At 47.7% G+C, this 72089-nt stretch overlaps 1 pseudogene; it reads right to left on the bottom strand.

The window, feature by feature from the left end:
• Positions 1-25645: 25645 nt before the first annotated feature.
• Positions 25646-43632, bottom strand: LOC130028901 (uncharacterized protein C6orf62 homolog; annotated as a pseudogene).
• Positions 43633-72089: the final 28457 nt, after the last annotated feature.

Here is a 72089-nt window from a genome sequence, read left to right as displayed (position 1 = left end):
TCCCCCCTGCCTCTGTGGCAGGGCAATCCCTTGTGTTCTCTCTCTCTCCTTTTGCTTGTTGTGGTCTGCAAAAGAGGCATTGAGAGGCAAACATGTTCAGTGCATAGTCTACTTTCGACATGCATCTCCCCTCCTGGGAGGATCCTCCAAACACCCTTTATTTGGTGCTCCCTTCTCTATCTGAGCTGCCCTTTCCCCTAGAATGCCCGGCTGGCCTCTAAGCTATGGAGTAATTCTCCTGGTGCTGATCTCAGCTATTCTTGGGTATTAATCTCATATTTTGTTACTTTATATCCCCCAGATGAATGCAATCTTTCTATGTCTATCCCTCTCTTTCTGACTCATTTCGCTTAGCATGATACTTTCCATGTAGTATCACTTCTATGTAAATTTCATGACTTCATCTTTTCTAACAGCTACATAGGACTCCATTGTGTAGATGTACCAAAGTTTCTTTAACCAGTATCTCCTCTCGGGCACTCAGGTTTTTTCCAGGTTCTGGTATTGTAAAGAGTGCTGCAATGAACAAACAAGTGCAGATGTCACTTCGACTATACTTTTTTGCCTCTCTGGGATATATTCCCAGGAGTGATTTTGCTGGGTCAAATGGGAACTCAATTTCTAATTTTTGGAGAATCATCCATACTGTTTTCCAAAAGGACTGAACCAATCTACATTCCCACCAGCAGTGAAGGAGGGTCCCTTTCTTGCCACATCCGCGCCAGCACCTGTTGCTTTTGTTTTTTTGGATGTGGGCCTGTCTCTGTCGTGTGAGGTGATATTTCATTGTGGTTTTGATCTGCATCTCTCTGATGAATAGTGATGTAGAGCATTTTCTCATGTGCCTTTTAGCCATTCAGATTTCTACTTTGAGTATATTTCTTTTCATTTCATCACCTCATTTTTTGATGGGGTTAGAGGATTTTTTCTTGTGAAATTCAACCAGTGACTTGTAGATTCTTGATATCAACCCCTTATTGGATGGGTATTGTGGGAATATACTTTTCCATTATGTAGACTGTATTTGTATTTTGGTCACTTTTTCTTTGGGGTGCAGAAGTTTCTTAGTTTAAGATAGTTCCATCTGTTTATCTCTGTTTCCACCTGCTTGCCTAGCAGTGTGTCATCTTTGAAGATACCTTTAGCTTTAATGTCTTGGAGGGTTTTGCCGACCTTGTCTTCAATGTACCTTATGGATTCTGGTCTGATGTTGAGGTCTTTAATCCATTTGGATCTGACTTTTGTGCATGGTGATAGGTAGAGGTCTGAGCCAATTTTTTTGCATGGGGCCATCCAGTTTTGCCAGCACCATTTGTTAAAGAGGCTTTCCTTGCTCCAACTCCCATTTCTTGCTCCCTTATCAAAGATTAGATGATTATAAAAGGGTGTTGAGAGGATCCTCCCAGGATGAGAGAAGCATGCTGAAAGTAGACCATAGACCAAACATGATTGTCACCCATCGCCTTTTTTGCAAACCACAACACGCAATAAGAGAGAGAACAAAAGGGAATGCCCTGCCACAGAGGTAGGGTGGGATTGGGGGGTGGGGGGTGGGAGGGGTCCTGGGATCCGTGGTGGTGGGAAATGGGAACTGGTGGAGGGATGGGTATTTGATCATTGTATAATTGAAACCCAAGCACAAAAATTTGTAAGTCTACAACTGTACCTCGTGATGTCTCACTCATAAAAATTTTTTTAAAAAATTAGATGATTATATATTTGGGGGGGTCAGGATATTAAACCTTGTTCCATTGGTCTGCGGTTCTGCCTTTGTTCCAGTACCATGCCATTTTAATTATAACCACTTTGTAGTAGAGTTTAAGATTGGGGAGTGTGATTCCTCCCATTATCTTTGTCTGAAGAAATGCTTTAGTTATTCGTGGAGACTTATTGTTCCATATGAACATCAGGAGTGTTTGCTCCATTTCTTTGAAGAATTCATGGGTATCTTTATTGGGATCACATTGAATTTGTACAATGCTTTGGGGACAATTGCAATTCTGACCATGTTAATCCTCATCCTCCTGATCCGTGAAAAGGTGATATCTTTCCATTTCCTCATGTCCTCTTTTATTTCATGTCACTGTCATTGTCCTCCCGTTGTTCATCGATTTGCTCGAGCAGGCCCAGTAATGTCTCCATCAAGAGACTTGTTGTTACTGTGTTTGGCATATCGAATACGTCACGGGTAGCTTGCCAGGCTTTGCCATGTGGGCTAGATACTGCCACGCTCTCCGAGAGGAGCGGAGGAATTGAACTCGTGTCGGCCATGTTGGTCCCTTGCGAGGCATATGCCCTACCCACTGTGCTATCGCTCCAGCCCATTTTATCTTATGAAGCAGTATTTTATAGTTTTCTTTGTACAGGTCCTTTACCTCCCAAGTTAATTTGATTCCGAGGCACTTGACTTTCTGGGGCATAATTGTGAATGGGATTGATTTTTTCATGTCATTTTCCTCTGTTTCATTATTTGCATATAGGAGAGCCATGGATTTTGGGGTATTGATTTTATAAGCTGCAACTTTATTGGACAAGTCTATTGTCTCTAGGAGTTTCTTGGTGGAGGCTTTGGGGATCTCTTAATATAGTATCAAATCATCTGTGAGAGCTTGATTTCTTCCTTTCCTATATGGATGCCCTTAATGTCTTTTTCTTGCCTAACCACAATTGCAAATACTTCCAGCACTAAATTGAACAGGATTGGTGAGAGTGGCCATCCTTGTCTTGTCCCTGATCTTAGAGGAAAGGCTCTTAGTTTTCCCCATTGAGGATTATGCTTGCCATAGGTTTGTGGTAGATGGCTTTGACTCTATTGAGGAAAGTTCCTTCAAAACCCATTTTGGTGAGAGTTTTCATCCTTAATGGGGGTTGGATCTTGCCAAATGCTTTCTCCACATCTACTGATATGACCATATGGTTTTTATGTTTTCTTTTGTTGACATGGTGGATTCTGTTGATTAATTTTTGAATATTAAACCATTCTTGCATCCCCGGAATAAATCCCACTTGGTCGTTGTGTATGATCTTATTGATGAGATGTTGGATTCTATGTGCTAATATTTTGTTGAGGATCTTCGCACCCATGTTCATCAGGAAAATTGGCCTTTAGTTTTCTTTTTTACTGGTATCTTTGTTTGCTTTAGCTATTAGAGAGACATGTGCCTCATAGAAACTGTTTGGGAGATTTCCTGTTTCTTCCATTTCCAGGAAAAGCTTGAGAAGAACTGGTAACAGGTCCTCTGTAAAAGTTTGGAAGAATTCACTAGTGAATCCATCTGGACCTGGGCTTTTGTTTTTAGGAAGACTTTTTTGTTTTGCTTTGTTCTGTTTTATTTTTATTTATCTATTTATTTTTGCTTTTTGAGTCACACCTGGCGATGCACAGGGGTTACTCCTGGCTCTGCACTCAGGCGTTATTCCTGGCGGTGCTCAGGGGACCATATGGGATTCTGGGAATCGAACCCAGGCTGGCTGCATTCAAGGCAAATGCCCTACCCGTTGTGCTAGCTCTCCAGCCCCGTTTTTTTTTTAAAGAAGATTTTTGATCACTGTTTCAATTCCCTTGATACTAATAGGTTTCTTGAGGTATTCCGAGTCTCCCTTGTTTAATCCTGGGAGAATATTGGAATCCAGGAATTTATCCATTTCTTCTAGGTTCTCTTGCTTCGTGCCATACAGACTTTCAAAGTCATCTCTGATGATCTTTTGTTTTTGTTGTGTTATCTCCCTTTTCATTTCTGATTCGTTTTATTAGGGTTCTTGCTCTCTTTTTCTTTGTGAGTCTTGCTAGTGGTTTATCAATCTTGTTTATTTTCTCAGAGAACCAGCTCTTGGTTTCATTGATCTTACGGATTGTTTCTTGGGTTTCCATGTCATTGATTTGTGCTCCAAGTTTTGTTATTTCTTTCCTTCTGCCTGGCTTGGCCTCTTTCTGTTGGTCCTTTTCTAAGATCTTGAGTTGTGAAGTCAAGCTATTTATATAAGCCCTTTCTTCCTTCCTGAGAAATACTTGCAGAGCTTTAAGTTTCCCCCTTAAAACGGCTTTAGCTGCATCCCACAGGTTCTGGTAACTCGTGTCTTCAACCTCCTTTGTTTCCAGGTATCTTTTGATTTCTTCCTTCATGTCCTTCTTAACCACTTCATGTCCACTCGTTGTTCAAGACTGAGCTGTTCAATTTCCAGGTGTTTGATCTGCTTTTCCACTTCTGTGCATGATTAACTTCTGTCTTCAGTGCACTATGGTCTGAAAAAGATAGTTGACACAATTTCTATCTTCCTGATTCTGTTGAGGTATGTTCTGTGACCCAGCACAAGGGCTCTTGTGAAAACTGTTCCGTGTTCACTGGGAAAAAATGTGTATTCTCTCTTTTGGGAATGTAAGAGCCTACATAGTCTATGAGCCCTCTCTCTTCTGTTTCTTCCTTCAAAGACAGTGTTTCCTTGGTGAGTTTTATTCTTGTTGATCTATCGAGGGGTGATAAGGTGGTAATGAAGTCTCCAACTACTATTGTGTTGCTAGCAATGTCCTCCTTAAAACCTATTAGTAGGTTTTACATATTTAGTGGGTCCCTCACTAGGTACAAATACATTTGGGAGTGGGATTTCTTTCTGTTGTGCATATCCCTCGATTCATAAAAAAAAATTGCCAGCATCATTCATTGAAGAGGCTTTCCTTGCTCCACTTCATATCTCATGCTCGCTTATCAAAGATTAGACGATTCTATATGTGAGGATGTGTGTAAGGATATTCAACCCTGATCCAATGATCTGCAGCTCTGCCTTGTTCCAGTAGCATACTGTTCTAACTGCTCAAACATGAATTATTGGGAGGAAAAGTCAAAGAAGTAAGAAACCACACTGGGCAATAACTGTGCCAGGAAAAGACCTGATGGGCGCATTCCTGAGATGGTAGCAAGTGACGTGAAGTGACTCTCACCTGCCAAACGAGGGGCTGTGCTGGACTGATTAACTAGATTTTTGGAAGCTCCTATCCTTAGAAAACAACAAGTTTTTACTTTACTGTTATTACTACCATTACTTAGTACACAAAATCACGGTAGTGGTGAGAAGCAGGCTTCACACCTCTTGGCTCGTTTGGTGGGATTTGAAAACTGCTTTATAGCCCATTCGGTTTATCTTATATTCCAGGACATATCTACAGTCTTATCTGCCTGGATAGCAGATAGCCTCGTTCATTTGGTGTGAGGGTATACAATGTGGAACCATTTTTCCCCGCCGGGAGAACACTTCTCCCGTCAAGTCAATATAACTAAGTGGATCGCTCTGTGTCCTGACAACTTCACGGACCAGACCATCCTGGTCAAGGATGATACATTGACCTTAGAATCAACTGACCATACTGTGACTCCTCACCCTGCTTAAAAAAGAGCAGAGAGTTCACTGACCTGTGTGACTTAGACTGAAAAGAACGGATGCATCCAGTTCTAACTATCTCTCTTTACACTCACAGCAAGCCTAAACTAGAGACTATAGTAAACTCCCAATATACTACCCAAGTGTCTTCTTTATGACTGTCTGAAGGAGAAAACTGATGGACACTTTGGGAAGAAAAAGAAATGCCTCCCACAAAACATGGAAAGAGTTGTCAAGCCTCATCTCACCACTGCCGTGGGTTTGTGTACCATCAACAACACGCACTTCAAAAAAACCTGGCTATGGGCTGGAGCGATAGCACAGCGGGTAGGGTGCTTGCCTTCCATGCAGCCGAAACAGGTTGGATTCCCAGCATCCCATATGATCTTCCGAGCGCCATCTGGAGTAATTTCTGAATTCATGAGCCAGTAATAACCTCTCTGCATCGCCAGGTGTGACCTAAAAAGAAAAATAAAACCCGGCTAAATCAGTCCAACACTGTCCATCCTTCGGCAGGTGAGAGGAACTTAACATGCTCCCACGTGCGCTACCACCCCAGCGTCATGCCCATCAGGTCTTCTCCTGGAACCGTTATTGGCCATTGTGCTTTCTTACTTCTTTTATGGATTTCTCCTAAATTAGTCCCATTTGAAGACTGGCTTTTATATCCCATTTGGATTCTTTTAGGGTCAGCAGCATTTCTACAGTCTATAGACTTGTGATTAGACTTGTTTCGTTGGTGTGAGATGATAAACTTGGCAACCTACTCGAAATTATTTTCTCAGCCATCAAGTTTTACCAAGTTGCTCAGAATTTATCTCTAGAACAATCCATCAGAATTAGTTGCTTACAGTCTATCAAAAAATAAAGAAAAATAATAATAAAAAGAGTTTGTCTCTATAATCATCTACTAAATTGAGTGGCTCAGAATTTATTTCTATAATCAACAAATTTAGTTGCTCAGAATTTATCTCTAAATTCATCCATCAAATTTATATGGACTTGTAGACACCTACTTCGACTATTATGTTTCTTGGTCACTTGAAGATTTCCAAGTGTCACATAATATCTGAAATGTAACATAGTTGCTTCTTGGAACTAACTTCCAGTCCGCACTGGTTTCCATGGAATTCACTGACTCTAAATTATTTCTCTTGTGCACCAGAATATGTTGACAGTGTCAAGTTGCTCAAACACATATCTCCAGTCACCTATCAAATGGACCTTTCTATACCTACAAACAATCTGTTTAAACTGTCTGCAGAAGTCAAATGGACTTTTTTCCTAATGACTCCCAATAAGTTACTTTTCATTTCTATTGGACAATTCCTCTTGTCAAACAACATCTACGTGTAAGGCAGTTGATTGCTGCAACAAACTATAGGAAAAACCTTTCTAAGAAAACACTTTAAACAGTTTTTCTCGGCTACCAGAAAATGCTGACCATATCAGCATGCTCAGAACTACTGTCTGGAGTCATCAGCAGTGCACTTTTCTCATTTCACTCTCAAGAAGTTATGGCTTAGTCATCATAAAACTTAGAAATATTCTTTCTCTATTGTCTGAAAACTTGTATTTCTCAATAACTAGGAGAAAAAATGTTTTCTGTAAGATAACAGAATTACCACACAGCAACAAACAAGAAAACCAGCTGGAGGGCACCACAGCTCCCGGAGAATGCTCCAGGCCCAAACAGAACCGATATCAGCTGGAGGTCCCAAATAGGCTAGGTGCTGCCGTCCTGCCTTCTCCAGATGGAATCCCAGTGACCATGAGCTCCTAAAAGTATAGCTCTGGCATACGGGTACCAGGACATTTTTTCCGAACTGAATGGGTCAGCCCCGGCTCCCAGACAACCTCTCATTCTGAAATCATGCCCACAACTCGCCCTCCAGCACCATCTTACACCACACACCAAGAGAGAAGAAATCCCGGTATAGGGACCCACAGCTGCCGGAGAATTCTCCAGGCCAAAAACAGAGCCGATATCACCAGGAGGTCCCAGATGGGGTAGGTGCTGCCGTTCCACCTTATCCAGATGGCATCACGGTGACCATGAGTTCCAAAATGCATGGCTCTGGCATGAGGGTACCAGGACTTTTGTTCCGAACTGCAAAGGGGCAGGCACGGCTCCCAGGCAACCTCTGTTTCTAAAAGTCACGCCCACAACTTGCCCCAGCGCCATCATAGAACTCACATCAACAAAGAAGAAAACCGGCTGGAAGGCTCAACAGCTCCCGGGGAATGCTCCAGGCCCAAACAGAACCGATATCACCGGGAGGCCCCAGATGAGGTAGTTATTGCCATCCGGCCTTCTCCAAATGGAATCCCAGTGACCATGAACTCCTAAAAGCATGGCTGTGGCATGCTGATACAAGGAGGTTTTTTCCACACTCCAAAGGGGCCGCCCCGGCTCCCAAGCAACCTCTGATTTTGGAACTCATGTCAACGATGCGACCGCCAGCGCTATTTACAGCACACAGCAACAAAGAAGAAAACCGGCTGGAGAGTTCCACAGCTCCCTGAGTATGCTCCAGGCCCCAAACAGAGCCGATATCACCGGTAGGTCCCAGATGGACTAGATGCTCCCATCCCACCTTCTCCAGAGAGTATCCAGTGACCATGACTTCGTACAAGCATGGGTCTGGCATGCGGGTCCCAAGATTTTTCTTCAGAACTGCAATGGGGCCGACCTGGCTCTGAGGCAACCTCTGATCCCTGAGTCAAACCCAAAAGTCGCCCCCCAGCACCATCTTACAACACACAGCAACAAACTAGAAAACCGGCTGGAGGGCCCCACAGCTGCAGGAGAATGCTCCAAGCCCCAAACAGAGCCGATGTCACCGGGAGGTCCCAGATGGGCTAGATGCTCCCGTTCCACCTTCTCCAGAGGGTATCCAGTGACCATAAGCTCGTACAAACATGGATATGGCATGCGGGTACCAGGACTTTTTTTTCCAAAATACGAAGGGGCCACCACAGCTCCCAGGCAACCTATGATTTTGGAACTCACGCCAACAACTCGCACTGAGCACCATGTTATACCACACAGCAACAAAGAAGAAAACCGGGTGGAGGAGCCCACATCTCCCGGAGAATCCTCCGGGCCTCAAACAGATTTGATAATACCAGGAGCTCCCAGATGGGGTTGATGCTGCCTTCCCGCCTTCTCCAGAGGGATTTCCGGTGACCATGAACTCATACAAGCATGGCTCTGGCATTCGGTACCAGGAAATTTTTTCCAAACTCAATGGGTTCGCCCCGATTCCTAGAAAACCTTTGATCTCGAAAGTCAGTACCACGAGGCGCCCCCCAGCGCCATCTTACACCACACAGCAATGAAGAAGCAACTGGCTGGAGGGACCCACACCTTCCAGACAATGCTCCGGGCCTCAAACATTCAATATCACCTATTCAATATCACCTGGAGGTCCCAGATGGTGTAGGTGCCGCCTTCTCCAGAGGGAGTTTCGGTGACCATGAGCTCATACAAGCATGTGTCTGACATGTGGGTACCAGGACATTTTATCCTAACTACAATGGGGCCGACCCAGCTCCCAGGCAACCTTTGATTCCATAGGTAACGCACACGACGTGCCACCCAGCGCCATCTTACACCAAAAAGCAACAAAGAAGAAAATCGGTGGGAGAGCCACACAACTCTCGGAAAATGTTCCGGGCCCACCTAGAGGCAATATCACCTGGAGGTCCCAGATGGGCTAGGTAATGCCATCCTGCCTTCTCCAGAGGGTATGCCAGTGACCATAAGCTCCTACAAGTATGGATCTGGAATACTGGTACCAGAATATTTTTTCCAAACTCAATGGGTCCGTCCCGGCAACCAGGCAACCACTGAATCCTGAGTCAAACCCACAACTCGCCCCGCAGCGCCATCTTACACTACACAGCAACAAAGAAGAAAACTGGCTGGAGGGACCCACAGCTCCCGGAGAATGCTTCCGGCCGAAAATGGAGCCGATATCACTGGAAGGTCCCAGCAGGGTTAGGTGCTGCTGTCCACCTTCTCAGAGAAAATTCCGGTGAGCACAAGCTCCAAAAAGCAAAATTATGTGGGCATGATTTCAGAATCAGAGGTTGCCTGGGAGCTGGGGCAGACCCATTGAGTTTGGAAAAAAAGTCCTGGTACCCTCATGCCAGAGCCATGTGGGTACCAGGACTTTTTATCCGAACTGCAAAGGGGGCAGCCCGGCTCCCAGGGAACATCTGATTCCAGAAGTCATGCCCACAACTCGCACACAGCGCAAACTTACAACACACAGCAACAAAGAAGAAAACCGGTTGGAGGGCCCCACAGCTGCAGGAGAATGCTTGAGGCCGAAAATGGAGCTGATATCACTGGGAAGTCCCCGAAGAAGTAGGTGCTGCCGTCCCGCCTTCTCCAGAGAAAATCCCGGTGATTATGACCTCCAAAAAGTATGGCTCTGGCATGTGGGTACCAGAACTTTTTCCCCGAACTGCAAAAGGGCCGCCCTGGCTCCCAGGCAACCTCTGATTCCGGAAGTCATGCCCACAACTCGCACACAGCGCCAATTTACAACACACAGCAACAAAGAAGAAAACCGGCTGGAGGGCCACACAGCTGCAGGAGAATGCTTCAGGCCGAAAATTGAGCTGATATCACTGGGAGGTCCCCGAAGAAGTAGGTGCTGCCGTCCCGCCTTCTCCAGAGAAAATCCCGGTGATTATGACCCCCAAAAAGCATGGCTCTTTCATGGGGGTACCAGGACTTTTTTCCCGAACTGCAAAAGGGCCGCCCTGGCTCCCAGGCAATCACTGATTCCGGAAGTCATGCCCACAACTCGCCCCCATACCATCTTACAACACACAGTAACAAAGTAGAAAACCGGCAGGAGGGCCCCACAGCTGCAGGAGAATGCTCCAGGCCCCAAACAGAGCCGCTATCACCGGGAGGTCCCAGATGGGCTAGATGTTCCCGTCCCATATTCTGCAGAGGGTATCCAGTGACCATGAGCTCGTATAAACATGGATATGGCATGCGGGTACCAGGACTTTTTTTCCAAACTGCGAAGGGGCTACCCCGGTTCTTAGGCAACCTCTGATTTTGAAACTCACGCCAACGACTCGCACCCAGCTCCATATTACACCACACATCAACAAAAAAGAAAACCGGGTGGAGGAGCACACAGCTCCCAGACAATGCTCTGGGCCTCAAATATTCAACATCACCTGGAGGTCCCCGATGGTGTAGGTGCTGCCATCCCGCCTTCTCCAGAGGGAGTTTCAGTGACCATGAGCTCACACAAGGATGTGTCAGACATATGGGTACCAGGACATTTTATCTGAACTACAATGGAGCCGACCCAGCTCCCAGGCAACCTTTGATTCCATAAGTCACGCACACGACGCGCCACTCAGCGCCAACTTACACCAAAAAGCAACAAAGAAGAAAACCTGTGGGAGGGCCACACAGCTCCCGGAAAATGCTCCGGGCCCAACTAGAGGCAATATCACCTGAAGGTCCCAGATGGGCTACGTACTGCCATCCTGCCTTCTCCAGAGGGTATGCCAGTGACCATAAGCTCCTACAAGTATGGCTCTGGCATACTGGTACCAGGACATTTTTTCCAAACTCAATGGGTCCGCCCCGGCAACCAGACAACCTCTGAGTCCTGAGTCAAACCCACAACTCGCCCCCCAGCGCCATCTTACACTACACAGCAACAAAGAAGAAAACTGGCTGGAGGGACCCACAGCTCCCGGAGAATGCTTCCGGCCGAAAATGGAGCCGATATCACTGGAAGGTCCCAGCAGGGGTAGGTGCTGCTGTCCACCTTCTCAGAGAAAATCCCAGTGAGCACAAGCTCCAAAAAGCAAAATCATATGGGCATGATTTCAGAATCAGAGGTTGCCTGGGAGCCGGACCGGACCCATTGAGTTCGGAAAAAATGTCCTGGTACCATCATGCCAGAGCCATGTGGGTACCAGGACTTTTTATCCGTACTGCAAAGGGGGCAGCCCGGCTCCCAGGCAACCTCTGATTCCAGAAGTCATTCCCACAACTCGCACACAGCACCAATTTACAACACACAGCAACAAAGAAGAAAACTGGCTGGAGGGCCCCACAACTGCAGGAAAATTCTTCAGGCCGAAAATGGAGCCGATATCACTGGGAGGTCCCCGAAGAACTAGGTGCTGCCGTCCCACCTTCTCCAGAGAAAATCCCAGTGATTAAGAGCTCCAAAAAGCATGGCTCTTTCATGGGGGTACCAGGACTCTTTTCCCGAACTGCAAAAGGGCCGCCCTTGTTCCCAGGCAACCTCTGATTCCGGAAGTCATGCCCACAACTCGCCCCCATGCCATCTTACAACACACAGCAACAAACTAGAAAACTGGCTGGAGGAGAATGCTCCAGGCCCCAAACAGAGCCAATATCACCGGGAGGTCCCAGATGGGCTAGATGTTCCCGTCCCACCTTCTTCAGAGGGTATCCAGTGACCATGAGCTCGTACAAACATGGATATGGCATGCGGGTACCAGGACTTTTTTTCCAAACTGCGAAGGGGCTACCCCGGTTCCTAGGCAATCTCTGATTTTGGAACTCACGCCAACGACTCGCACCCAGCGCCATATTACACCCCACATCAACAAAAAAGAAAACCGGGTGGAGGAGCACACAGCTCCCAGAGAATGCTCTGGGCCTCAAATATTCAACATCACCTGGAGGTCCCAGATGGTGTAGGTGCTGCCGTCCCGCCTTCTCCAGAGGGAGTTTCAGTGACCATGAGCTCATACAAGGATGTGTCTGACGTATGGGTACCGGGACATTTTATCTGAACTACAATGGAGCCGACCCAGCTCCCAGGCAACCTTTGATTCCATAAGTCACGCACACGACCTGCCACTCAGCGCCATCTTACACCAAAAAGCAACAAAGAAGAAAACCTGTGGGAGGGCCACACAGCTCCCAGAAAATGCTCCGGGCTCAACTAGAGGCGATATCACCTGAAGGTCCCAGATGGGCTACGTACTGCCATCCTGCCTTCTCCAGAGGGTATGCCAGTGACCATAAGCTCCTACAAGTATGGCTCTGGCATACTGGTACCAGGACATTTTTTCCAAACTCAATGGGTCTGCCCCGGCAACCAGACAACCTCTGAGTCCTGAGTCAAACCCACAACTCGCCCCCCAGCGCCATCTTACACTACACAGCAACAAAGAAGAAAACTGGCTGGAGGGACCCACAGCTCCCGGAGAATGCTTCCGGCCGAAAATGGAGCCAATATCACTGGAAGGTCCCAGCAGGGGTAGGTGCTGCTGTCCACCTTCTCAGAGAAAATCCCAGTGAGCACAAGCTCCAAAAAGCAAAATCATATGGGCATGATTTCAGAATCAGAGGTTGCCTGGGAGCCGGACCGGACCCATTGAGTTCGGAAAAAATGTCCTGGTACCATCATGCCAGAGCCATGTGGGTACCAGGACTTTTTATCCGTACTGCAAAGGGGGCAGCCCGGCTCCCAGGCAACCTCTAATTCCAGAAGTCATGCCCACAACTCCCACACAGCACCAATTTACAACACACAGCAACAAAGAAGAAAACTGGCTGGAGGGCCCCACAACTGCAGGAAAATTCTTCAGGCCGAAAATGGAGCCGATATCACTGGGAGGTCCCCGAAGAACTAGGTGCTGCCGTCCCACCTTCTCCAGAGAAAATCCCAGTGATTATGAGCTCCAAAAAGCATGGCTCTTTCATGGGGGTACCAGGACTTTTTTCCCGAACTGCAAAAGGGCCGCCCTGGCTTCCAGGCAACCTCTCATTCCGGAAGTCATGCCCACAACTCGCACACAGCGCCAATTTACAACACACAGCAACAAAGAAGAAAACCGGCTGGAGGGCCCCACAGCTGCAGGAGAATGCTTCAGGCCGAAAATGGAGCTGATATCACTGGGAGGTCCCCGAAGAACTAGGTGCTGCCGTCCCGCCTTCTCCAGAGAAAATCCCGGTGATTATGACCCCCAAAAAGCATGGCTCTTTCATGGGGGTACCAGGACTTTTTTCCCGAACTGCAAAAGGGCCGCCCTGGCTCCCAGGCAATCACTGATTCCGGAAGTCATGCCCACAACCCGCCCCCATACCACCTTACAACACACAGTAACAAAGTAGAAAACCGGCTGGAGAGCCTCACAGCTGCAGTAGAATGTTCCAGGCCCCAAACAGAGCCGCTATCACCGGGAGGTCCCAGATGGGCTAGATGTTCCCATCCCACCTTCTTCAGAGGGTATCCAGTGACCATGAGCTCGTACAAACATGGATATGGCATGCGGGTACCAGGACTTTTTTTCCAAACTGCGAAGGGGCCACCCCGGTTCCTAGGCAACCTCTGATTTTGGAACTCACGCCAACGACTCGCACCCGGCGCCATATTACACCACACAGCAACAAAGAAAAAAACCGGCTGGAGGAGCACATAGCTCCCAGACAATGCTCTGGGCCTCAAATATTCAACATCATCTGGAGGTCCCAGATGGTGTACGTGCTGCCGTCCCGCCTTCTCCAGAGGGAGTTTCAGTGACCATGAGCTCATACAAGGATGTGTCTGACATATGGGTACCAGGACATTTTATCTGAACGACAATGGAGCGGACCCAGCTCCCAGGCAACCTTTGATTCCATAAGTCACGCACACGACCCGCCACTCAGCGCCATCTTACACCAAAAAGCAACAAAGAAGAAAACCGGTGGGAGGGCCACACAGCTCCCGGAAAATGCTCCGGGCCCAACTAGAGGCAATATCACCTGGAGGTCCCAGATAGGCTAGGTACTGCCATCCTGCCTTCTCCAGAGTGTATCCCAGTGACCATAAGCTCCTACAAGTATGGATCTGGCATACTGGTACCAGAATATTTTTTCCAAACTCAATGGGTCCATCCCTGCAAGCAGGCAACCACTGAGTCCTGAGTCAAACCCACAACTCGCCCCCCAGCGCCATCTTACACTACACAGCAACAAAGAAGAAAACTGGCTGGAGGGACCCACAGCTCCCGGAGAATGCTTCCGGCCGAAAATGGAGCCAATATCACTGGAAGGTCCCAGCAGGGGTAGGTGCTGCTGTCCACCTTCTCAGAGAAAATCCCAGTGAGCACAAGCTCCAAAAAGCAAAATCATATGGGCATGATTTCAGAATCAGAGGTTGCCTGGGAGCCGGACCGGACCCATTGAGTTCGGAAAAAATGTCCTGGTACCATCATGCCAGAGCCATGTGGGTACCAGGACTTTTTATCCGAACTGCAAAGGGAGCAGCCCGGCTCCCAGGCAACCTCTGATTCCAGAAGTCATGCCCACAACTCGCACACAGCGCCAATATACAACACACAGCAACAAAGAAGAAAACCGGCTGGAGGGCCCCTCAGCTGCAGGAGAATGCTTCAGGCCGAAAATGGAGCTGATATCACTGGGAGGTCCCCGAAGAAGTAGGTGCTGCCGTCCTGCCTTCTCCAGTGAAAATCCCGGTGATTATGACCTCCAAAAAGCATGGCTCTGGCATGTGGGTACCAGGACATTTTCCCCGAACTGCAAAAGGGCCGCCCTGGCTCCCAGGCAATCACTGATTCCAGAAGTCATGCCAACAACTCGCCCCCATGCCATCTTACAACACACAGCAACAAACTAGAAAACCAGCTGGAGGGCCCCACAGCTGCAGGAGAATGCTCCAGGCCCCAAACAGAGCCGATATCACCGTGAGGGCCCAGATGGGATAGATGTTCCCATCCCACCTTTTCCAGAGCGTATCCAGTGACCATGAGCTCGTACAAACTTGGATATGGCATGCGGGTACCAGGACTTTTTTTCCAAACTGCGAAGGGGCCACCCCGGTTCCTAGGCAACCTCTGATTTTGGAACTCACGCCAACGACTCACAACCAGCGCCATATTACAGCACACAGCAACAAAGAAGAAAACCAGCTGGAGGAGCACACAGCTCCCAGACAATGCTCCGGGCCTCAAATATTCAACATCACCTGGAGGCCCCAGATGGTGTAGGGGCTCCCGTCCCGCCTTCTCCAGAGAAAGTTTCGGTGACCATGAGCTCATACTAGCATGTGTCTGGCATGTGGGTACCAGGACATTTTATCCGAACTACAATGGGGCCGACCCAGCTCCCAGGCAACTTTTGATTCCATACGTCATTCACACGACTCGCCACCCAGCGCCAGCTTACACAGAAAAGCAACAAACGAGAAAACCGGCAGGAGGGCCACACAGCTCCCAGAAAATGCTCCGGGCCCAACCAGAGTCGATATCACCTGGAGGTCCCAGATGGGCTAGGTCCTGCTGTCCTGCCTTCTCCAGAGGGCATCCCAGTGACCATAAGCTCCTACAAGTATGGTTCTGGAAAACTGGTACCAGGACATTTTTTCCAAACTCAATGGGTCCGCCCCGGCAAACAGGCTTCCTCTGAGTCCTGAGTCAAACCCACAACCTGCCCCCCAGCGCCATCTTACACTACACAGCAACAAAGAAGAAACCTAGCTGGATGGCCCCACAGTTCCCTTAGAATACTTCCGGCCAAAAATGGAGCCGATATCACTGGAAGGTCTCAGCTGGGGTAGGTGATGCTGTCCCTCCTTCTCAGAGAAAATCCCGGTGACCACAGCTCCAAAAAGCAAAATTATGTGGGCATGATTTCAGAATCAGAGATTGCCTGGGAGCTGGGGCAGACCCACTGAGTTCGGAAAAAATGTCCTGGTACCCTCATGTCAGAGTCATGTGGGTACCAGGGCTTTTTATCCGAACTGCAGAGGGGGCAGCCAGCTCCCAGGCAACCTCTGATTCCAGAAGTCATGCCCACAACTCGCACACAGCGCAAACTTACAACACACAGCAACAAAGAAGAAAACCGGCTGGAGGGCCCCACAGCTGCAGGAGAATGCTTCAGGCCGAAAATGGAGCCGATATCACTGGGAGGTCTCCAAAGAAGTAAGTGCTGCCATCCCGCCTTCTATAGAGGGAGTTTTGGTGACCATGAGCTCATACAAGCATGTGTCTGGCATGTGGGTACGAGGACAGTTTATCCGAACTACAATGGAGCCGACCCAGCTCCCAGGCAACCTTTGATTCCATAAGTCACGCACACGACCCGCCACCCAGCGCCATCTTACACCAAAAAGCAACAAAGAAGAAAACCGGTGGGAGGGCCACACAGCTCCCGGAAAATGCTCCGGGCCCAACTAGAGGCGATGTCACCTGAAGGTCCCAGATGGGCTACGTACTGCCATCCTGCCTTCTCCAGAGTGTATCCCAGTGACCATAAGCTCCTTCAAGTATGGCTCTGGCATACTGGTACCAGGACATTTTTTCCAAACTCAATGGGTCCGCCCCGGCAACCAGGCAACCTCTGAGTCCTGAGTCAAACCCACAACTCGCCCCCCAGCGCCATCTTACACTACACAGCAACAAAGAAGAAAACTGGCTGGAGGGACCCACAGCTCCCGGAGAATGCTTCCGGCCGAAAATGGAGCCGATATCACTGGAAGGTCCCAGCAGGGTTAGGTGCTGCTGTCCACCTTCTCAGAGAAAATTCCGGTGCGCGCAAGCTCCATAAAGCAAAATCATGTGGGCATGATTTCAGAATCAGAGGTTGCCTGGAAGCCGGACCGGACCCATTGAGTTCGGAAAAAATGTCCTGGTACCATCATGCCAGAGCCATGTGGGTACCAGGGCTTTTTATCCGAACTGCAAAGGGGGCAGCCCAGCTCCCAGGCAACCTCTGATTCCAGAAGTCATGCCCACAACTCACACACAGCGCCAATTTACAACACACAGCAACAAAGAAGAAAACCGGCTGGAGGGCCCCACAGCTGCAGGAGAATGCTTCTGGCCGAAAATGGAGCGGATATCACTGGGAGGTCCCCGAAGAAGTAGGTACTGCCGTCCCGCCTTCTCCAGAGAATATCCCAGTGATTATGAGCTCCAAAAAGCATGGCTCTGGCATGTGGGTACCAGGACTTTTTTCCCGAACTGCAAAAGGGCCACCCTTGTTCCCAGGCAACCTCTGATTCCGGAAGTCATGCCCACAACTCGCCCCCATGCCATCTTACAACACACAGCAACAAACTAGAAAACTGGCTGGAGGAGAATGCTCCAGGCCCCAAACAGAGCCAATATCACCAGGAGGTCCCAGATGGGCTAGATGCTCCCGCCCCACCTTCTCCAGAGGGTATCCAGTGACCATGAGCTCATATAAACATGGATATGGCATGCGGGTACCAGGACTTTTTTTCCAAACTGCGAAGGGGCCACCCCGGCTCCCAGGCAACCTCTGATTCTGGAACTCACGCCAACGACTCGCACCCAGCGCCATATTACACCACACAGCAACAAAGAAGAAAACCGGCTGGAGGAGCCCACATCTCCCGGAGAATCCTCCGGGCCTCAAACAGATTTGATAACACCGGGAGATCCCAGATGTGGTTGATGCTGCCTTCCCACCTTTTCCAGAGGGATTTCCGGTGACCATGAGCTCATAGAAGCATGGCTCTGGCATTCAGTACCAGGATATTTTTTCCAAACTCAATGGGTTCGCTCCGACTCCTAGAAAACCTCTGATCCCGAAAGTCAGTACCACGAGGCGCCCCCCAGCACCATCTTACACCACACAGCAACAAAGAAGAAAACCGGCTGGAGGGACCCAGAGCTCCCAGACAATTCTATGGGGCTCAAACATTCTATATCACCTGGAGGTCCCAGATGGTGTAGTGCTGCTGTCCCACCTTCTCCAGAGGGAGTTTCGGTGACCATGAGCTCATACAAGCATGTGTCTGGCATGTGGGTACCAGGACATTTTATCCGAACTACAATGGGGCCGACCCAGCTCCCAGGAAACCTTTGATTCCATAAGTCACGCACAGGACTCTCCACCCAGCGCCAGCTTACACCAAAAAGCAACAAAGGAGAAAACCGGTGGGAGGGACACACAGCTCCAGGAAAATGCTCCGGGCCCAACCAGAGGCGATATCAACTGAAGGTCCCAGTTGGGCTAGGTACTGCCATCCTGCCTTCTCCAGAGGGTATCCCAGTGACCATAAGCTCCTACAAGTATGGTTCTGGAAAACTGGTACCAGGACATTTTTTCCAAACTCAATGGTTCTGCCCCGGCAACCAGGCAACCACTGAGTCCTGAGTCAAACCCACAACTCGCCCCCCAGCACCATATTACACTACAAAGAAACAAAGAAGAAAACTGGCTGGAGGGCCCCACAGCTCCCGTAGAATGCTTCTGGCCAAAAATGGAGCCGATATCACTGGAAGTTCCCAGCAGGGGTAGGTGCTGCTGTCCCGCCTTCTCAGAGAAAATCCCGGTGACCACGAGCTCCAAAAAGCAAAATCATGTGGGCATGACTTCAGAATCAGAGGTTGCCTGTTAGCCGGACTGGACCCATGGAGTTCGGAAAAACTGTCCTGGTACCCTCATGCCAGAGCCATGTGGGTACCAGGACTTTTTTGTCCGAATCTCAAAGGGGGCAGTCCGGCTCCCAGACAACCTCTGATTCCAGAAGTCATGCCCACAACTCGCTCACAGCGCAATCTTATAACACACAGCAACAAAGAAGAAAACTGGCTGGAGGTCCCTACAGCTCCCGGAGAATGCTCTAGGCCACAAACAGAGCCAGTGTCACTGGTAGTTCCCAGATGGGCTGTGTGCTCCCATCCTGCCTTCTCCAGAGGGTATCCCAGTGACCATGAGCTCATACAAGCATGGGTCTGTTATATGGGTACCAGGACTTTTATTCCCAACTGCAAAGGGCCGCCTTGGCTCACAGGCAACCTGATTCTGAAGTCGCGCCGACACCTAGTCCCCCAGTGCCATCTTACACCACACAGCAACAAAGAAGAAAACCGGCTCGAGGGTTCCACAGATCCCGTGAATGGTCCCGACCCAAACAGAGCCGATATCCCTGGGCGGTCCCAGATGCGCTAGGTGCTGCCGTCCCGCCTTTTCCAGAGGGAATCTCGGTGACCATGAGCTCCTACAAGCATGGGTCTGGCATGCAGGTACCAGGACATTTTTTAAGAACGGCAATATGGCCGCCCCGGCGCCAAGGCAACCTGTGATTCAAAAGTCATGCCACAACTCGCCCTCCAGCACCATCTTATGCACACAACAACAAAGAAGGAAACCGGTGGAGGGCCCCACAGCTCCCGGAGAATGCTCCAGGCAAAAACAGAGCCAATATCACCCGGAGGTCCCAGATGGGCTAGGTGCTTCCGTCACGCCTTCTCCATACGGAATCTCGGTGACCATGAGCTTCTACAGGCATAGCCTGGGCATGCTGGTACCAGGACATTTTTTCTGAACTGCAATGGGGCCGTCTTGGCTGCAGGCAACCTCTGATTATGAAGTCACACCCACATCTCGCCCCCCAGTGTCATCTTACAGCACACAGCAACAAAGAAGAAAACTAGCTGGAGGTCCCCAGAGCTCCAAGACAATGCTCCAGGGCCCAAACAAAGCTGATATCACTGGGAGGTCCCAGATGAGCTAGGTCCTACAGTCCCGCCTTCTCAAGAGGGAATCCCGGTGACCATGAGCTCCTACAGATATGGCTCTGGCATGCAGGTACCAGGACAATTTTTCCGAACTGCAATGATGCACCCCGGCTCCAGGGCAAGCTCTGATTTTGGATGCCCTGCCCACAACTCGCCCCCAGGGCCATATTACAGCACACACCAAGAAAGAAGAAAACTGGCTGGAGGGACCCATAACTCCCGGAGCATGCTCCAGGCACAAACAGAGCCAATATCACTCGGAGGTCCCCAATGCGGTAGGTGCTGCCGTCCCACTTCTCCAGAGGGAACCCGGTGAGCATGAGCTCCTACAAGCATAGCTCTGGCAACCTGGTACCAGGATATTTTTTCAGAACTTCAATGGGGCCACCCCAGTCACAGGCAACCTCTGATTCTGGAAGTTGTGCCCACAACTCGCCCCCCCAGCGCCATCTTACAGCACACAGTAAGAAAGAAGAAAACGGCGGTGGGCCTACAGCTCCCAGACAAAGAACCAGGCCCCAAACAGAGCCAACATCACCCTGAGGTACCAGATGGGGTAGGTGCTGCCGTCCCGCATTCTCCAGAGGGAATCCCGGTGGCCATGAGCTCCTACAAGCATGGCTCTGGCATGCGGGTACCAGGACATTTTTTCCGAACTGCAATGGGGCTGCCCCGGTCACAGGCAACCTCTGCTTCCAGAAGTCACGCCCACAACTCGCCCCCCAGAGCCATCTTACACCACACAGCAAAAAAGAAGAAAACCCGGCATAGGGACCCACAGCTCCCAGAGAATGCTTCAAGCCCCAAACGGAGCAGATATCACTGGGAGGTCCCAGATGGAGTAGGTGCTGCCGTCCTGCCTTCTCCATAGGGAATCCCGGTGACCATGAGCTCCTACAGGCATGGGTCTGGCATGCGGGTACCAGGACTTTTTTTCCGAACTGCAAAGGGGCCGCCTCGGCTCCCAGGCAATCTCTGATTCCGGAAGTCATGCCCACGACTAGCCCCCAACGCCATCTTACAACACACAGCAACAAAGAAGAAAACCAGCTGGAGGGCCCCATAGCTCCCGGAGAATGCTCCAGGCCCCAAACAGAGCCGATATCACCAGGAGGTCCCAGATGGGCTAGGTGCTCCCGTCCAGCCTTTTCCAGAGAGTATCCCAGTGACCATGAGCTCATACAAGCATGGCTCTGGCATCCGGGTACCAGGGCATTTTTTCCGATCAGCAACGATGCACTGGGTTCCAGGGCATTCTCTTACTTTGAATGTCCCGCCCACAACTTGCCGCATTTTTAATCTATTTTAATTTATCTTTAATCCCGCCCACAACTTGCCCACATTTTTAATCGATGTTAAAAATGCGCACTGCATCCTAAATTTACACCTGTCCTTTTGGTTTATACATACTTCACTCCATATACAATGTGAAGTAAAATGAGGATTATTTTATTCTCCAATGAAGTCTACTGGCAGAGAGAAACAGAAACAAAGAAACAGCTGGTCATCAATGGGATGAGAGAGGACCTGGATGTTTTAAACAAGAAAAAGGGGTAAGAAACCCTATTTTATACGAGGGCGTTGGGAAAAGTGCCATGTCAAAAGGAGCATGTAAATTGAGACTAGAAAGATGAAAAGCAACACTTGCAGGATTTTCAGGTCAGAGAGAGAAAATGACCCAGGCAGAAAGAAATGTCAAATTGATGGAAAGTCCCAAAGGTGGAAATGTGGGTTGAATTCAATGCAGTGCTTGAGAAAAAGCAGGTGGCCAACGCGTGAATAAAGAATGAAGAGAGAAAGAGAGAGGCTGAGAGTAGTACAGAGGTGCAAGCACTTGCTTTGCACACAGTACTGGATTCCCCACACACTGCAGGGCAGGATCCCTGAGCACAGATCCAGGAGTAATCCTTGAATACTGCCAGGTGTGACACAAACCCCACCCCCTCCGCAATGGGGGACAGGGGAAGAGAGAAAGGAGAAAAGGAGAAGGGAGGAAGAGCAAAGGGAACCAAATCATGTGTCTTTTATCCTCAGGGAAGTAGGAAGCTACTTAGGGGATCAGGGACAATTGTGACTGATGATAGGACCAATCACCCTAATCACTAGGCTCAAGAGCAGAAGTGAATTAGCACAGCTCGGCGGTCACAGAGACGGCCACTTCCATGCATTCAGGGCCAAAGGAAAGAAGAGTGAAATGAAGAGGTTTAAAAAGAGACAACCAATATCGAATGTTTGGAAACGACTCCTTCCAATATTTTTTTCAAGTCATCGGAAAAGCTGAAAGCAACTAAAAACATGGAATTTAAGTCACCATCCCCACCACCACAAGGACAGCCTCTCTCGGGTCACAGGAACCTTCCCTCCTATGCCCTGCACCCTTGGTAATCTCAGTTCTGTCATCAGAGTCTATGGGTCTATTTTCAGTGAACACTGTCTATTCCTTACCTTGGATGATCTACCGATGAGATCATCCAGGAAGACTTAGCCTTCAAGTTCTTTTTCTTTTCTTTAAATACACTTGAAAATAGGTAGCCTACTTACACTTGGAGAAAAATGTTAAAAAGTTTTACAAGAAAATCTCCCTCGTGTTCCCAGCCTACCTATGGATAACCACTGATACTTCTACTAAATACTCCTTAGAACAATAGTATAATGCTGTACGACTGAACTACATCAGTTCTCCATTGATGGGCACGTACTTGTTTCAAGTCCTTTGCTGTTACAAAGAGCTGTGGTGTAAAAAACATTGTTGATGTGTTGTTTTCTAAATGTGAGATTAAGTAGATCTAACTTTCTACATTTAATTACAGTTCATTAAGCTTGTATTACTATCATTCTTTATCAATGGAAATGTACTTGCACATCTTGAATTTTAATACTTTGCTTAGCATGTTGTCAGTTAAAATTCTTGGAAAAAAATTTGAACCCACTGCAATAGCTCACTTATAAAAGTTCAGGAATCTTCCAGACTCACCCAAATCATCAATCTTTAAATGATCTTCAGCCACAACATCCAGAAAGGAGTCACCAACTTTTCCTTTGACATTCATGTTTCCCCATCATGCTTTATAACGTAGACAATGTTACTTTATCTTCTGAACTGGAAAAGGAAGCAGACCTTTTACTCATTTGAAAAGGTTCTTTCAAATAATTGTTTTTAGAACTTGGGGAGTCAAAGAAATAGTGTTGGGGTGTGTGTGTGCAAAAATATGTTCTTTTAGAGTCATTTTTTTTCTTTCCAAAACTGAACTCAGAAGGAGACACCACAAATCAAAGGCACGTCTCCACTCCTAGAGGAAGGGAAACTCCCACCATACAGGAAATAGCAAGGACATCATTGTAAGGCCTCAGTATAACACCTGCCACAACTCCCTGAAGTCATGGTCACAGCCATGTGGGGACATTTAGCAATCACTGCCATTTGTGAAGTCTGTTTTACTTTCACACAGCTTGCTGATGAAAGCTCTCTGCTCCTGTTCCTAAAGGACTATCCCAGCGCTGTGAGGCACTTCAGGCAACTCAAGTGCTTGTTGTGGAGGTCTCTGACAGGGAGCTGTCATTGAGACAGCAATGCGATGTTTTTCAGAGCATTTGAACATGGGTCCATACCGTGAACTCATCTAACACGGTCCTCCTCCACTGCTGAATTAACCGAATCACAGGCTAGAACTTCTCTGGGCTGTCATCGGAACCGAGGACATCTCCCTTGTCAAGTTAAACCCTCTGAGAGCTCAGACATTTTTCAGATGAGGAAAGTCATCATCCTTAGACAAACACTGAATTTCAGGCCACCCGAAGACATTCTTAAGGGTGACCAAAGACCCACAAAAATTTGCTGAATAATGTTACCGTTATAACGCAACCTACCAGACGCCTTTTTCTGACCTTTACCAATTAAGACACCTGTTTGCTGGTGAGGGTCAAGCTTCTCAAATGAATCACCCTAAAAAGGGATCTACAGAAGCACACCCTTAACGTGTGGTAGACTCAAGTAGGCAAGCTTTACCAAGCCTTTCTACAGCAGGGCCTTTCAGAAACTTAACTAGAATAAAACTCGAGTATATAAAAGCCTGATGAAAATATCCTTGACTACAATTGACATCAGATTATTATTACTGCTGTTGTGGGTTTTTTTTTTTTGAGGGGGGGAAGGGGCACACCCAGCATTGCTCAGGTCTTACGGAGGAGGCAACTCAGAAACACTGCCTCCAGAAAAGCACACAGACTATCTAGGCACTATTATTAACTGGCGGTGTTGAGTTCTGCAGATTATTCCAATTCTAAGAACTAGCAAACAGCTTTTTGCTCTGATTCCCAGAAGGAAACTGGGAAATACATAGGATCCTTTCAAATCCTCACCTGCTCAGCGCGCCTGCCCACACCGCCTGCCCACACGCTCAGCGTCCAGCTGGGCCCCACGGGCTGGCAAGGACCCCCACCCCCATGCCCGCCCCTCACCTGCTCTGAGCGCCCGCCCACACGCTCAGCATCCAGCTGGGCCCCAAGCACAGGCCACCTAGCAGCAGCTTGGCATGGCGGGCGCAGCCCAGGGCCTCGGAGGTGGCGTGCAGGAGCCGGGCAGTCTCCAAGGAGCCACCACCAGCGGTCGGCGGTCAACGCCCGTGACGCAGTCCGCACAGGCACGCAGGACACGGAGCCCGCCTCAGCGTGAGACCTGGGAGGTGGGGAGCGTGAGCCCGCAGTCCCAGCCAGGCCTGCCCCACCCGCCTTCCCGCTGACCTTTAAAGGCCAGAGCAACAGCGCTTTCCCCCTCCCGCCCCCACCAACTGGCCCCTAGCCACGCCCCCTAAGCGGGGGCATTATGACATACATTGTTTGATTATGTTCACAAGCCAGTTAGTTTCAGCCCTCAGGAAAGAAACACAGCCAAATGTTCTGGCCTGTTATTTACAACCTCAAGCATCTGGTGTCAAGTGGGTCTGGTGTCATCTGGTCTATGAGAAAAGACTGACTCTTCTGCTATACTAAGATTTAGGTTTTTTACTTAAGGCAGCTTAAAGAAAGAGATGTTGAGCCTCATTGAAACCAATCTGGACACACACGTCTTGTCTCGCCCATTTTCATGGTTCCCTGTATTCCTGACCGTTAGTGGGATAGTCTACATGGACTCGTCTGGTTTTTTTTTTTTTAAACAAACCTGGCCCACTAAAATGAGGCTAGAATACCTGCAATGAGATGCTTTTTTCATTTAAGATTTCTTTTCCGTGGTTGAATTTTCTTTTTAGAACAACTACTTCTGGTCATTAGATTGAATCTGACAGTGTTCTGGATCAACGGTAATTATAGCAAAGCTATTGCATTTGTAAAAATTATTTATTCTCCTACATGTACTTCTTACCCTCTAAATGCTGATGACAGATGTCAAAGAGGCAAAAACCAGCTCAAATGGAAAGACCGTCAAAAAGAGTATCACCTTGTGCTTTCAAATACATTGAAGCATTTCGGTGTACAATAGTCCTTTCATTTGACATTTTTAACAAGATGCTGATACAGTGCAGCAAATATGCAAAGTCTTCTTTCACACAGTCTGTGAAGAAGACAGCTAATTTTTTTCAGTTCTGAGATACAAATGATTTAAAAAGAAATCAGGATGAACAAGTTTCAAAATGCAGAGTGTTCTGTGCATGAGTCCATTTTCTTTAATCTCTGAAAGAATAAAGTGGTAAGAAAACAAGACAAGATCTCCTGCTGCACTCTGATCTTCTCCACTGTGCTGGCCCAGACTCTATTCTGGCTTGGAAGGATGCAGGTGTTTCTTTACGGTGCCAACCTCCCAGTGGGTGAGCTGTTCCTCTGGCAGGTAGAGGCAGATGCTGCATAACTTGAAGATATTACCTTTATTTTTTGGAGTCTGCAAATGCTGTTGGTCGATAAAGAGAAACACTGACTGGTTGGGATTGTTGACAACAATTCCAGTCTTGTCCTTGTGGCTCAGTACATGCAGAAAGTGTTTTTCATAGTCACAGTGATGAAACTCAAATTTGGCATGAATGAGACGAAAAGGCTCATCAGATTCCTTCCAACTAGAAAACAGTAGACAGACAATTTTTTTCAATAACATTCTAAGGCCACAGAATGAAATACATCTCCTGAGTACAGTCAATGACATCCCTTCTCACAGACTGGTATCGAGGAGCAGGAAGCTGGACCACATCCTCCTTTAAAAGCTCTATGGAACTTTCCAAGGAATAGCTGGAATCCCGCACACCTTTTAGGATATTTTCTTATAATTATTCGTCATGACTGGTTTGACCTCAGACACTTCAAAACCTGCTGATTTTTTTCTTCTTCTCCTTGAATGCAAAGGTAATATACATCTTGAAGTCAAACTGGTCAGCTAGAGCTTCTTTTTCTTTCTAAGCTGAGCATGTAGTCTGTACAGAGCTTGTTTCTTCTACACGGACTCATCTTCACCATCTAGTCCGGCCCCAACAGAAAGAGACAGTGAGAGAGAAAGACAGAGAGAGACAGAGAGAAAGATACCGCCACTCCTCCAATAAGAAACTAGGAATAGTTCTCAAAAGCCAGAGTTTGAAAACAGGATTTGAAAACGGAAGTCCCTGGTTAGATGCTCAGTACCCTGTGGTCCCATGAACACTGCCAGCAACAACCTTTCACACCAAACCTGAAGTAGCTCCTGAGAACTAATAGGTGTGACCTCAAATCAAAAGCCAACGTTTGAAGTCATGGTTCCCACCACCAATTGAATGAATGTTCACAGCGCATTATATACTTAGGACCAAATCTTTGCTGGAATAAAAAACTAGCCACGATAACCCTGTGTGCATATTTCTGAGAATAAGACCTTCCTTGGGTCTAGAGTGACAGTGCAGTGGATAGAGCATTTGGTCCCCAAGGAACTGCTCAGAGTTGTTCCTGAGTTACAGAGCCAGGAGTAACCTCTGAGCATTTCCAGTCTGCTTCCCCGACGAAAATAGAAATGAAGAAAGCCCCCCAAAACACGGCTATAGAACGAAGAGCTGGAGTGCAGGCTTTGTGTCTGGGTTTAGTCTTGCACTGCATGGTTCACTCAGCACTGCCGGGAGTAATCCCAGACCACAGAGCTAGATTAGTCCGTGAACAATATGAGGTTCAATCCCTGGGGCAACCCATATGGTCTCATGAGCAGTACCAGGAGTAAATCTTGAGTGCGTAGCCAGGAGTAAGCCCTGAACATTGCCAGATGTGACTAAAAAAACAAAATCATAAGTACTTAGACCACCTGAAATAGAGCTGCGGGCAGGTCCTACAAGACACATTCCAGAGGAAGCTATTGCTGTCCCAAGGGATGGCAGATGACAACTCCATGTGAGATTCTTCCTCTGCAGCCACGCCAGTGAGAAGAACAGCTGTGAAGGTGGAAAACAATGAGATTGCTGGTTCTGACCCTGTCTAGGACTATGCGGATGGATGTGCTTATGCCTTACTTGATGCTGTTAATGTTCATTCATTTTCCCTTTCTCTTCCCTTTTCACTGTTGTAATGACCAGGATTTGCAGTGCTCCCACAGTTGGTTATGGTATTCACTGGGGTTACACGCATTTTGTTGTGGCATCTGCACACACTTGGATGCAGTGCACCACAGGTCATGTGGAATTGCTGAATCAAGCATCTTTCTAGTGTGGGAAGAACTACATCAGAGGAAGTGGGTGGGGGCTGGGGAAGGGACAAGGGACAGTCTGGAGTGAAGTGAGCGTGGGCAAGGAGGATCAGGGCACTCCTATGCCACTGTTCAGCAGCATAAGGACTCCATAAATTTCAAAGTGGATCCAGTCAATGGGTTTGCTGTGGTGCTATATCCAGGCTGGGGTGCCCACCTAATATAAAGGATCTTGAGTCAGGGTGTTTAGTGTGAATTCCCGGAGGTGACTGAAATGACTGGCAAGTTGGCTTCAAAGGGTCATTGAGAATAGAGAGCCGCAGGCCTGAGTCTGTTCTCAGTCATCGGGGTTCTAAGACACACGCCAAGAGAGGTGAAAAGACACAAGAAAGTACTGGCCGCTGGCCTCTGGCACTGAGTAAATCCCATCTCCTTCAAAGCCCGTGAACCAGCTGCCAGCATGGCTGGTGCATTCTCACTCTCCAGGCTGTAGGCCTTCCCTGACATCCCAGGCTGACACAGGGCCCTCCTGGGCATCGCCTCTTGATTTCCTGTGTGAATTCATCAGCATCTCCTTCATCATTTTGATTCCATGCTAATGATAAGCTTTCTCACAGAAGGTAAGCTCTGGAAGAGCAGGAATCGCACCTGCCTGTTCACCACAGCAACCTCAGAACCTACACAACCCAACACTCCGTTAACATGGAGAGGAGGGGGTAGCGGTCCCTCCTGGTTCTGTACTCGGGGGTCACTCCTGGTGATGAAGATATGCTGTGCTAAGGACAAAACTGTGTGCGAAGCAAACCTCTTCACCTCTCTCGAGCCACTCGTTGAACATGTAATAAATACTGTTGAATTAATCAAATTGTTATTCTGGGTTGTTTTTCCAATGGACTCGTTTCCATTTTGTATAGCCCCCATCATCAATATGTTGGCCCCTTGGTCTTACCATTTATGTTATTTTCATCTGAGGTCGGACCCTGACTGAGAAATGTTTTACTAGGCTAAGGATGTTTTTATAACTTTTTCTCCCCTCTGCTGGCCAAGGAGTTTTGATCATCATCTTTAAAAACATTTTGTGATGGGGGAGAATTGGGCTATACCCGAAGCTGCTCAGGGCCTACTCCTTATTCCTTCGCTCAGGGCTTCCTTCTAGAGGTACTCATGGGACCACATGTGGTGCCAGAAACCGAAGTGAGATTAGAAGCAGGTATGGCAAGTGCCTTGCCCCCTCCACATCTCTAATCCTAGATACATCTTCTCCATGAACACTCTAAGATATCTACTCTGTCACTGTCATCCTGTTGTTCATTGATTTGCTCGAGCGGGCCCCAGTAACGTCTCCATTCGTCCCAGCCCTGAGAGTGTATCAGCCTCTCCTTACTCGTCCTTCCCAACGGTGCCTTATGGGAGGCTCTTTCAGGGTCAGGGCAATGAGACCCACTATTAGAACATTTACTCTAGGTAAGTTAAAGTTGAATTTGGGCCTAAGAGAAAGAACACAGTGGCTAAGGCACTTGTCTTGCACACAGCCAATCGGCTTCAATCCCCAGCATCCCATATGGTTCCCTGAGCCCCCGCCAGGAGTGATTCCTGAGTGCAGAGACAGGAGTAATCCCTGAGCACCACCGGGGGTGGCCCCAAAGCAAAAATCAAACCAAGAAAAACCTGAAGGGGGTTATGCGATTTATCAAAGTCTGTAGCAAAGCTGAGTAAACTGAATTTTGTTAACTGAGCAGCAGTGCTCATGCTGCTAAGGGTTTTACAGGAAAGAGGAGAAGGTGAAAAAAAGAACTTAGAAGAAGAGGGGCTGTAACTCCGACTCTTTCTGGTGGCACTAAGGAGACATGAGGTTCTGGAGATCAAGTCTGGGGTTGCTGCATGCTGAGCTGAGCATCCACCCTGGAGAGCTCTCTCTCTCTCTCTCTCTCTCTCTCTCTCTCTCTCTCTCTCTCTCTCTCAATCTCTCTCTGCCCCTGGCACTTTTTAATGCTCTGACATCTGCTCTCATGCCAGCTGTTTTAGCATATTCAAAATTAACTGTTGCTTTCTGAAATTCTGATTTTTAAAAAATTTCTATTAGTAAAACACCATGAGGTACAGTTGTAGACTTACAAATGTTTGTGATTGAGTTTCAATTATACAGTGATCAAGTACCCATCCCTCCACCAGTGCCCAATTTCCACCACCATGGATCCCAGTATCCCTTCCCCCCCCCATTGCCCCTCCCCCCCACCCTGCCTCTGTGGCAGGGCATTTCCTTTTGTTCTCTCTCTCCTTTTCAGTGCTGTGGTTTTCAAAAGACGCATTGAGTGACAATCATGTTCGATCTATAGTCTACTTTCAGCATGCTTCTCCCATCCTGGGAGGATTCTCCTATCACTAATCTAATCATCTAATCTTTGATAAAGGAGCAAGAAATGTGAAGTGGAATAAGGAAAGCCTCTTTAACAAATAGTGCTGGCAAAACTGGATGGCTACATGCAAAAAAAATGGACTTAGATCCTGCCTAACACCGTGTACAAAATTAAGATCAAAATGGATTGAAGACTTCAACATCAGACCTGAATCCATAAGGTACATTGAAGACAAAGTTGCAAAACCCTCCATGACATTGAAGCTAATGGTATCTTCAAAGATGTCACATCACTGGCCAAGCAAGTGAAAACAGAGATAGACAAATGGGACTATTTTAAACTAAGAAGCTTCTGCACTTCAAAAGAAACAGTGACCAAAGTACAAAGACAGTCTACAGAAAGGGAAAGGATATTTGCCCAATACACATCCAACAAGGGGTTGATATCAAGGATATATAAAGTACTAGTTGAAGTCCACAAGTAGAAAACATCCAACACCATCAAAAAATGGGGAGATGAAATAAACAGACACTTTCTCAAAGAAGACATCGAATGGCAAAAAAGGTACATGAGAAAATGCTCTACATCATTAATCATCAGAGAGATGCAGATCAAAACCACAATGAGATATCATTGCACACCACAGAGACTGGCCCACATCCAAAAGAACAAAAGCAATCAGTGCTGGCGCGGATGTGGCGAGAAAGGGACCCTCCTTCACTGCTGGTTCAGCTGACTGGTTCAGCCCTTTTGGAAAACAGTATGGACGATTCTCAAAAAATTAGAAACTGAGCTCCCATTTGACCCAGCAATACCACTCCTGGGACTATATCTCAGAGAGGCAAAAAAGTATAGTCGAAGTGACATCTGCACCTGTTTGTTCATTGCAGCACTCTTTACAATAGCCAGAATCTGGAAAAAACCTGAGTGCCCCAAAACAGATGACTGAAATTCTGGTTTTAAAGAAGAAACAGGAATTATGACTTCTTTCTTTTCCCACAGCTTTCTTCCCGCACAGCTCAGACTTCCCTTTCATCCCTTCTCCCTTCTATGCCCTTTGTGTAAATTTCAAGCAAAAATTAGAATGTTCTTACAGGATTCTGGATGAGAATATCTGGTGCTGGGTGAGTATCAGATCATCCAAGAAAAGTTACTTCCAATAGATGAAAAGTAATGAAAGAGAAGTCACAAAAATTTAAATCTGTCCCTTCCAAAGGGAGCGCTTGAATTCCAGAGATGCATATGATTATGTCAGCAGAAGGGAGGACATTCAGAAATGGAGTAGAAAGCATCCAAATGATAGCAACCCCTATATAAAAAGAAACAGTGTTGGGAAATTGACAACCTCCCATCTTGGTACTTGAGGGAAAACTGTGATTTATGTTCTTGAGTTTTCAGGACCTATGGGAGAGCAGGCCTGCATGCTGACTCAGGTCCCAATCCCAGCACCCCGTATGATCCCCCAAGCACTGCCAGGAGTGCACCCTGAGCTCAGAGTCAAGAGTAAGCCCGAAGCACAGCAGGTATGGCCCAATCTCCCCTCCATCAAATCCCCCCGTTCTTGTAATAATATGAAGGTCACACTTAAGTCTAAAACCGGTCAGGATGTAGGTCAGCAACAGAGCATTTGCCTTGCATGTGTGAGAGCCTGAGTTTGATTTCCAGGAATACAAAAGTAACAAACAAAAAACATAAGCAAGAGACTATAGATAAAAGACTCAGCTTAAAATCTCAAGTTTTCAGAACTCATATTCTTCCAAGTGCATCTCCGAACCCCACTGCAAGACGTGACTCATACATACAAAGTCCACAAAGAAATGGGAAATTACCCTGGTTTCAAGCACAAACAATTCTTCTGACATACTAAAGTGTTCCCTAAGTGAAAGTGAAAAGAAGACTCCAGGAGAAAGCCTTCTTCAAAACTAACTCAGAAATCACCACAAAGGCCTCCGACTGCCTGCTTTGGGTCTGACAGAAGTAGGGGCACCACTTTCTCCTTTTTCCAAAATCGGTTTCAGGCTGGTCCCTGGAATGTCTAGTGCAGGACTGCTTTGTTTGCCTTCTTTGCGACAATACTTCAGAGGCTGGAAGCCCAGTTAGAATGGAAGGGAATCATTCCTACACCACACATTTCTCCCACTGTTGTCTGGGGGAGTAAGGGTGATTTGTGCCTGTAATGCTCTGTCTGTGCTTGAAAACTAGGGTGCCCATTAGAGCAGGAGTGACAGAGGAGAAGGATTTCTGGTTTTTCACGCAATATTGAGTGTGTAACTCGTGTTGTACAGAATTCAGAAAGCAAAGGAAATTCCCCCAAATTATACCCGTTTTGTAAATCTTTTCGTAAAATTTAAAATTTTTAATGACTGATGTTTTAGAAGTTTCATTCTGAAACAAATTCCCACTATAACAAGCTTTAAAGGTGAAAAAATATAAAGGTGCTAGGGACTTAAAAACAATGGGGAAAAAAACCAGAGAAAAGACCATTATTAAATGTTATTAAATGCTCACCCTCTGCTATTTAAAATTCTTAGAGAAATGGGCCCAGGGAGAGATGGAAACGCCCACATCGCCATCACGTGGGGATTAGGTGGAACTACTGCAGCCCGACTTGTCCCAGGCTTCAGATTTCCTAACCCTCAGCTCAGATAGAGAAGGGAGCACCAAATAAAGGGTGTTGGGAGGATCCACCCAGGATGGGAGAAGCATGCAGAAAGTAGACTATAGACCAAACATGATTTCCACTCAATGCCTCTTTTAAAAACCACAGCACCCGAAAGGAGAGAGAGAACAAAAGGGAATGCCCTGCCAAAGAGGTGTGTGTGTGGGGGGGATGGTGGGGAGGGATGCAGGGATCCGTAATGGTGGAAAATGGGCACTGGTGGAGGGATGGGTACTTGATCAGGGTATAATCAAAACACAAGCACAAAAATTTGTAAGTCTACAACTGTACCTCATGGTGTTTCACTAATAAAAATTAAAAAGAAAAATGTTCTCAGCACAAGAAAAGAATTTAACTATATGTAGTGACATACATTAACTAGACTTACTCTCTAAATTATTTTAAAATGTACACAAATACTGAATCATTGTGTTATATACAGAAATCAATAGAAAAGTGTATGTGAGCCTTAATTATATTTTATAATGATATTTCACATTATAGCACAGTGGTAGGGCGTTTGCCTTGCACGCAGCAAACATGGCCAACCCACGTTCGATTCCTCCGCCCCTCTTGGAGAGCCCGGCAAGCTACCGAGAGTATCTCACCCACACGGCAGAGCCTGGCAAGCTCCCTGTGACGTATTCGATATGCCAAACACAGTAACAACAAAGTCTCCAATGGAGACGTTACTGGGCCCGCTCGAGCAAATCGACGAACAACGGGAGGGCCTTTACCTTTAAATGATATTTCAGTATATCCTACAATAAATGATACCTTGTTTTAGTTTCTGTAAAAAAAGAGACGTCGTGCCCTTTTCTTTGCTTCAAAGCTAGGTAGCATTGTAGCACTGTCCTCCCTTCACAGATTTTCTCCAACAGGCACCGGTAACGTCTCCATTGTGAGACTTGTTGTTTCTGTTTTTTGGTATATCAAATATGCTATGGGTAGCTTGCCAGGCTCGGCCGTGAAGGCGGGATACTCTCAGTAGCTTGCGGGGCTCTCCAAGAGGGACAGAGGAATCAAACCCGGGTCAGCCACGCGCAAGGCAAACGCCCTACCTGCTGTGCTATAGCTCCAGCCCAGTGGATCACAGCCAGTTACAGATTTCAGTGTTAGGTATAGGGTCATTAGGAAACAAGTAAGCAGTTTGGCCGTTGCAGCGGGAGCAGAGCGGTTAAGGGCTCTTTGTTTGCATGCATGGGACCCAGATCCTTTCGTACATTCCCCATACAGTTCTACAGCCATTCCGAAGTGATTCTTGAGTGCAGAGTCAGGAGAACCCCCTGAACATATCCATGTGTGGCCCCAACCATAAACAAACAAACAAGAAAATGAAAACAAAGCAGTCTCAGATGCTTGATGGCGAACTCCCTCATTCTGAGCTGGATCTTCCTCCATCCCCCACATCTTTATAGAAGAGGGTTGGGGCACCCTCACAATGTGGGTGGAGTGTGGGTTGTCCCTTGTAGGAAACATTCAAAGGGCACAGCCGCAGACATCGAAGGTGGGTTCAGAATTTTATTGCTCAGAGCGAAGAGAACAAAAAAAGAAAAGAGCCTTGCTTTGCTTCTTCCAGACCAGGTTCCAACCCCTGCAACCCTTCTTGTCCAGAGACCAAGCTGGGGCAACCCACCCGGGCACCCCGAGGAGATTCAGATATGTACCCCACAAAAGTCTGAAGGCGGGAATCGGACCTTGGTCACCCGCGGGAAAGACAAGCACCCGCGACACTCTCCTATCGCTGCACCTGTGGAAGCTGTGTGCTTAATGACCCCATACTTAACACTGAAGGAAACCCAAGGGAGGAAAATTCTTAAGAGAAAGGGGTCTGTGGAGGGGCAAAAACGCGGCACACCGCCATCTCGTGGCAGTTAGGCTGAACTACCGCGGCCCGACTTCTTCCATGCTTGATTTCCAGCCCTTTGCTTCAATATGGGGTCATCAAGCAGGCAGCTTGGGCGGCTGCAGCAGGAGCAGAGCGGTTAGGGCTCTGCCTTGCAGACACAAGGCCCTGGTTCTTTCTTTGGCTCCCCATACAGTCCCACCGTCATGATGGAGCGATTCCTGAGTGCAGAACCAGGAGAAGCCCTGAGCGTTTCTGGGTTTGTGACCCCCAAACTATGAACAAGTCAAATAACATGGACACAGCCTCAGTTCGTGATGGTGGATTCCCTCACCCCAACTTGGGGGACTCTGAGCTGTATCTTGCTGTATCCCTGACCCTTATTCCTTGTAGAGGAGGGTTGGGACACCCTCAGAACATGGGGTGGTGGTGTGTGGGGTTGACTATAATTGGAAACCTTTCCAAAGGGCTGGATCAAAGGCAGAGCAAAGTGGGTATAGACCATTTTTTGTTCACCTCAATGAGTAAAGCAAAACACATAAAAAATAAACTTAATTAAAATAAGCAGAAGTTCATGGCTAACTTTAATAGCAAGCACTTATAAGGGTCCCCAGAACCCCGCGAACCCACATCAAACCCCCAAATAAAATAATTCTTGGAAGAGTGAGTGGTGTATTTAGAATTTCCAGGGAAGGAGGTTGCCTGGTCTTTGGCTCATTATCACTGTTTTAATCAAAATTCTTTTTAACCTACTCCCATTTCTCTGATGGTAGGCAATCTCACCCCAAACTTTTGGAGATCCTGAAGTTGAATCTAACCTCTGTCACCATCCTTCACAGACTTGGGACTTCTCATGTATATAGGAAGCCCCAAATTCTCTGCGATAGGGAAAGATGGCACCCTTGGAAAAGTGGAGCGTAGGGGTGTGGGGGTGATAGACTGGAGACCTGTAAAAATGGTTGATTTGGAGAGATCATACTATGGTATGGCACAATCGTCTACTGTGCTCACCCTGGGTTCTGTCTCAGCACCATATCATACCCCTGAGCCCACCAAGAAGCTGTTGGGGCCACCCACAGCCCACAGTAAATAAAGCCAGAGACTAGCTTGGCCAGTCAGTGCGGGGGACTAAGGAGAGGGACAAGGGTGCAACTCCACTGTGCAGAAATTCTTTTTTGTTTTATTAATCAGAAATTCTGAGGATCCTGGGAGGTCTAGTTCTGGAGGAAAGTCGGGACTAGGGTTGGACATTTCTTAGAGGAATGTCCCTGGGGAGGGGAGGAAACGCCCCACAGCGCCCTCTCGTGGTGCATCGGCGGAAGAGCCGTGGCCAGGCTTTCCTGCCTGAAGATTTCCAGCCCTTGGGTTTGCTTCCATATTAACCTGCGGGTCACAAAGAATCAAGAAGGCGGCCTCAGGCCGTGCAGCGGTAGCCGAACATTGAGGGCGTTTGACTCGCATGGGGCGATCCCTGTGTCAGGATGAACCCAGCAGCCTGGCCAGTGCTTTGCCCGAAGTAGAATCTCTCCCTCTAAGCCCGTTCGCAAACAGTTCCTGTCGCGGTCATCCCCACACCTCGCGGTTTTCCGTAGAGGAAGGAGCTGGAAGCAAGACTCAGCTCGGCACCCCCAAGTTCGGCGTGAAGGAATGCGCCGCGAAAGTCGCATTCTGTTTGCTTGTGTTTTGCGGACCACACGGGCGGTATTCGAGGGTTATTCCTGCCCCTGCACTCAGGAATCACTCCTGACTGTGCTGGGGGAACCTATGGGTTGATCGCCCCATACAAGACCAGCGCCTTCGTGGCTCACTGTTAGATCCTTGACCTTTGATCCTTCATGACCCCGTATTAACACTGAAGCAAAGAAAATTTTTTCTGTTTTTCCCTTTTTGGGTCACACCCGCAATGCACAGGGGTTCCTCACGGCTTTGCACTCAGGAGTTAAGTCCTGGCAGTGCTCCGGGGACCATATGGGATGCTGGGAATCGAAGCCGGTGGACCCAGGTACCGGGCAAACGCCTTACCCGGGTACTAGAGCTCCAACGCAGGAGCTGGAAATCTTAAACTTGGGAATAGCCGCCCCGGTAGTTCCGCCTAGCCGCCACGTGATGGCGCTAGGCGAGGGCGTTTCCGTCCCTCCTCAGGACCGTGTCTCTAAGAATTTTCCACCCTTGGGTTTGCTTCAGTGTTAAGTATGGGGTAATTAAGGGTCAAACGCAGCTTTGACAGGCAGCAGTTGGATAGCCATGCGGATACTTGTGTTTCATGCGGGTGAACAGGGTTCGATTCCCACCTTCAGACTTTTGTGGGGTACATAGCTGAATCTCCTGGGGAGGTTCAGGTGGGTTCCCCAGCTTGTTCTCTAGACAAAGAGGGGTGCAGGGGGTTGATCCTTGTCTGGAACGAGCAAGGCAAAGTTTTATATATATATATATATTTTTTTTTTTCTTCGCTCTGAGCAAGAACAGTTCTGAACCCACTTTGTGATGTCTGTGAACGAGCCCTCTGGATGTTTCCTGCTATGAGCAACACACACTCCATCACCCCACAATCTGAGGGTTCCCCAACCCTCTTCTACAAGGACGTGGGCGATGGACGAAGATACAACTCAGAATCCCTCAAGGGAGGGAATTCGCCATCAAGGACTGCTTTGTTTTAATTTTCCTGTTTGATTGTTTATGGTTGGGGACACACCAAAAGATGCTCAGGGCACTCTCAGGAATGCCGCCGGGCACGACTCGAGGGCCATATGGGAAGCCAAGTGACAGACAACGGTTCTGTGAATGCAAGGAAAGTGTCCTAACCGCTAACCTACTGCTGCACCGCCCGAAGCTGCCTGCTTGATCCTAATTACCCCAGGCCTAACACTGAAGCAAGCCCAAGGGTGGAAAATTCTTAGAGAAAAGGGCCTGGGAGGGATGAAAACGCCCCACAGCGCCATCTCGTGACCCGGAACGAACTCCCAGCCTCCATTTTTCTTGCTTGAAGTCAAAAATTGGTTTGGTTTTGTTTGGGTTTTGGGAGTCACACCTGGTTATGCTCAAGGGTTACTCCTGGCTCTGCGCTCAAGAATTACACGTGGCAGTGCCACGCCCCAAAGTCACAGCAGCTGCCCTGCAGCAGCCAACCTAGGTTCACCCTCAGCATCCCATAGCGTTCCCCAAGCACCGCAAGGAGTGATCCCTGAGCACAGAGCGAGGAGTACCCCTGAACACTTCCTGGTGTGGTCGCCAAACAAAAGAAAACAAAGCAAAAACAGCTTACCAAATCCATTGACTTAGGAGGAAAATGCTGCTCAGATGTGGAAAACCAAGCATTCTGGCCATGATTGGTGGTGATTAGAAATCATTATTGGTAGGATAAATAGTAAGTTGCAGACAGAGAAGGAATTCTGATAACACGCTATTTGGTTTCGTGGTGAGAGTACTTTAAATGCTTATAATATTTCTGTAATGATCCAAATTCATGTTTCATTTAACTAGACATGTTATGTTTCTTGGAAAAGAAAGGGTTAGAACTGGATAAAAATTCAAAGGTCTCAGCAATTCAATTTTCCCTCATGGATTGTAGTGTACATTTTTTGTTTTGGGATTTTTTTAGTTTTATTTATTTATTTTTTGCTTTTTGGGTCACACCCAGCGATGCTCAGGGGTGACTCCTGGTTCTGCACTCAGGAATTACTCCTGGCGGTGCAGGGGAGACCAAATGTGATGCTGGGGATCAAACCCAGGTTGGCCGCCTGCAAGGCCAACTCCCTACCTGTTGTGCTATTGCTATTGCTCCGGCCCCTGTAGTCTATATTATTTTCTGATACATGTTCAAAGATTTATGTACCAAAAAAGTCACTACATCATTGAACAAGAACTGACAAAGAAAGACAACATAAGTCACCATCAGTTGGAAAGTGCTTAAACAGCTGGTTAAGTGAAGCATTGCTAAAGCATCAACAGTCAATCCAGCCCCCCGTCCCTCCCCCAGTGCGCGGCCCTGCGGAGCCAGCCAACTGGCCAGGCTCCCCTTCCTGGCCATAACGGGCGGGCGAGCTGCCCTGAGGAGGCGGGGAGGGGACGGCTGGGCTGGCGGGTGGGCGGGCGGGCACACGATAATAAAGAACTTCTGAGTGCCCCCCAACTGCATGCGCTTGAGCACGCAGTCCGACCTGGCCTTCTTCAGGTTCCCGCGGGACCAGGCCAGGTGCCAGAAATGGGTGGAGAATTGTAGAACAGCAGACTTAGATGGTAAAACACCAGATCAACTAAATAAACATTATCGATTATGTGCCAAACACTTTGAGACCTCTACGACCTGTAGAACTCTAAGTAATAGATACATTTTGCAAAAGTAGAAAATGAACGCTATGAAAATGGACGGAAGTGTCTCAAAGCTTACCTGAGCAACACTTTGAGAGACCAGGGGTCGAATAACTGGGCTTTGCTTAATATAAATTTTGATATAAAACATGATTTGGATTTAATGGTGAACACATATATCAAACTCTACACAACTAAGTCAGAGCTTCCTGCAGATAATTCAGAAACCATTGGAAACACCGAAGAGATTTTAAAATAGGGTTTATCTTCCATTTGAAAGCATCTTACAGAAAAGCTATGTTGTATGTAGGCCACCCAGTCACTGACTGTCTTGACCAGTAGGTCTCCCATTGAGTATGTTCATTTGTACTCCTATTTAAGTGGCTCCAGTTTGAATTCCTGCTTTGGAGACCGAACTGTTCTAAAATATAGCATTGAAAGTGTCACATCACATTTCAGTGTGAAGTCTGCTAGTGGCTCTAGAGTTGTTTTTAGTTATTTTAGACATAACATTATCACTGTGGATGCGATATGTGGGTATGGAGTTACCAGTTCCTTGAAGAAATAAATTGGAGGTTGTGTGGGAGGAATTCATTTTTAAAATGTTACGTTAAAGCTCACAACTGACCTTTGACTGATAAGAGTTCTAAGTGTTACTGCTCAAAACCTGTACTGGACAATTAAGAGTATTACCAGAGAAACTTGAGCTTGCCAAAGTGTAGATTTTAAGTGAAGATTTTGTCTTTAGCAAGTGAACTTAAAGAAACAGACGAGTCTGCCATTGTTGTTCCATAACTGGTTGTTGCTGTTTGCATTCCTTTGTTGAGCCTACAGAAGCTTTTAGCAAGTGTATCTTGAACTTGTGTTTCATGGTCAAGATAGGATCAGAGGCCATGGATACTGACAACTGATTTGTTTTGCTTTCAAGTCTGTTCTCCATGACTATTATCTACTGCCTCCTCTTGATTTATAAGTAAAACTAGGAGAAGACACAAGAATTATTGTTTTGTGGGCTTCTGGGAATTAAATGAAAATATTGCAGTTAATTTTGGTGAAGGAAATCAATTTTGTATAGTTTATTTCAACCTAAATAAAATGTGAATTTTGTTTTTAAAAAGTCAATCTAATAGATTCTAACATGAAGTCTCTTCACTTAAGAAACTGAAACAAAAGATGAACAAATTGAAGACTAGCACTAAATTGGAAAGTAAAATCAATTCAAATATCACCCTACAAACAGGTGAAAACATCAAATCTTGTGCGGGGACACAGACTCGAGGGGTATACTCAACGAATGGAGTTTTTGGATAAGAATTGGGATCATCAGGCTAGGGATAAGTTAGAGACTAAATCTGTACTACATACCATTTTGTCACTTGAAATATCATTCTAGAAGTAATATAAGAACTGTGGTGGAGGGTCCTGGACACTTTGACAGTGGTGAAGGTGCAGTGACTTTGGACAACAGTGCCATACAGTTAAATGCTATTAAGGTATTGAAACTATTTAGGTTTAACAATACAGGTGAAACTAAACTATAAAATGAGATGAAATGTTATGCTCAGCAATAATTACAATTTAAATGAATAACTTGAACATCTCAAAGAAATGGAAACATAAATAATACAGCTGTGAACCATGAAAGATCAGCACTCGTGTCCTCACTCCTTAGCCTATAGATTGAAAGATAAGCATTTACGTACATCACATCCAGTGTCAGCACAAGCAAGGTTATAGCTGGAATCATTAAGCCTTAGGTAATCTCCCTTGACCATCCTCATTTGAGTTACCCAAGTCTGCAGGGTGCTTTAGTGAGAGAATACATTTCAGGAACAGTAAATACACCTGAATCCTATCACACTTGGTTTAGAAAGATGTTATGCCCTGTTCACTTTCCAAGTCCCCTCTCCCCCAGGTGCAAAGCAGCCAAGCAGTTTTACAGAAAGCAATGTTGCAAGTTAGCTGAAGCACGCAAAAATTTGATGCCCTAATATGGATTCTTTCATATCCTTTTCTCTCTGGCTTGTATCACTTAGCACAAGGAACGGAAAAACGAATTAGTCTCTTAAATAGCTCACCTTAACACTATCATCTTAAGCAGCATTCTGTCATTTTAGCATATGGCCTGTAGGTGGCAGCAACAGCATTCTATGGAATCTCCATACTGCCCTTTCAGGGAGCGCATTTCATAGGAGGGTCCGAGTGTTCCTTCCTTCCTTCCTTCCCTCCCTTCCTCCCTCCCTCCCTCCCTCCCTCCCTCCCTCCCTTCCTTCCTTCCTTCCTTCCCTCCCTTCCTCCTTCCCTCCCTCCCTCCCTCCCTCCCTTCCTTCCTTCCTTCCTTCCTTCCTTCCTTCTTTCCTCCTTCCCTTTTCTTTCCTCCTTCCCTTCTTTTCTTTCTTAATTTCTTCTTTCTTTTCTTTCTTTCACTCTTCCTTCATTTTTTAAAATTTGTTTCTGTTTTTGTTTGAGGTCCACACATGGTGATGCTCAGGTGTTACTCCTGACTCTGCACTCGGGGATTACTCCTAGCAGTGCTTGGGTAACCATATGGGATTTAGGGAGTCCAGGGTAAGTCACATGGAAGGAAAGTGCTCTGCCCACTCTACTATCTTTCCAGCCCCATATATTTCTTTTCATAAGAATATTTTCTTGAAATATCTACTTATAAATTTATACAAATTTATACTTGAGTGGACTCTAAGTACTCTTGAATATAGTTATGAAAAAAGAAGCTACAAATCTCAGGATGGAAACACTGAAAAAATCTTCAGCAGAATGTGAATGATTGCCCCTCTGCTGTAGAACAATTGGTTTTCAGTTGGTTTTCCTCTCTGTGCCTTTCCAGGTTTTTCTACAAAAATCCTGGCATGCTGACCTCATTCCCTGCCTATCCTGACCAGAGGAGCCTCCTTCAGAGGTCTGGAGCATGGAAGTTGGTGTCCTATGTTACCCAGCATCCAAACACTGGCGATCTCACCAAACACTTCCTTTTCCAAAGTTGGAATGCAAATAATGAAAATGGCATTCGTTTCATAATAGCGTTGTTGAGGCAGATATGGGGAAGGGGGGCGCTACAGGATCTCTTTAGTACTCTTCCAATCCAGAAGCTGATTTTTCATGATGTTAATAAAGCTTATGCTTCAAGACCCCTCGCCTCACTTGAAGTAGTCCCTCTCCAAACATTCAATTTCTGAATACACAGTACTGTGATTTCCTTAGAAGACCCATCACTCCTCTGGTTACAGAATGTACCAGACACTGAGACCCAGTCTAGCCAAAGCTCTGGACAACTTTAATAGCCTTGTATGAGGGCTGCAGTTTTGTACAGTGGGCAGGGCATTTGCCTTGCACACAGCCAAGCTGGACTTGACCCCCAGCATCCCATATGGCTTCCTGAGCCCCACCAGGAGCAATCCCTGAACACAGTGCTAGGAGTAAGCCCTGAACTCAGAACTGACAGAGCCAGGTAAAAGCCCTGAGCACTACAGAGTGTAGCCCCTAAATAAAACAAAAAGAATCTAAAACAAAAACAAAATCCAAAATCATCTTCTCACAAGTTTCTTCAAAAGATGGACAAAGTGCATTAAGCATATTTGCTTTTTATTGGTTGTTCTCTATCTCTGTTTCTCTCTGTCTCTCTCTGTCTCTGTCTCTTTCTGTCTGTCTCTCTCACCTACATTCATCCACAAATAGGTTCTTCCCATCAAAGTAACAGACAAGTCCCTTTTGGCCAGAACATCTTCCAGTAAATCACAAAAAAGATTAACACAAAGAGGAAGAGGAGGGGCACCCGCTCTATGTTCTCTAGACCTTTAAGAAAACATGAGGTTAAAAAAACCCCCAAAAACTTGAGGTTGTTCCTTTGGCCACATACATGCAGATCCACAAGAAAGGTAAACTCGTAGACATAAGGGGAATGGGCATTGTCCCAAAAAAGAATTACTCCAGAAAAGTTTTTTTTTTTTTTTGTAGGAGTACTGCTATTTATTCAGCCACTGATTAGCTGATTGAATTGTGCATGAACTCCACCTTACTTTTTTTTCCATTTTGTATAATTTTATTTATTGAATCACCGTGAGAGCAGTTACAAAGCTTTTGGGTCTAAGTCTCAGTCATACAATGAAACACCCGTACCTTCACCAGTGCCCATTCTCCACCCCCAACAACCCCAGTATACCCCCATACCACACCCTCCCCCTGCCTGTGGGGCAGATGATTTCCACATTACTCTCTATGATCACATTCACTATTTCGATACCAGACCCACCATTATTTGAAATTTTACCCCAACACTCAGATCTGCTGAAAAGGCAACAATAGATAATTTGTTCTATTGCTGGTTATGAATAACATATGATGTCATGTGGCTGCAGTAGGCCCATGTGGTTTTGAAATTCCGAAATTTTAACACTTAAATCTGGAGTGATTTCTGCCAAAAGCCACTGGGTTTAGAGATCTGCTCCTGAGTCTCTGGGATCAGGACCGTTGAGCAGCTTGATGAGGAGCCAGAGAGGCCGTTCGTGGGCGATGACTTGGGGTCTCGTTAGGGTGGGGAGGACAGGCCCGGTTTCCCCCCCCCCCCCCATCCCGTGAGGCCCAACAAGTTTTCTGCAGGCCCAAGCCTGACTGTCCAATGGCCTCTGGAGGATGACAGCCACAAAAGTTTTTAACTGAGAGCACCTACAATGTTACCTAGCATGCTACTGGCATTGTCATAAACCAACAAGTCAAGGGCCAAACATGACGGAAAGTTAAGGAAATAGTTCACATCCAAGAGAAAGTGACGTTACCAGTCTCTCAATTTTCACTGGAGAATACGATGTGTTTTGCAAATCAAGTCATTTGCAGCACTTACGTTACATTCTCTGTACTCTTCTTTGCTGACTTCCTTATAGTAGTGATATCGCTTGGAATATGAGAACTTAGTCCACAGCTCCCTCATTGTCGTTAATCGTATTTCTTGCCTTTGTCTGATTTTGCTTGAGCTCGAGCGGGCCCAGTAACGTCTCTACTGGAGACTTTGTTGTTACTGTGTTTGGCATATCGCATACGTCCCGGGGAGCTTGCCAGGCTCTGCCATGCGGGCGAGATACTCTCGGTAGCTTGCCGGGCTCTCCGAGAGGGGCAGAGGAATCGAACTTGTGTCGGCCATGTTGGCTGTGTGCAAGGCAAACACCCTACTCGCTGTGCTTTGTTTTGTCCTTTTTTCCATGATCCATTACATAGCCTTCTTGAGTCGAGAAGTCTATTTTGTGCTAAGATTGTAATAAACCAACAAGTCAGGGACAAGATTCTTGCCGAGAGAATGACTGTTCATCGTGAGCATATTAAGCACTCTAAGAGATGAGTCAGCTGTCTGAAACAGGGGCAGGAAAATGGTGCGAAAAACAAGGAAGCCAGAAAGAAAGAGACTCTGGCTCAGCTGACGTGCCAGCCTGCTCCACCCAGAGAAACAAAGAGCCAAGATTTCCCATCACTAAAGCTCCTCAAATACACAACCAATCTGGAAAGTGGTTTCCACCAATGCAGTTCTAAGGAGCAGGCTGAAGAGGATGTTTCGAGGCTCTATGCTCCCATGTCATTAGAAATGTTGCCTCTTTTAGGTTGCCCACATTTGGACAGATCAGCTCCTGAGAAGTGAAAATTATCTGTGAGATACTCACTTAGGGGCAGCTAGGATCAGGCTGAAGAAATCTGACACTTGTCTCTAAAGCATGAATTGGAAACTCTTTAAGACGGATGGGGGCCCAAGAGCTAGTCCAGGGCAAGATGCTTTCCTTGTGTGTGGAGGGTTCCTACTTGGATATGGTCCTCTGAGGATCTCCAGGAGTGACCCCTGAACACTGCAAACCAACCTAAAGAACGGGGGTTGGGATAAGGAAGAAAGCTTCACAGCCACAGAAAGGCAGGGCAAAGAATTCTAAAACTAGTGCCACCCCTTTTCAAAGGTAGCAACTGCCTTTGTATATGCTTCCTTCTGTCTCTTGTCTAGAGCAGCCCAACGTAGAACACATCCCAAGAGCTGCTGTGTGTGTGTGTGTGTGTGTGTCTGTTGCCCTGACGGGAGGCGAGCTGCGGGCCCGCTGCTTCGATCCCTGTGCCTGGACGCCCATGGGCTAGAGCACCTGGGCCGCTCGGAGGCGGCGCTGGACCGCGAGCCTCTAGCCTGGATGCGTTGTGCCCGCGGCAGGAGACCCTGGCGGGACCATGGGGGCATCTGGGCTTGCCTGAGGCCCTTAGGAGAGGAGGACACTGAGCATGGGCCGCGGGGGGAGGGGGCGACTCGCGCCCGGCAAGCACATGCAGCCGTGCGAGGGGTTTAAATCCACAGAGTTCTGCTGCTTCGCGACCCCGCCTTTCCCACCCTCACGCCCCGCCCCGCTGCGCCAAGCCACGCTGCCCTCTCAGGGTCGCTCAGTCCCCGCTGTCCTCGCCACCACCCGACGCAGCCGCTGCTCCCGACCCTATCTTCTCTGGTCTTGCTCCCAGCCCTCTCGGCTCCTCTGTACATCCACCTGGGCGACCAGGCTCTGCTCGGGGGAGGAGAGGAGGGAGGGGGATCTTGGGGTCCCCCCGGCGCTCTGCGCCCCATGGCACGGGTTCCCGCGGTGGTGGCCCAGTCAGTCGGCCAGCGACAGGGGCCGCACAGGACGGTAGGCGACCACCGGGTCCCCTCGCCTATGCTGCAGAATCCTGGGGGAGGCGGCGGGAGGGGGGGTCGAAGGTCCAGGGGTGCGGGGGCTGCAGGCAGGTCCTGTTGGGGATGGGGCGGGGCTGTCGAGGTGGGCGTGTGTGGCCTGTCACAGCAGGCAGCCAGCAGCTTGTGGCCAGGCCACTTCAGGCGCCGTCCACCAGCAGATCCTGTTGCCGGAACAAGTGCTCGGGTTTGTGGGCGGGCCCAGGGATGTGGCTCGTTGTGCCCTGCCCGGTCCTCACCTGCAAGACTTAGTCACTGTTGCTCCCCATCCTTTTCTTTTATTCTTTTTTAAAAAAAAATTATTAAAAACCCTTTTGAGCTGCATGTTGTAGCAATGCCCTCCTGGTTTCTGCGGAAACAAATTGAAATCGGTGAGGAGCGGTGGGCGGGGGGGAGGGGGCATTGTTTCTTCCCCGGGACCTTAGCCGACTGCCTTTTTCTTTAAGTCTGTCCCTGGGTTGCCACCTGGACCTTGCAATGGTGAGAGGTCAGTAGCAGGGGGGTGCGAGTGCAGGCGAGCACGAGTACGTGCTTGTCACTGTGTCATGTCACCATATCACTCTCCTCCCACCTGGGGATAGTGCGTCACATGATGCATCACCATTGTCTGCAGTTTCTGTAGTGCCCAAGGATCAGCAGGAGGCTCCGTAGAAACCCCTGGAAAAGAAGTCATAGCCGTGAACACCAGAGAGGAGCACAACCCAAAGCCGTCACCGGAAGTCCCCGCACTGAAGCTGGAAAGGCCCTGACCACCCCGAGGTACGTCTCAGAGTTGCCAGATGCTCCTTCCTCTCCAGGGGACATAAAAGTGGGTTGTGATCTAAGCTGCCCATCACTTTCAGGGAAGGAAAAGCAAGCAGCTGACCTGCTGTCCTTTTTCTTTAACTGAAAATTTTATACTATTTGAGCAGACATATCTAGCCGAATTGATGAAAACTAAGTGTGGGAGCCGGCAAACAGAACACAGGGAAAGAGGGAAAGAGGGCACTGGCCTTGCGCACAGCTATCCTGGTTTGATTTCCTGCATCTATAGGGCCCCCACAGCCCACCAAGAGATTCCCGAATGCAGAATGTGAAGGAAGCCCAGACTCTTACTACTGTTGGATGGGGTCCCAGAACAAAACAAGAACACGCTCAAGAAATGTGAGTTGGGTACTTAGTAGAAATAAGAACCTCTACCATCACAACTTTCTGGAATTTAATCAGAGTAAAAGCTTTTTTTTGATGGCAACAGAGATAGCACAGATCATTTGGTGGCTGCCTGGCACACACTTCAACCAAGTTTCAATCCCCATCAGACCAAAGGGTCCCCACATCTTCATGGGGGATCAATGAGCAGAGTCACAAGTAACCCATTAGCATTACCAGGAGTGGCCAACAACAAAAAATAAAGCAATAAATTTAGAGGCTGGAGCTATAGTAGCATAGCTAATAAGCCTCACACATGGCTGACCTGGGTCAGTCCCCAGCACCAACTGGGTATTTGAAGCAGCAACCACAGGCTATGACCCAGAAGCCAAAGGATAAAAAGAAGAACTTGTATATTAGTCAAAGCCCACCAGGCAACTTTGTCGGGTCAGGGTTTGGTTTGGGGGACAGCAGGGAAAGAACTTTTGGCAGTGCTAGGGGACTCTGCTTTCCCGGGATTGGACTGTGGCAGGCTGCTTCCATGGCCAGGGCCTGCACTCCTGGCCTATCTCTGACCCTAGAAATTCAAATTCTAGATAAATCCTGTGTACCTTGTGATAACAACACAGACTGACTATTGGGGAGGAGGTCTTTGTCTTATCTTAGAAGGGTACCCTGGGAAGGAAGGGCTTTCCTATGTTCATTGTGCTACCTCACCTGGGTGAAACTGCTACCAGGAACGCTTGCAGGGTGGGCAGGAGACTTAGGCTGCAAGATGGAGGGAGGAGAGACCACCATAGGGGACAGAAGGAGACAAGATTGAGCGGCAGGGTGAGACTGGAATGGGGAGTATAGTGAGGCTGAAACAGTTGTGCGTGCAGAATGGAATAAGTGGCAAATGGTCTCCAACCAGCCTGGCAAGCCTGTTCCCTCCTTCATGCGTCTACTCAACCACACTCATTTATTTTATAACATAAATATCTCACTCGCATATACATGTCTCTTCCCTGGCCTCAGAGCTCCACCTTCCAGCCAGATCATGACCGGTTTCTCCCCCAGAAAGTCCTAAACCCCACAGACACATCTTCATGAGCCTGCATCTAGCACTCACTCCTGTTGTGCAGTAATTTATCTTAAAACAGTGCAAAAAGTTTGCTGTATAGGAAAATTAACCCAATATCCAGGACGTTTACTATACACCAGAATGTGAGCTGTGTCTCAAAGTTGTAGCAGCTGGAGTGATTCTACTTTTTAAAGATGAATATGATATCTTGTGGCCAAGGTGGTGATATAGGAGAAAAGGTGCTTGCCTTGCACTTGGCTGACCCAGGTTCTATACCTCAGCACCCCAGATGGGCTCCTGACCTTGGCAGAAATGATCCCTGAGTTAATAGCCAAGAGTTAGACATGAACCCTTTAGGTTGTGGATCTCAAATACTGCAACAACAAAAGGTAACTAACAAAGAAAACAAAACCAAAAATAAATTCATCTGCAAAGACAAATTCTACAGAGAAACACTTAAAGGATTGAACACTGGGTGCTAAAATCACATTTTTGGGACTTATTTTATGCTATAGAAGTTTTACACTCCATGTTTTATCCCGAATACTTATTCTTTTTCTCTGCTCTCACATCCGGTGTGTGTATGTGTGTGTCTCTGTGTGTGTGTGTGTGTTTCCTTCTGCGTATGGTGTATGGGCTTAGTTTTTGGGCAACAGCCAACAGTGCTCAGGGATTATTACAAGCTCTGGGATAAGAGATAAGTCTTGGTGGGGTCCGGGGACCATACGAGGTACCAGACATACATAGAACCTGGGTTGGCTGCTTGCAAGGCAACTCCCAGAATTGCTGTACTCTGGCCCTTTCTAAATAAATTATTTCTAGCACACCAGGAATGAGCCCTAGGCAAAGCTCCTACTCATCCCCAAGCCCTCTCAAACATCAAATATCTTCCTTCAAATATCTTAATTTATAGTACATCTCAAAACAACAGCATGGCTAGCATGGAAAAGGGAAAAATGAAATGAGGGGGGTACTTTGCTCCTTGTATTTAAGAAGCACACATTCCTACATATTCTTTTTTTTTCTTTTTGGATCATAACTGGCAATGCTCAGGGTTTCCTCCTGGCTCTGCACTCAAAATTACTCCTGCAGTTGCTCAGGGGACTATATCGGATGCCAGGGATCAAACCTGGGTTGGCCACGTGCATGAAAAATGCCTTCCTTATTATAGTATCACTACAGACCCAGAAGGAGATATTCTTTACTGGGAAAAAGAAAAAAGGAAAGAAAGTTAGAGCAAGAGACAGTAAAGTGGGTAGGAAGCTGCTTGCATACTGTTAACCCGGGTAAATTCCTGGCATCCCATAGGGTCCACTAAGTCGGCCCACAGAAATTCCTGAGCACAGTGCCAGGAGGAAGCTTTGAGCATTTTCAATGTAGTACAGAAATTTAAAAACATGATAATTAAAAAAAAAGCGAGTTTCATTTTGAAACCCCACCCACCTGCCGGATAGCCGCCCTCATCATGGCAACCAATGAAAGCACAGGAGATAACTAAGTCTCATGCTTTAGGGTTGGGGTCCTGCCAATCAGAGTTTTGAGGTTCTACCCTTGTGAGGACCAAGCCAAAGGCTCCAGGTCAGGGAGCAGCACATCCTGTGTTGGGAGGGCAGGAATTCCAAGCCACCTATCCTTGGTAGGACCCACAAACCCAGGGTCTTGCGTGCTTAAAAAAAATAAAAACACAACCTTTACCTGCAATTATCACCCCAACAGCCTGGGACACCTGATCAGGGAGAGAGGAGAGATGCGGGAGGCTTCGTAAGTTGATGTGAGAGAGCAGAAATTCCTGATGTACAAAACCACCAACACTGGAATCAGACAGACTGTAAAGTTGTAGGGTGCTCGCCTCGCTGACACCAGAGAATCCTCTGCATCCCGATGGCCCCCAGAGCACCCAGAAACAATGCCTGAGTCCGTAGCTAAGCACTCGGGCTATCACAGGGCATAACAGCCCCCATGCCCCACAACAAAAATAGCCCCCAAAGGAAACTAACATTAGCAAACCCCAGTCACATAAGGATCCACTGCTAGGGATGGCCCCGTCCCACCAGGGCAGCCAATGTGAAAGTAGGACAGGAACAGGGTCTCTTGCCATTGGGGGAGCGGCCGCTCTGCCCCTCAAAGTGAATCTGGAGACTTGAAGGCAGCGAGAGAGGGGCCAAGGTCCCAACAGGGGTCAATAGGGAGGGGAGGGTCGGCCAAGGTCCCGTACCCCCATGGCCCGAAGCCCGCAGCACCCTGCACTAAGCCCCACGAAAACCCGATGCTGCCCCATTGCAGATCTGGGGGCAATCGGGACCACAGGAGCCTCTCAGGATTACACACTCACACCCTTGACACCTGGACCCCAGTATAGGCCCCACTACACGCCACAAAGCTCCGCCACACCTCAGGAACCATCTGGATATGAGGGAATACGTGAAAAACAAGCACAAAAGCGCCCCCCACGCAGCTCAGTGTGGAGATTGGTAGGTGCCAGGTGATCACGGGATTCTGTCCCCAGCCTCCCACAAAATTGGCTTCAAAGTCCCGCCGCTTCTCAGGGGCCCTACTCTGTCCTTTACCCACACCACATTTCCAGAAACAGAAGCACCAGGAAGAGCCCACTGTGATGTCACTTCCGGTTCAGAACGCAGCATTAAAGGGCCAGAGCCCAGATGTGCAGAAAAGCACTATGCCCACCCAGACAAATAGGTGGCTCAAGGGGGATGGCCTCGCATAAAGGGGTGGAGAGGCAGCTGCTGGAGTGGCTTGTCATACATTGGGGGCTAGCGGGGAGTAAGGAGAAGTACCCTGGTCTTGTACTGAGCAGACAATGAACCAATGCTCTTACACACAGTCCGTCAGGAAAAAAGCAAAGGGGGTTCACTCCAAGTAAAACAGGCAGATAGGGAGCGGGTGGGGCACTGGACAGTGAGTTTCTCCAGGAAGTCATCAATCAAGATGGGGTGAAAGCAGTGACTCGAAGCCAGCACTGGAGATGCAGAGAGGAACTGGCCTAGCACCAGCCCAGACAGCTGGAGAGATACTGGTACAGGAGCAAAGGCTTGTAAGAACATCAGAGAGCACTTTCAGTCACCGCTCTAGCCCTGATAACGCATGAGTAGTGGACTCTCGCCTAGAAGAAAAACCCAGGGGGCAGTTTAAGAAAAATTAAAACACAGAGAGATAGTACAGTGCACTGGCACCTGCCATGAACTTGTGTCGACCTGAGTTCCATCCCTGGCATCCCAAATGGGACCCAGCACCACCAGGAGAGACCGTTAAGAATTACCAGTTGTGCCCACAAACAAAAATATATAAATAAATAAATGAAACGCAGCATGTGGAGACCAACCCTAGAATGGAGATATACATGAGGCTAACAGGCAGTAAACTAGACTGGCCATTGTGTGGCCTTGCTTGGCATTTTGGAGAGATCTCAATGATGTTGAGCATTCTGGTCAATATAAATTGTTGGAATTTTACTGCTTCCAAGCAAAAGTTTGATCTTTCTTTTTCTAGCCCTTACTACTGCTGAATTGAGGTCAGTGGATCCCAGGTATGTGACTGCCCTTTATTACTAGTAATCACAGTTAAGTCGAATTGCCTATTGAGATGGGTGCAGATGTTGGTGAATCTCTCATGTGCCCACCATTTATTTCAGGGTCCTCTGTACATTTCAAAGAACCAGCAAATATCTTTCTATGCCCAGTAAAGTCTGTATAACGTCTATATCCAACCTATTAAGGAAACTTGCCTAGGATGGTCTGCTAACTTGATACTTCCTGAAATTTTTTTAATGGTTTTACAAAACTAATGGAAATCTGAATATCGAGTGTGCAGACATGCTGGAGCAGGTAAGGTACTTCCTTGCACACAGCTGACATGACACCAACCCCAGGACCCCATAAGTTTCCCTGAGTCCCCCCAATCATGGACTACTGACCTTAGAGGCAGAATAAAGGCCTGAGCAGAGCTCAGTGAGTCTCCCAAGAACACAACAGGAGGGGCTAAAGAATGAATGCTTGCCAGTTTTTCTAATTTCAAAGGACTTGCTGAGGCATCATGGTTAAACTATCATTAGCCCAAGCAAACCAAACCAGGGCCTGTGAACCATGCCAGAGTTGGAGCAAAGAATCAAACAGTCTTGAAACTTGAAAGCCTGAAGTGCGAGAGGTTTTCGTACCTGTATATTTAGTTCTTATTTGATCATCTGCTTCCTGGCTTCTATCACCAAGACCCATTATTTACAGATTAACAGACACATCAAGTCCAATTTCTGGAACAGTGATATAGCTGCACCTGAATGATAACAAGGAAGTATTTTTCCCTTATGTGCTGACATCATGGGAATGGTATCCCGCACTATCAGGATAATTTCCCTCTTATCTCCACATTGGGAACCCCCACATCCTTATACAAACAAACCATGTAATACTGAATGGGTTTGCTATTAGGGCATCACTCATCCAGTATGAAATTAACGTTGTCTCCTAGGGCTTTCCTTGTTCCTTAAACCAATAAGGCTTCTCTCCAGTGTGAATTCTCAGATGCAAAGCAAAGCCTGAGTACAGATTGAAGGCCTTCCCTCATGCCTGACGCTGATGAGGTTTCTCTCCACTCTGAATTTTCATTCGCTTTACCGGATAAAACTGCATGGGTGGTCATGCGAGAGCGCCAGCTATCCTGAGGGAAACTTCGGAGGGAACCACCTACTGGATGGTTCGATTAGTCTTTCGCCCCAATACCCAGGTCGGACGACCGATTTGCACGTCAGGACCGCTCCGGACCTCCACCAGAGTTTCCTCTGGCTTAGCCCTGCCCAGGCATAGTTCACCATCTGGGCTGGAGCGATAGCACAGCGGGTAGGGCGTTCGCCTTACAAGCGGCCAACATGGCTGACCCGAGTTCGATTCCTCCGCCCCTCTCGGAGAGCCCGGCAAGCTACCAAGAGGCGGCTGTTCAGGCACGTCCACTCTTAGACATGGGGCTTATGGCCGTGTCAGGGAAAGTTCTGAGTCAGGTATACAGGTGGGCAATACTAAGGCCCCGTTGCCACCTTGCTCTAAGTAGTGAGAACGGGCCGATCAGGACCATACAGGGGCTCAGGGCAAAGAGCCTCAGATGAAACCACGTTATATGTATAGCTCGGGCGGATGGGACCAGAGATCACTCTAAGGCAGTTTGATCAGGTAAAATAGGAGGATGCTATTCTAGAAGGTTCCTGGGAGCGCGAGTCTTGCATACGAACACCCCAGAGTCAGTCCCAGCACCACTGTTCCAGTGAGAATTGCAGAGAGGAGAACTTGTGCACAGACTCAGAAGGACCCAAAAAGTGATGCTGGGTGAGGCCAAAAATACTAAACACACAAGCCCTGGACGTCACAGCCCATGATCACTACGGAGGAGAACAGGTCACTCAACGTCCAGTGAGTGATTCAAAGCTGTGCAAGGGGATGTGTGCCACAGGAGTCTGAACTTAAGGTTCAGGGCTGCCCTAAATCCCTCTCAAAACAGGTAGGTGTCTCAATGTGGAAGACCTCTGCTGGCCCCAGAGATCCTTGGCTCTGGCTCCCTGGGAGTGGCACATGCCCAGAACTGTGCACACAGCAGCGAGAGAACATGAGACTGTGTGACTGAGCAGGCGAGTCTCTCCAGAACGGGAAGGATGAAAAAGGGGAAATGCTTGTCCTAGGTTGTGAGTCACTGTAGCTACGGGGCGATTATGGGGCCAGCACATCCCAGAGGCCCCTAAAGCTGGGGAGGGTTCATCTGGAACACTGACCCAAGAGGAAGTCATGAGCACTTCCACTGTTGGACAAAAACAAATATGAAAAGAAACACAGGAGCAAGATGGAATAAAGGACAGTGGGCCCAGGGACAGTGAGTAGGGCAGGCGATCCCCACCATACCATCTGGTCAAACAAGCCATGCCAGGTGCAATATCGTATACAGAACCAGAAGTAGCCCTTGAGAATCACTGGGTGTGCCCCTCCCATCACCTCACTTCACAAAACAAAACAAACCGGAACAAATCAGACTCTTATTCTGGCACATCAAAGGGTTCCCAAGACTTGGCAGGAGGGATCCTTGAGCACTGAGCGGCGAGTACTCCTTCAGCATCTCTGGGTATGGCCCCCAAATCCAAATTCAACAAAAAAACACAGGGTCAAAAATGTTGTCAAACAGCAGAGCATTGGGCACTCCAAACAGTAGTGACAACCCAGGGCTCCTTCCAGAACCAAATCAGAGATGGATGGCCCTGAAGTCTGTGTCCTCTTGTCACTGCTTTCTGTCATCTTGTCACTCCTCCTACCTGGGGATGGTCTGCCAGATGGGTCACTGCCATTGTCCCAAGCTTCTAATTCCCTAGGATAGCAGGAAGTTGTGTCCAACGACCTGGAGGACAAATCAGAGCTGTGAGCATCAGAGAGGAGAACAGCCCAGGGCCGTAACAGGCCGGAAGTCCCTGTCCTGGTGCCAAAAATGTCCTCACTGGCCTCACCTTTTGATACATGGTCACAGACCCACACAGGGCAGACACTGTCATATGCTCCTTACACTTCAGGAGAGGGTTTGCACCCGGGGTACTCATGGCGAAGGTAAGGCAAGTAGGTGACTTGGGTCCATTCTCTGAAAATACTCTAATATCTAAACAGGAATCTAGTGCTACAGATTAAAATTAGGTCTGAGCAGCGACAGCATATCAGGGAGAGCATGTATTGTGCACTTGGCTGACTCTGCTTTGATCCCCCGCATCTCATACGGTCTCCCTGAGTCCACCAGGAGTGATTCTTGAGCTCACATTCAGAACTAAGCCCATAGAACTGCTGACTGGTCCCAAAACACACAAATGTAAGAGAAAGTTGTGTTCTAATGAGAAAAAAGACATCCAATTTCACAACTTTATTGACTTTACCCAGAGTAAAAGCATTTTTATGATGGTCAAAAGATAGCACAGAGCACGGAGTGCTTGCCTGGCATGCAGCTGACCCAGGGTCTTTGCCCACGACACACAAGTTCCCAAGCCATGCACGAGGGAATCAGTGAACACAGAGTCAGGAGTAATTGCTGAGCAACGACTGACATAGCTTCCAACCAAAAATAGATGAATTTATAGACTAGAGCTACAGTCTGCTAGGGTGTTGGCCTAGAGCTGACCGGGGTTCAATCCCTGGTACCCCACTGGGTATCATATGCATAAAATAAAAAACGAAAATGAAAAAAATGTATTTTCTCAAAGCCCCCTCCAGCCAGTTTTGTAGGACAGATTTGGGTTTTAGGGCCACAAGTGGCAGAACTTTGGGATTATTCATGAGGGTGTTTGGGGGACCCTGCATTGTGCCAGAGGTTGCCCCATGTCAGGCTGCTTACAAGGCGAGGACATGCACTCCTGGCCTACCTCTGACCCCAGCAATTCAAATTCTATATAAATCCTGTCAGCCTTGTGAAATGGACACAGATGGGCATGATGGGGGTGGGTGGGGTAGTACACAGAGGTGAGGTCCAGCCAGAAAAGGACATGGCAGGGTGATGGTGCCTGGTGGATCCCAGTATGATGCCAGTAAGCAGCACAGTCTGCAGTTCCAAAGAATTTTTAAAGATTTGCAGGGGACAGAAAGAGAAACCAGTGGGCATGACACTTCTCATGCATGTGGCTGACTTAATGTCACAACCTGAACTCCCAAGGAGTGATCTTGGAGCACTGCTGGGTCTGGCAGAAATCCCAAATCCCCTACCCTTCCTACACACAAATAAAAGCAAAGAGGCAGTTATGTGCCAACAGCAAAGGTTTGGAAATCAGCAGTATATTCTCGAGAGTCAGTTCTTTACTTTGTCTTTGCTTGGGGGCCACACCAGGCAGGACTCAGAGCTTACAGGCAAGGCTTTAACAGACTATATGATTTTACTCCCTTGGTATGTGATTTTGTGTAAGGAAAAGGAGAAGAAATATTACACTTGGCCCAAGAGAAATCTTAATGGTGAAAAGTCTGTAATTTTTCTCAGAGCCTCCAACTACTTCCCTACAGACAGTGTTTTGCTGTGGAAGGGAAGAACTTACACCTGTTATGGTGGCAGAAATCAGCACAATCAGTCTGGCCCCAGGTTCCTGGAATTGAAACAGTCTCGGCTTCCCAGAAATGGAACAATATGCAACTAGCCAACCTGAACCCACCTGGGAAAGTTCCTGTGCCCTGCCAGTGGGCTCAATCAATCATTATGCCCCTAGTCAAAATGTCCCAGAAATTGTCTTTTATTAACCCTAAAAGAATGAGCTTATGTAACCGTGAATGATTATGGAAAACAATTTTTTAACTACTGCCTCACCACTGTTAGCCTAGACACTTGCCAAAACAACTTTGTTTGGTAACTAGCTAAGTTTTTTCTGAAACTATACAAAATGTACTGCTTAGGTAATCCAACCCGTACTACCTGATGTCAGTGTCCCTATCAAGAGGCCACTCCGTGAGTGAGATAGTTGGCCCCAGTATACTGGATTACAACTCCTACTGCTTTCGCATTATCAAGTTAGTGTCTCTTTCTGTCTTGCTGCTTGGAAACCCATAGTTTCGTGCTTAATAGTTAAAATGTTCCAGAATGTTGACATCCAAGAACTTACAAAGAACATATCAACTGAGGGCAGGAGACAGCACACCAGGCTGGGGTGGATGTCAGCCAGCTGAAAGCCCGGGGGGGCCTTTCCTGGTACCCACTGTCCACCAGTACTGTGAGCAGAGAGCAGGCTGCAGCCCTCCAGCACTGGCAGATGTGGCCCCAAATCCCACCTCATCTGCTCCCCTCGTAGTGAGATAGACCCGGGAAGAGGAGCCCAAATGGCGGATCATCTGGTTAAGGTGGGGTACATGGAATCTTAAGGACATCTGGACAGAGGCCCAGAGGCCCTGACCATCCTCAAGTTTGTAGCAAAAAGAAAAACAAGAAAAGAATAGGCAGGGAGCTGGAGTGATAGCACAGGAGGTAGCGAGTTTGCCTTGCACGTGGCCAACCCGGGTTCAATTCCCAGTATCCCATATGGTCACCGAGCACCAACAGGACTAATTTGTGAGTACAGAGCCAGGAGTAACCCCTGTGCATCGCTGGGTCTAATCCAAAAAAAAAAAAGCAAAAAAAAAAAAAAAAGGAACAGACAGGAGAGATATTCACAAAGCCCAAAAAGATGGTCAAAGAACGGTCACTGTCATGACAAATTTTGGAGTGACACTTTTTTTTGGGGGGGCTTTGTGCCACACCTGGCTGTGTTCATTGGACCCTATGAAATGATGGGGATTGAAATCAGGCAAACTACATGCAAGGCAAGCGCCCTACTAGGTGTACCCACACCTGGTCTGGGAGAGATGGTCAATGGGTAGGGCTCTGCTAAGAAACTTGGTAGATACAAAAAATATCTTTTTCTGTAGAAAAATTAAATAGGGTAAGCAGAGACAGTACATAGGATGCTTTTCTTTCTAGCTGCTAAACCACATTCAGTTCTCCAAAGCAGATAGGGTCCGCAAGCAGTGCCAGGAACAATGTTGAGCTCAAATGCTAATCTTAGCACAGAGCACTGAGTGCTGTGAGTCAAAATTTACAATTCAAAAAGACAATAATAAATCAAAATTTTTCTGTGTAAAGGGTCTGGAGATATAGTACAGTGGGAGAAGTGCTTGTCTTGCAAGCAGAAAAACCAGATTTGACTACTGGCATCCCATATGGTTCCCTGAACACCATCAGGTGTAACCAAGTATAGCAAGGTGTATCCTTGCTAAAAAATAGCAATTTTTTTTTAGCAAGGATACACTAAAAAATAAATAAATAAATAAAACAACTAAAATGGAATTAACTGAAATAAACTGATCAAGTCGAGGGAGCCAATGGTTCAGTGTAAGGAATGAAAGGTGGCCAGCAACAAGCTGTCCTGGAGATAATCCCCAAAAAATCCCCTGCCTCCACCTCCAAGAAGCAAAATGGGAAAATCCTGCACTGTGTGCACTGTGATTGAAAACAGGAGTCGGGGGTCGGGCGTTGGCATCTTGTACTATGTCTATAAATAGGAACCAGGTCTTTGAGAAGCTAAGCTGGAACTTTCTAGCTAAAATGTTCTTATGCCCATTGAAGTCACTGACATTAATAGCCCAGTGTTTTCATCATTAAAAGAATGATTTACAGTGCGTATTCACTAATTCTCATTTAACACACGTTCGAGAATTCAAATTTGAGCCCACTATTTCCTTAATTCCTTCTTGCTAAGAAATAACAATAATTTTAAAAGAAATTACTTTCTCGTTTGTTCCGTTATTTTGTTTCAGAAACTCTCCCAGCAGACCTTTCCTCTCCAAGCTCATTTTATTCCCTAACTCCATGCTTTTCTGACCACTTGGGGTTTCCTTTTCAGGTTCTGGGGTGATCACATCTGGCCATGCTCCGGGTACCCTATGTGGTCATGGGGTTCGAACCCAGGTTGGCTACATGCAAGGCCACTGTCCTCCTTACACAAAAAAAGCTTTCTTCAGAAAAATCTCCTCTGATCAATAGCACAGCGGGTAGGACATTTGACTTGTATGCAGCCGACCCAGGTTTGATTCCTCTGCCATTCTCAGAGAACCCTGCAAGCAACTAAGAGTATCTCACCTGCACAGCAAAGCCAGAAAAGCTACCCGTGATATATCTGATATGCCAAACACAGTAACAAGTGTCACAAAGGAGATGTTACTGGGCCCGCTCGAGCAAATCGATGAACAATGGGAGTACAGTGACAGTGACTGTTTCCTAAAAATCAATTATTAAGTAAGATACAGCTTTCGTCAGGAGCACTCTGTGTGTCCCGGGTGAGGGGCCGCCATTCCTGTACACTATCATCGAGTGACCCCACCACTCAAAATGTAGAGACCTCAGCAGTTTAGGGCACTCAGAGCGACCACAGGGTGGCTGGCGAAACAAAAGGACCTTGGGGACGCTCGCTGTCTCCCTGGGCACCCCAATACCTGCTCCTTCCCCGCGCCTCATACTCAGCAACAATGGTGGTTGATTGTAACTGTTGCCCAGAGAGTGAAGCCACCTTGGGTGGAGGGCAGGGATGGAAAGACCTGCATTCTGTGAAGCCACCTGCATTTCTGGTCCTAGCCTTAAAGAGCCAGCCTCCAAGTATTCCTGACCACATATATTTTGGTCACTGAAGAGTATGAGTACTCTTTACGATGGGCATGGTTCAAAAGGAAACACAACAAAACTGAAACAAACATGGCATCATACAGAGTCCGGCCCTCCAACAAGGAGGCACAATGCAGGATCCTTCCTGAAACAACTCAGAGACATTTGGCACAAGAAGGCTGAGCGCTCCTTGATAAGTGAGAAGGTCACTGCATCACCTTATCTTGTCACTCTCCTCCTACCTAGGGATGGTGTTTCTATTCGCATGTCACTATCTTCTTCTGCCTCTGTTTTTCATGAGGATCAGAGACCTGGAGGAGAAGTCAGAGTGGTGAGCACTGGAGAGTAGCACAACCCCCAGGCCTGAGAAGCCACAGTCTCGGGCAATGGCTCACAGACCCTCCTTGGGGATTACACCAGATGCTTCTGTCTCCCCAAGAGAAGCAAAATGGGTTGGTATCTGTGCTGTCTTTCATGACACAGGCTCTGGGCTTGGCTACAAGGGAGAAAACTCAGCCCTACCTTGACCTGGGGCCTCCTCCCTGGGTCCCACAGAAGGTTCTCACAGCCACAGCCAGGGGCTGAATCAGAGGCCAGATCCCGTGCATTAGCGCCCCCTGTGCTGGCAAAAGGGCTTCCCCCGACAAACATAGCCGAGAATGGGGCAGCCCCTTTCCTCTAAAAAAAAAAAACACACTTTCTACACACACACATGCACTTACCAACAAACTCACACACCCTTTACCCCCAGTATTCACCTCTATAAACAGGGGTCAAGGACAGGGATTTGCAATGTGATGTGAAGAAGCAAAAGTTCCTGTTCTGACAGACAGTAAAGCTAGTAGGATGCGTTGTTTGCTGATACCAGTCAACCCTCTGCATCCCCATGCATCCCTATGGCCCCCAGAGTACTCCAGGAAAAATATCTGAGCCCTGAGCCAGGAGCCAGAGTAAGCTCTCATTGTATCTTCGTGCAAGCAGAGCCCCCCATTCCCCACACCAAGTATAGCCCCCAAAGGAAACTAAAACACCAATCACCAATGGATCTACTGCTCGGGAAGGCCTCGTCCCATCAGGGAAGCCAATGAGAAAGACGGACAGGAACAGCGTCTCTTGGAATTGGGCGAGCTGCGGCTCTGCCCCTCAAAGTGTATCTGGAGACTTTACAGCAGCAAGCCTAGGGCCAAGGTTCCAACATAGGTCAGCTGGGGGTCAGCACAGTCAAGACCCGCCCTCGGAAGTTCCCTCTTCCCAAAGGCCCTCAGCCCCGCGTTCAGCCCCACACCCAAGGGCCGCTGCCCTATCGCAGAGCTAGAGGCATAGTGGCCGCAGAAGCCTCCCAGTATCAGTCATTCACACCCTCCTCCCCTGCACCCTGGAACAGTCCCAATGTACCCCCTGAAATATCTGCCCCACATCAGTAACTGTCTGGATATGAGGGAACAAGTGAAAAACAAGCATGAAAGCGCCCCCCTGCGCCCAAGCTTGTGGAGACCCACAGCTCAGTATTGAGATGGGAATCGCCAGGCACTCACAGGAGATCAGCCCCGTTCTACCACAAAATTGGCCTTCCGAATCCCGCTTCCTCACAGGGGCCCTAACTGTCCTTTATCCATGTGAACAATGACGTTGACCCAATTTTCAGGAATAGAAGCACCAGGAAGGCCCCATTGTGATGTCACTTCCATCCCCACAAGCAGCCATAAAGAGCCCGGATCCAGAAGTGCAGAGAACCACTATGCCCACCCAGGTGAATCTCTGGCGCAACAGGGATGGGCTCGCATAGAGGGGTGGAAAGGCAGCTGTCGGAGTGGCCGGTCACAAAGTGGAGGGCTAGAAGGCAGTATGGAGAAGTCCCCTGGTTTTGTACCGGGCAAAAAATGAGCCAATGCTCTCACACAGTCCATCATAATAAATGAACAGCGGGTTCATTCAAAGTCAAACAGGCAGATAGGGAGCAGGTGCGGCACGGGACAGTGAGTTTCTCAGGGAAGTCATCAAACAAGATCGGGTGAAAGCAGTGACTCCCAAGCCAGCCCTGGAGATGCAGAGAGAAACTGGCCTAGCAGCAAGCCCAGAGAGTTGAAGAGACACTGCAACAGCAGCAAAGGCAGGTAAGAACATCAGAGAGCACTTTCAAGTCAATGTTCTATGCTTGACAACAGGCGAGCAGTGAACACTCATCTACAAGGAAAACCAAGGAGGCCGTTTCAGAAATGCAATTTCAACCCAGAGCATGAACCAGGAGGGAGAGTGCAGAAGCTTGACACTTGCATTGAAACTGGTCATCTGGAGTCCATCCCTGTACGCCAAATCATGGCCCAAGGAGCAACAGGAGTAACTGACAGGTATGTCCCTCCCCCCAGAAGTATAGTTCAATAAACAAATCCCATGATATCCAACATTCCTAAGAACAGAGGCATATATTTAGCCAAAGGTAACCAAAGCATACTGGTAAATTTGTAGCCCTACTAGGCCTTTCAGACAATCTATAGCACTGTCCTCCCGTTGTTCATCTCCTGAATGGGCCCAGTAATGTCTCCATTGTGAGGCTTGTTACTGTGTTTAGCGGATCGATTATAGGATGTGTAGCTTGCCAGGTTTTGCCGTGTGGGCAAGATACTCTCAGTAGCTCACCGGGCTCTCTGACAATCGAAATCATTATTATCAGCCAGGTGAAAACATCATGGTTGGGATTTAACTCCTTCCAAAGGCAAGTTTTGTTTTGTCCTAACACTACTGAAGTGAGGTGGGTGGGATCCTGGAATGTGACCCCCTTTATTAGTTAGTCATCAAAGCTGAATGCATGTTGAGATGGGGAAGCAGGGGGCTCTCCCATGTTCCTACCACCTGGAAAACATTTGAGTCAAGGGGCCCCTTCCACAATTTCAAAGTCCATTTCAATGGTCTCCAATCCTCACTATAAAGATCTTTGTCAGGATATTTTCACAAGATAAAACTTTTTGTGAATATTAATCTTTAGTGCAATGTAAAATTTTAAAAAATATGAATACAAGGAGTGTACAAATGATACCGAAGACAAAGTACTTGCTTGCACATGGCTGACCTGGATTCTGAGCCCCATAAGGATATATGTGACCCCCAGTCTGGATCCCTGAGCTAAGAACCAACAGTAAAGCCTGAGTCCAGGGGGTGTGGCACCCCAAAACCTAGCACAGAAAGACTGGAAGAATAAAGGATTTCCTGGTCTTCCACTTTGCAGTTTTCACTGCAGCTTTGTGATTCATCTCTGTCATAATTCTCTAAAACCAGGGCCTCTGGGCCAAGTTGGAGTGAGAGTAAACAATGACACAGTGATGAGCTGTGACCATTCCACAGAGGGCCTATTTTTGTACCTGTTTTTATTTAGTCACCTTCCTCATGGCCTCCATCACAAAGACCCACTATGTACAAGTTAAACATTCATGTGATGGAAACATTCCAGGGCACTGGCATGGCTGTGGTGCGGCGGATACTCAGCAAGAAACTTTCCTTACAGAAGTGACATCATAGGTAGCTCATCATATGATACGAGGATGATTTCCTTCTTGGCTGCAGTTTTGTACCACCTATGACCGCCCCTGTCCAAAGGAATCTGGCTAAACTGATAGGGCCTGTTCTGACCTTATAGATGGTTTATAGGGGATCAACTCATCCAGTATAAATTTTACAAAGTTTACTAAAGCTTGAAGGTCCATGAAGCCCTGTTCACATTCATTACATAAAATTTTCTCTCCACTATTCATTCTCATATGCCTAGTAAGGCCTGCGGATCCAATAAAGACGGTCCCACATTATTTAGTTATATAGGGCTTCTTTCCTGTATGAATTCTGCAATGAATACAAAGACTTGAGAAATCGTAAGTACGGGATGCTTTGCAACTGGAACTTAGGAAGCAAAAATTCTTGATGTAGAAACAAAACCAAAAAGGTTGGGATCAGAGACAGTGAAGCAGGCAGGGAACTTGCCTTGCATGCAGCCAACCCAGATCAATCCTCACATCCCATATGGTCACTGAGTACCACCATCAGGAATTCCTGAGTTCAGAGCCAAAACTAAACCCTAAGCATCTCCAGATGTGGTACACAGGGCAAACCAAAACAATATTACTGAAAAAGTTTCATTTAAAACCCCACCCTCCGGCAGGGAACAAACCACCATGTGGCCCCACCACATCACGGCAATCAATCAAAGGAGAGACGATAACTGGATCTGCTAGTGCAGGGGTCTGAGGCCCTGCCCCTTGAAGTGAATCTGAAGGTTTTACACATGTGATGCCAGCGCCAAAGGCTCCGGATCAGGGCAGAGCGAAGTCCCGTGCAGGGAGGGTCGGGAAAGCCAGGCCGTGCTCTCTGCAAGTCCCGCAGGCCCCGCACTCAGGCCACCCCTCAGCCCCACGACCACCCGCCACTGACAGATCGTGGAGCAAGAGCCGATGGTGGGCAAAGGGGAGCCTCACGATCACCCACTCACACTCGAACCCTGCATCCCCTAAAGCCTCTGGGTTCCCCTAAAGCATTCACCTTGCCTCAAGAGCCACCTGGTATCAGAAACAAGAGAAAAACAAGCATGAAAGGGCCCCCAAACTGGAACAGCCCACACCGCTCACAGTGTGGAGGCACCGGGAGCTCATGGACCACCACTCCCATCCTGACAGAAAAATCGGCCTTCGTAGTCCCCCTTCCACGCAGGGCCTCCATTTCCTTCCCTGCCCACGACACCAATGGTGGCCTAACGCAGGCAACCACAACTGGAATAGAAAGGACATCTGAAGGTTGCTGGCCTGTGACGTCATTCCACTTCTGCCAGGATCCGGAGCCTTAACGTGTCATGAACCAGAGGCAGAGACCCTTTTTGCCCACCCAGGTGAATAGGGCTGAAGGGGGGATAGACTGGATAAAAGTGTCGAGAGGCAGATGATGGGGTCACACAGTGGGGAGCTGGAAATAAGGAGAAGAACCTTGATCTTCTACTGGTCAGTCACACAATGACCCAATGCTTTCACAAGCAGTTCAACAAGGAAAAACACAGCTGGGTTCATTCAAGGTAAAACAGGAAGGTTGGTACAAGTCACCAGATGTTGAGCTTTTTGAGGAACGAATCAAGATGGGGTGAAACCAGTGACTGCCAAGCCAACCCAGGAGATGCAGAGGAACTGGTCATGCAGCAGCCCAGAGAGCTGGACAGACACTGGAACAGGAGTAGAGGCTGGTAAGAACATCGGAGAGCACTGTCCAGTCAATGCACTACCCCTTGAAAACACCAAATCAGTGGACCCTTGACTACAAGGCAAACTGCAGGAGGCAGTTTCAGAAGCACAATTTCAAAACCAGAGTAGGGGGAAAGAGGCTTGGGTGCTTGCCTTAAATGTGGTCAATCTGGGTTCAACCCTCAGAATTCCAAACAGTCCCCTGAGCACCATCAAAGTGTAAAGCCAGGAGTAGGCCCTAAGCACTGCCAGGTGAGCACCACCACCAACATCATATATTCCTACCCTGAGAATGGAGGTTAATGGGCAGTAAACCATATTGGTCAGTTTGGAGCCTTTTATGACCTATAAGCAGATCAGAATCCTTTTGATCGTTCTGGTGACTACTAGATTGATGGGACTTTGCTAATTCCAAATTCAACACTTACTTTTTTCTGAAATATTATTGAACTGATTGGGGGGGATCCAGGAACATGACCATCCTTGTAAGTAATCACAGGTAAACAGAACGGCCTGCTGGAATGTGGGGAGCTGATCCATATTCCCAGCATTTGTCAGACATTTGATTCAAGGGCCCCTTCTACCCTTTCAAATGTCTTTCTACACTCAGTAACGTTCATTTAAACTGTTTCCAATAGGGGTCAATGAGATAGGATAGCAGGTAGGAATTTTGTCTTGCACCATATTTAACAGGGTCCTAGAGCACCACCCGGAGTAATCCCTAAGTTTTCTGGGTAAGAACAAAAAATATGGGAAAAACAAAGTTTTAAACATTAAAAATAAACTGTCTTCATTGCACTCCATTAAAGAACATTGCTGGGGCCATTTGCCTAAGATGACACTTTCAAAAATATCAATCCTTTATTCTTACACAATGCTAACCAGTACCTGAATACAAGGGAGGCAGAGATGACATGGAGGAAGGAGCTGGTCACACATGGCAGACCTGGATTCCAACCACAGCAGCCCATACGAATCCTGAGTTCCCCAGGTATGGATGCCTGAGCTGAGAGGCAGGAGTAGGGCTCAGCTGGGTGAAGTTCCAAAGAACATGAATCAGGAGTAGCTGAAGAACGAAGGTATGGCTGTTTCTCTGTGTTAATACCCCAAACCCAGAGCCTCCAAGTTAAGCCACAGGGGTTGGAGCAATAGTCCAGAGGGGAGGGCATTTTCCTTGCATGGGGCCGACCCTGGTTCAATCCCCGCCAACACATATGCACCACCAGGAGTAATTCCTGACTGGAGTAGCAGGAGTAACCCCTGAGCATCGCTGTGTGTGAACCAAAAAGAAAAATAAGTTAAGTCAGAATCAGAGCAAAGATTCAGAAAGTGGTGAGCCTTCACAGCCCTGAGCCTAGGGGATTTTTTTGCCTTTTTTATTCACATTCCTACTGACTTTCACAAGATACGAAAATCTGACATCACAGAAGGTTTGTTACACACCACCAAGATCATTTCTTTCCTGGCTGCACTTTTGTAGCACCTTATATCATGGTCCAAACAAAACAGACTTTATTGAAGGAGCCTGTTTTGATGTTAAAAATTGTTATTAGGGGACTGAATTATCTAATGTGAATTTTATGATGTTTCCTAAGACTACAAAGAAACACAAAGGCCTTCCCACATTCTTGACGCACATGAGATTTCACTCCAATATGAACTGCTCTATGTGTAGTAAGGCCTGAGGGCAGACGGAAGACCTTCCCACATTCCTTACAAATATAAGGTTTCTGTCCAGTGTGATTTCTCAAATGACTAGTAAGGCTTGAGGAATAACCAAAGGCCTTCCCACATACCTTACATACATAAGATTTCTCTCCATTATGAGATTTCATATTCCGAGTAAGGGCTGAGGATAGAATGAAGGACTTTCCACATGCCTTACAAACATGAGGTTTCTCTCCAGTGTGAATTCTCACATGACGAGTAAGGCTGGAGGAATACCAAAGGCATTCCCACATTCCTTACACATATAAGGCTTCTCTTCAGTTTGAGTTTGCATATGCCCAGTGGGGGTCGAGGATCGAGTGAAGGCCTTTTCACATGCCTTATATTTATGAGGTTTCTCTCCACTGTGAATTTTCCTGTGTCTAGAAAGGTGTGAGGAGTAAGCAGAGACCGTCCGACATTGCTCAGACACATATGGTTTCTCTCCCGTATGAATTCTCCAAAAGTTTTAAGGGGTCAGAGGGTCGCGTGAAGGCCTTTGCACAGTCCTTACATGTATTAGTTTTCCTTCCTGTGCGGATGTTCATGTCAGCACATTGGGATGACACTGGACTCAAGCCACGCCCTTGCTGCTGACACTCCTGGGGATTCTGTCCACTGTGGGTTTCTAAAGGAACATCACAGTCCTGGGAACACGAGGAAGCTCCCCCACATTGCTTACTCTTAGACAGGGTCAGTCCATGGTGACTTTGCTTATGGGCTTTCCGGTGTGAGGGACTCACTACAAACAGTGCTCCTCTCCCACATTCTAGGGTCTGCTACAGTATTGGAGTTTGTGTCTGTGGACTGAGAACAACAGACTGTATGGACCTTTTCCCAGGGGAGGGCTTCTTCAGAGTGAGGTTGCTCTCTCCATTTGGATCACCCTCAGGGGCCATCCTGTGTGTTTTGGCATCCCCATGGGGCTGAGGGCACAAATGCCCACTCGAGACATTTTCACAGTGTGCAGGATCAGAGACATTCCACTCAGGCTGGCTGCTTCCCTGTCGAACAGCAGAGGATTCCAATCATCGCCCTATGACTTTAGAGTCTCCATGGAAAAAGACATTCAGAACTGCAGGTTGGTTAATAACATTTGCACCACACCAACGCAATGTGAATGGCATTACCAGGGAATAAACTAATGTTTCTGTAAGACACACATGCAAAATTGATGAACGAGGGGTCATTAAGTTGTTAAGAACGACAGGATGGTCGTGATCTTGATCTCATAGGGTTCCCTGAACAGCACCCACAGTGATCAGAGTGCAGAGCCAGAAATAACCCCAAGAGCATCACAGGGCATGGACCTAAAAGCAAACAGAAACCAAAGGGGAAAAAAGAAAGGAAAAGGAAAAGGAAAAGCCCTCCGAGCCTGATGGCTGAACCAGGAACAAGTGAAAATCGAACGCTGGGCCCAATGTTCTTGAGCCCCAAGCACAGGAGAAACGCACCCAGCGCCCTCCTCCCCCCACCAGGTAGTGGGGCGCTGATGCGCCTTCACGCTGCTCACCAGGGTACGGGGTTACACCGAACACTGCCTGGGTCGTTTCCTGAGGGAAGGTTCAGGAGAGAGCCCTGAACAAGCCAGGAGAGGCCCCAGCCCTCTCCCACAAAAGGCCAAAGAATGGGCCCCCAGGTCCCCTTGCCGAGGGAAACCCCTGATCTCTGACTCCTTTTCAACCCGCCTAGATACGAAAGTCGGCCTGGAAAGAGGGGGATATAGGTAGGCAACCGGGGCGTAGCCATTCTCGAGATGTCCCCACGCCCCAATCCTGCTGAGGCCCCCGGGCTCCGAGGGTCCCTGCTGCAGAGCCAAAGCTGTGGTGGTCCCACAAGGGCCATGAGACTTGCGGGCAAGCTGGGGCTCCCTCGGGCTCTGGCACATTCCTCTCCGGTTGGGGGCCAGAGCGATGGGTTGGGGGGGAGGGCGAGGGTCTCGTGCCCGCGACCCCATGGGGTCGCCCGGGCCATAGCGACTAGGACACACAATGAAAAACAAACTTGAAAAGAAAACTCTTTCTCTTCTGGTCGTCCTCATTTCTGTTGTTCCTGACACTTTCCGAACGGACTTTGGCTCTCGAACCTTCCACCTCACTTGTCAGCCCACCTGCCCGGGACCGACGCCCCCTCCTCACTCGCCTCCGAAATAAAAAACTCCTGCCATGCGATGCGCTAAAATAGAAATGAGTAGACAGACAAAGCTCTCGAAAAGGCGGGCGCTGGGGGCGTCCCGCGGTGGGGAGACCGGCGGAGGCTCAGGGCTGCTCCCAGATACACCACTCACTCCATGGCCAGAGAGGAAACTGGCCCTATGGGACGTCCCCGCTCCCTGGCCGCCCCCTTCCCGCCCCCCACCTCCTCACAAGCCAACAAACAGGGTGGATATTGCTCCGCCCACAAAGACCCCAGGGAAAGGCGGGGCTCTGTGACCTCACCTACACTTCTGGTCGGAGTTTTAAAGGGCCAGACACCACACAGGGTTGGGAAAGTTAATTGTTTCCCCATTTCTGCTAGTGATCCCAGGAATCCCTCACACGGAGCCAGATCTGCTACAACAACATTATTCTAGAAAGTTCCTGCAGGTTCTGGACAGGTTCGCGACAGGTTCTGGACTTGCATGGAGCCATTCCAGGGATAAATCCAATGAGCACGGCACAGGGTAACACCTGAGCAGAAACCCAACAGGACCACAAAAAGCAACACTGGGTTGGAACAAAACACTAGCTGCCCCCTCTCCCCCAATGCCATATCCCACATTCCCCGTTCCATGTATTAGGGATGAGACGGAGACAGACAATGTCAGCGAGTGACTCAGAGCTATGTGAGGGCATAAGTGCCTGTAATTCCTGTATTGAAGCCGCCCCAAATTATCTCTGGGCAGGAAAAGTGACCCCAATGACATTGACGGCCCCAGGCATCCTTTTCTCCCAGGGACAGACACATGCTCAGAACTACACACACTGCAGTAAGTGAACATGAAACTCTGTTACTGAGCAGGCAACACTCTTCAGAGCGGGAAGGACAAAACAGGAGAAACACATGTCCTGGGGACAGAGTCACTGTAGTTGCCAAGGCCCATACAGAGCCTGCACACCCTGGGTCCTGATGTCCGTCAGGGGTGAATCCAGAGAACAGAGCCAAGAGGAAGCCATGAGCATCTACACTGTAGCACAGAAACAAATATGAAAAAAACAAAGCAGCAAGATGGAGTAACAGTACCGTGGGTCCAGGAAACCCGAGTAGGGCTGGCGATCTCTGCTGTTCATATGTTGCACCAAGAACTCTGAGGTGCAATGTTGGAGTGCAGAGCCAGGAATAATCCCAAGAATCATGGGGTGTGGCTACCTATCAGCTCCCAAAACAAAACAAAACAAAATCCAGGAGGTTATTCTTGAATCACCAGCATCGTATGCAATCTCAGAGCTCCCCAAGCCGATCCCCAAGGTCAAACTGGTGTGACCCCTGAGCACTGAGTTGGGAGTACTTCTTGAGCACCATTCAATGTAAATAGAACAAAACAAACAGGGACGGAAGTGGCCTGAAACAGCAGTCAGTCACCCCTGCCAGGAACCCTATCCCAGGGCTCCCTCCTAACATAGCTTGAAACAGATGGGCCTGGAAGCCTGTCTGTTCCTGTCACTGCATCATGCCATCCAGTCACTCTCCTCTGACATGGGGACAGTGAGTCAGACAGCGTGTCACTATCTTCCCCTGTCTCTAATTCCTGAGCATCTGAAATAAGCTCCATGCAAATCCTAAAGAAGTCAGAGCCGTGACCACCAGTGTGGAGCACAATCTCCCAACCTTGACCAGAAGTACCAACACTGGAGCAGGAAATGCTCTGATCGGTGGAAATTATCCAGCACCAGAACCCTGACCCATCTGGGAAAGACACTGTCAGAAGATCCTTCCTCTCCTGCAGATGCAAAGTGCGTTGGGATCCGGGCTGTCTGACCAGATTGGAGTACTGGGCTTAGGCTACAGGAGAGGAAACTGAGCCCTGGGAGTCTTCCCTACAGGAAGGTTCCTACAAGGCTGGCCAGGGACTGACTCTGAGCCCATGCGTGTAAGAGTATTAGTGGCCCCTGCAGGCCTCAACCAGGGCTGCCCCCACCACACCCAGTGAACAAAGCCCTGTAAGTGGCTATGCCATGGGGGCAGACAAAGGAATTCATCATGGACAAACCTTCAGCCACCCTCTCGCAGGGTAGATAGGGACACGAGCATGAGAGATCTCTCCTGGAGACCAGGGTCACTTCTGGGTCAAGGGAAGCACAAGGCAGAGCCTCAGGTCTGTCGACCTAGCCCCCGACTCTTCTGCGTGCTCTTTTACTCTAATCCCCAGTCAGCACATTTGCATGAGCTTCATCCAGCACTTGCTCTTGTCTTGCGTGTTGTATAGTATGATAATCTTATATTCACGCTCTTTACAGGACCACGATATGAACTGTTTCTATTTTTCAACTATTAATATTCTATTTGGGGGGACAGAGTGATAGTACAGCATATGTTATCAGCTTACCCAAGGCATATCTTAATGTCCTCTGACCTTGGCAGCAGTGATTCCTGAATTCAGAGTCTGGAGTAAGGCCCGAGCACTGTAGGGTGTAGCCCAGAAGTACAGCAACAACAAAATGGAAACAATCCAAGCAGGGAAAAAAATAAAGAAAAATTCTGAGAACAGAAAGGCAGAAGCAGATGCTGGGTGGCTGGTCAGGCACGGTAGTGCTGGAGGTAAGGACAAGTCCTCTGATGCTGTACCGGTCACTCAAACATTCAACCAAAGCTCTCACACACAAGCCATTAGGAAAAATTCAAGCAAGTTGATACAAGGTAAAACACGAAGGTAGGGAACAGGTGGGACATGGACAATGAGAGTCTCAGGAAAGTGATAAATCACGATGGGGTGAAAGCAGTGATTCCAAAGCCAGCCCTCCAGAGAACTGGGACAAATCAGAAAACAGCCACCAGAGAGGCAGAGAAAAACGCAAAAAGGAGTAAAAGGCTTCTACGAATACCTGAAAGTAATTTGGATCAACCCACTACCCCTGATAACACACAAACATTGGGATTTCACCTACTTCAGAAACAAGTTTTCAAACCCAGAATGTTGGAGTATACGAAGCTTAGGTTTATCAGATTGTACCCATCACAGTGCTCCCGAGTCACTCCCATTACTTTATCAGTCTGTAACCACTTCTATGCTCTCTTCCCCAACCAATTCATAAGGTCTCATCCTTCTTAGACACTGAAGCTGTACTGTAAGTTAATATTGCCTTTCTCCTCTCCTTATGTCCTTTGAGCAGTTTACCTTACTGCAATGTCCTTTTGTATGGATACAGGAAGACAATTAATTAATATTATGCTTTATAACTTAGAATTTAATTGGCTTCGAATATTATTTACTCAAACCAGTACAGTGGCTTAGCGCTTGCACTGAATTAGGTCAGCTTGAATTCCAGCTATGACATTCCAAATGATGACCCAAGCACCACCGGGAGTAACACTCAAGAAGTGCCAGATGTACCCCCAAATCAAAAATATTTTATGCAGGGACTGGAGAGAGAACACACTGTGTAGGGCATCTGCCTTGCACGCAGCTGACCCAAGTTCGATTCTCAGCGCCCCATGTGATCCCCCAAGAACCGCCAGGAGTAATTCCGGAGGGCATGAGCCAGGGTTAACCCCTGTACAACACCAGGTGTGACCCAAAAATCAAAAAAACATATGTATATATACAAAAAATATATTTTAAAGAAGTAGAACCCAGCATAAGGATCAATTTTTAAATGGAGGGATAAACTGAATCAAAGTCAGCAGACCATACTGGTTTTTCGAAAGACTTGCTTAGCCTTTTCGACCTATCTAAATGATATTTAGCATTCTGATGACCACTGAGCAATGGTAGTATTCTGATTGGGATATTAATGTTTCCAAAAGCAAATGTTTCAGGTTTCCTTACCTCTAATACTGCTGAAATGAGAAAGAGGTGGGATCCAGGTGTGTGACCACCCTTACTGTTCAACAATCACAGCTGAATCTAATTGCCTGCTGACATGGGTGGGTTTGTGCTCTCCCCACCATTTGTAAAAGATTTGACTCAAGGAGACCCTCCAATTCTTTCAAAACACTGGTCCACGTTTCTCTACTCACAGTAAAGACAACTAACTGTCTCCCATCCACTCTACTGAAGAATATTTCCAGGGCCATTTTCCAAAGATGAACATTTTCAAAATATATATCTTTAACCCTTCTGAAAGTCTAATAAAAGATCCTGAATACTATGTATGCAGAGAGATGATAAAGAGGATAAAGTGCTTGTAAATACGGGCGACCTCGATTCCAACCACAGCATCTATAACGTGCCAGAATTCTCCAAGTCATGGAGCTCTGAGCTGAAAGTCAGGAGTATGGACTGACCACAGCTCCCTCAGGCAAACACAGGAAGGCCTGAAGAA

This window comes from Sorex fumeus, unplaced genomic scaffold, assembly GCF_029834395.1.
Source record: "Sorex fumeus unplaced genomic scaffold, SorFum_2.1 ptg000041l, whole genome shotgun sequence".
NCBI lineage: Eukaryota > Metazoa > Chordata > Mammalia > Eulipotyphla > Soricidae > Sorex > Sorex fumeus.
The sequence above is the reverse complement of the archived record's forward strand: the minus strand, read 5'-3'. Positions and strand labels throughout refer to the sequence as shown.